Source organism: Brassica napus, chromosome C2, assembly GCF_020379485.1.
Source record: "Brassica napus cultivar Da-Ae chromosome C2, Da-Ae, whole genome shotgun sequence".
NCBI lineage: Eukaryota > Viridiplantae > Streptophyta > Magnoliopsida > Brassicales > Brassicaceae > Brassica > Brassica napus.
The window spans coordinates 8,153,149-8,218,279 of record NC_063445.1 but is presented as its reverse complement, the minus strand read 5'-3'; the positions used below and the strand labels follow the sequence as shown (position 1 = coordinate 8,218,279).

The 65,131-nt window shown below is 34.4% G+C and overlaps 5 protein-coding genes and 1 long non-coding RNA gene across 9 annotated transcripts; 5 read left to right on the top strand and 1 right to left on the bottom strand.

The window, feature by feature from the left end:
- Nucleotides 1–5,080: 5,080 nt before the first annotated feature.
- Nucleotides 5,081–9,721, top strand: LOC106377538 (protein SMAX1-LIKE 5). The gene is made up of 4 exons (XM_013817796.3): nucleotides 5,081–5,489; nucleotides 5,591–6,879; nucleotides 7,917–8,124; nucleotides 8,214–9,721. The coding sequence occupies exons 1-4, from the start codon at nucleotides 5,388–5,390 to the stop codon at nucleotides 9,570–9,572; spliced, it is 2,958 nt and encodes a 985-aa protein (XP_013673250.2). The 5' UTR covers nucleotides 5,081–5,387; the 3' UTR covers nucleotides 9,573–9,721.
- An 891-nt stretch (nucleotides 9,722–10,612) lies between these two features.
- Nucleotides 10,613–12,398, top strand: LOC106375093 (probable inactive purple acid phosphatase 28). The gene is made up of 5 exons (XM_048748682.1): nucleotides 10,613–10,804; nucleotides 10,898–11,045; nucleotides 11,202–11,290; nucleotides 11,383–11,616; nucleotides 12,162–12,398. The coding sequence occupies exons 1-5, from the start codon at nucleotides 10,613–10,615 to the stop codon at nucleotides 12,396–12,398; spliced, it is 900 nt and encodes a 299-aa protein (XP_048604639.1).
- Nucleotides 12,399–13,294: 896 nt separating this feature from the next.
- On the top strand, nucleotides 13,295–20,154 carry LOC106377536 (transcription factor bHLH35). 3 transcript variants are annotated; one of them, XM_013817793.3, is made up of 5 exons: nucleotides 13,295–13,592; nucleotides 13,669–13,831; nucleotides 13,932–14,153; nucleotides 14,233–14,403; nucleotides 15,871–16,365. In XM_013817793.3, the coding sequence occupies exons 1-5, from the start codon at nucleotides 13,513–13,515 to the stop codon at nucleotides 15,976–15,978; spliced, it is 744 nt and encodes a 247-aa protein (XP_013673247.1). In that variant the 5' UTR covers nucleotides 13,295–13,512; the 3' UTR covers nucleotides 15,979–16,365. The 3 variants fall into 3 exon arrangements, with proteins under 3 accessions (XP_013673247.1, XP_013673248.1, XP_013673249.1); XM_013817794.3 differs by lacking the exon at nucleotides 15,871–16,365 and adding an exon at nucleotides 14,576–15,004; XM_013817795.3 differs by lacking the exon at nucleotides 15,871–16,365 and adding an exon at nucleotides 19,899–20,154 and having other exon boundaries at nucleotides 13,301–13,592.
- On the bottom strand, nucleotides 17,899–19,541 carry LOC125581512. The gene is made up of 3 exons (XR_007319134.1): nucleotides 18,937–19,541; nucleotides 18,287–18,753; nucleotides 17,899–18,103 (listed from the first exon to the last, which is right to left on the bottom strand). It is a non-coding gene; the product is annotated as an uncharacterized LOC125581512 (long non-coding RNA).
- An 11,217-nt stretch (nucleotides 20,155–31,371) lies between the features above and the next one.
- Nucleotides 31,372–34,615, top strand: LOC106377535 (protein CHLOROPLAST IMPORT APPARATUS 2). 2 transcript variants are annotated; one of them, XM_013817791.3, is made up of 3 exons: nucleotides 31,372–33,082; nucleotides 33,720–33,872; nucleotides 34,346–34,615. In XM_013817791.3, exons 1-3 carry the CDS (start codon nucleotides 32,126–32,128, stop codon nucleotides 34,394–34,396), a joined length of 1,161 nt encoding a protein of 386 aa, XP_013673245.1. In that variant the 5' UTR covers nucleotides 31,372–32,125; the 3' UTR covers nucleotides 34,397–34,615. The 2 variants fall into 2 exon arrangements, with proteins under 2 accessions (XP_013673245.1, XP_013673246.1); XM_013817792.3 differs by having other exon boundaries at nucleotides 33,720–33,907.
- A 1,855-nt stretch (nucleotides 34,616–36,470) lies between these two features.
- LOC106377534 (putative clathrin assembly protein At5g57200) lies at nucleotides 36,471–38,084 on the top strand. Its single transcript, XM_048748681.1, has 8 exons — nucleotides 36,471–36,597; nucleotides 36,824–36,951; nucleotides 37,029–37,118; nucleotides 37,166–37,318; nucleotides 37,417–37,482; nucleotides 37,587–37,667; nucleotides 37,730–37,819; nucleotides 38,028–38,084. The coding sequence occupies exons 1-8, from the start codon at nucleotides 36,471–36,473 to the stop codon at nucleotides 38,082–38,084; spliced, it is 792 nt and encodes a 263-aa protein (XP_048604638.1).
- Nucleotides 38,085–65,131: the final 27,047 nt, after the last annotated feature.

The following is a 65,131-nucleotide window of genomic DNA, read 5'->3' as shown; positions in this document are numbered from 1 at the left end:
TCCCTTGGATCGTATGGGTCCTCTGGACAACAAGTAATACCCAGATTTTCAAAAATCCCTATCAGCACAGGAGACAGCATCAAAAGGGTTACAACTAGCACGAGAATGGAACTTTGCGCAAGGAAATCAACAGTAAGGAAATCAACAGAAAGTAAATCAACAGAAAGGTAACAAAAACCTACCTCAGTCAGGATCGAGCGGCATCTCAAACGACAACCTGCAACACAGATGCGACGTGGGACATAAACACTAAGAGAGTCGGACTAGCCTGGATCTTCTTGGACCCTTAATAGATGACGCTCAGGGAAGGATCGAGCATTCAAGACTCGGTTAATTCGCCCTTGATGGCAGAAGCTCTCGCGATCAGAATGACCCTAATTTTCGTAGCTCAAACCATTTTCTGACAACGCAACGATCATCAGAGCAATTAACAATGACATGCATCTTAAAGCAATCTATGGTATAGTGAGAGATATTCATCAGATTCTTCAGTTTTCGTCGAGATCTCTTTCTTTCATTTTCTAGATCGTTCAATTGTGTTGCCGATAAACTGGCAAAAGCCTCCTTAGCTTATGTTTCTTTACCACTTGTGGTGTGAACCAAAGGCCCATTTCAACTTTTAATATATTGGGAAAAAGTTAATGTAGTCCTAATTTATCAGTTTATTACTAGATTAGTTCTAATATTTTTATAATTACTGGTTTAGTTTTGATACCTATAATGCCCTTAGACTCTTTGTTATGTAAAACGCTAATTACAAAACTGCCATTAATATTATTTTTAATTTTTTTAAAAAATAATAATAATTACAATTTTACCATTTGATAGATTTATTTGATTCATGTTACAAGAAGCAACATACTTATTAACCATGGATTTATTTCTACATTGCCACGAACTTATTTAAAATCGATAGACTTAATTTGATTTTCACATATTTATTTGATAGATTTATTTTTCTTTGGCAACATATTTATTTAATTTTGACAGATTTATTTCTTATAGATACAGACTTATCTAAAGTTGACAGATTTATTTAAGGTTAACAGATTTATTTAAGGTTTGATAGATTTATTTGCTCTTTAGACACATATTTATTTATTTTTGACAAACTTAATTTTGTTTTCATAGATTTGTTTTCATTTGCCCACAAATTTATTTAGTTTTGATAGACTTCCAACCGATTTATTTCTTTTCAATAGATTTAGTTAACAAACTTCAACAGATTTATTTACTTTTGACCACAGATTTTTTTTCTTTTTGAAGACGACTTATATAATTTTAACCAATTAACCAAAATCGTGACAAACCATGTAAATCGGATTTAATTTAAACCAAACAATAATTTAAATGCGAAAACCAAACCGTAACTTAATTTAAACCAAAGTTCTTTCTTATAGTCCTTACTTATAACACAGACTCATAGGTCTTTCTAACTACCAGCTGATGCGTTAAGAGGTAATGAACAACCTTTGCAGACCATATGAAATCAAGCTCGTAAAGTCTTGGAAAAACTCCAACTGATGACTTCTTCAGTGCATCCCATGCGTCGTTTCCTACTCCTACTTCCACCATTTGAAAATTTGACAAATAACTATAGTAACTCATAATCTTTTGTTGGTTAGGTATTTTCCCCTTTTTGTATAGGCGTTGTGGATAATTAGTCGTAGTGCTAGCTGAGGCCATATCTAGCAATGGAAAGTTCAAAGTAACATTAGCATGAAATAACTACAGAGAAATGCATATAAATAACTAATAAATATTCACTATATAAAATGTAAGAGTTGGTTACACTGACTAAAATGAACTGATAGATGTTAAATTGACAAACAAACAATGAAAAAATCTAAATCAATACTGTTTTATGACTTCACATTGAGGACAAAGATTGAAACCATATACTGACCTTGAGTTGATGTTTAACGTGGTCAGTAGCAACTAGAACTGATTCAAATTTTGTCGGAACCTAAAACTACCGTGACTGTGAACAAAATTAATTGTTTTGAAATTCATTCAAATCTGAGAGGAAGACTGAAACCAGAAATAAATATTGGACAGAGACTTACGACTGTGAATCTAACCGGCGGACAAGCTCCACTAGCGGAGAAGACTAGAGCCGCCAGAACCTAGACTCCTCCGAGTAAGGTGTTTCTCCCTGTACAAAACGACGCTCTTCACGCCGGTGAACACGAGGCAAGTCGGAGGAACGGAGAAATCGAAAGCCCTCAGAGGCAGTCCACGTTCGTCGACAATGGAACCATAAACCCTAATTTTTTTTTACTCAAACCTATCGTGTGTTGTTATTTTATTAATGTGTATTTTATTTTTAATTTTCTTATTCTATAAATGTAAAAATAGAAATAAATAACAATATAGAAGGTTAATCCGTCTTTTACCCCTTTAGTTAACATATGTCGATAGACGAGAGTTAGATTAGTAATTAACTGAAAAATGAGAGTTAGTTTGAGTAATTTTCTCTAATATATTTGGTGCACACAAAAAAGAAGATAAAAATAGATGAGCTAATCGTATTAACTCTACGAATAAAATATTTAATTGTTTTGGAACCATCCAAACGTCTCTCTCACAATAAATAAAAATTACAGCGAATCACTGTGTTTAGTAAAAACTAATCTTTTTCACCACTAATTTAGTTAAACAAATACATTTTTTGTTTCAGAATTATCTACTCCCTCCATTTCATAATGTTACATGCTTTAGAAAAAAAAATTGTTTTAAAAAAATACATTTTTTTTGCACTTTCAATGTATATTTTGTCAATTAATAATGATTATTTTGCAAATTTTAAAAAGTTTAATAGCATTTATTGGATTTTTAGTGGTGTACATTTAAGGAAAAAAATAATCACAAAAAATTATGCATTTATTATACATTTTATTAATATGTATGAAAAATCTAAAATATGGAGTAAGTTTTACTAAAACTAGTTGTCTTAAAAAATATATTTTGATACTAATAAACAATTTATTGGATAATAATAGCAGCTTGTAAAAAGTAATTTTATTTATTAAATTTCTATTGGCTAGAATTTATGAAAAAATATTCAATGAAATAGTATATTTAATCAAAATTTAATATATTTTATTAATATGTGTATAAACTTTAAATCATGAATCATCGGGAGTACTCCCTCTGTTTCATGAAGTTACATATTCTAAAAAAAAATTTTGTTTCAAAAAATATTTTTTTTTTGCATTTTCAATGGATGTTGTATTAACTAATTGCAAACTTAAAAAAAAAACTTAATTGTACTTATTGAATTTTTTTGGCTTAAAATTATGGGAAAAAATAATCACAAAAATTATGCAAACTTAATGTGTTTTATTAAAATGTGTAAGAAATCTAAAATATGTAGTATTTTGAAACGGAGAGAGTATTATATACCCAAACACATTAAAAATACTAAACACCTTTATTATTGAAACACCTTTCCTCGCTGAAGAGTCAAAGACCAACTTGATTGAATTTGATACTCCCTTCGTTCGTATTTATTTGATGTTCTACTGAATTTTTTTGTGCCAATATATTTGACGTTCACATAGTTATGTGTAAAAATGACACAAGATGACTTTCTCTACCCTTGTACTTAATGATCGCTAATGATAATACAACATGAAGTCAATTTAACATTAAACATTAATGAAGGTTAAAATATACTGTATATTATATCAACTTCCTTAATTTATGTGCCAAATCTAATAAAGTCGGATAAATACGAACGGATGGAGTATTTATTAAATAAATAAATTAATGAGTTGGAAAAATAAATAAAATAAATGTTTTTATATAAGCAAATAAAAGAGAGAGAGATATGATAAAGTATTGGCAAAAATAGCATTTCAGATGACGATCTATCACATGGGGAGAGAGGAATGCACGGAAACATGGGAAAGCTTGGGTCTGGATGGAGCAACTAGCTCATAAGATTGAAAAAACCATGAGAAATAGAATCTCCTCATTAATATATCGGCATGGAAGTAAGCTTGAGGGCCTTATGAGGCGCTGGTTCGAGTTGACGACATGATTTTTCACTTAAGTGTGTATTTCAGCATAGGTGTTTTAGTTACTTTCTCATTTTAGCAGTTAGCTAGTTTACTGCTATACCATATGTAAATTGTTTTTTATTTCTTTGATGATGCTCTGAAAGCATTCTTATTAGAGCAGCATTAACCCAAATATCCAAATGGGTTTCTAATTTTTTTTTTTGCCGATTTAAAAAAAAAAATTAAAAAAGAATTAATCGTGGGTTGTCACGTGTCAGTGAAGTCCACGCACAGTAAAAAAAACCCCACTATATACGTTTTTTATTTGGCTACATTTGGCTCCCTTCTTCCTCGGTTCTCCCATTTTTGTGGTCTCTTCCCCTTCTAAAAACTCTCTTACATATCTGGTTAATGCTGCTCTTAGAGTATTTCATTGAATTTCTTATTACATAAAAAAAAAACTAAAAGAAGAGAGAAAACAAGACGAATTTCTCATATAAAAAATTCTTTAAAAACTGATAAATTCTTGAGACTCTTTCTATTAAATAGTTTACACATTTTCAATAAGTTTAAATTTTAAAATATATAAAATGTTATTATATTAGGGATCATGTATTAACGTGTAAATTATATTTTTGAGAAGGCAGCTTTTTATGCTCTTATTCCACATAATTACCAAAAATATAAGAGATATGATGAGCCAAATGGTATACTGAAGCTGTACTTGTAAGAGCAAAAATTATAAAAAGACAAAAATGAGTGAACTGCAAAAATGAAAAGCGTACAAAAGCTGCTAGTTGTCCAAAAAGGAACCCATCATAAAGTAAAAGCATTACGAGATCAAAACCCACTTTAAATTAAAATTAAAAAAGAACTGGTACTCAGCCCGTTTCATATTGTAACTAGTTTTAAGGAAATGTTTTTGTTTCAAAATGTAAGTAATTTTCGTATTTCTAAGTAATTTTTACATTTATTGAATACAATGTGATCAATCAAATTAAATAGACTTATTTTTTATTGGTTAAATTATATCTAACTTATTTATTATATAAAAGACTTTTTAAAAACATAATAATTTTCTTAATCTTCGTACTTTTAGGCAAAACTAATTATATTATGAAACGGAAGGGGTACAATATTTCAAAAACATTCAAGATGATGAACAGAAAACCCAGCACTAAATAAGTATAAAAGAACCAGCTTGGTCTAGTCTCTTGTCTGGCTAACACTATCTTAAACCTCTCTCTTTCTCTCTCCAAATTCTCTCCTTTCTTGGATTCTCTCTATTATTGTTCTGTCTTCTTTCACTTGTTGGGTATATTTTATTTGGTTTCTCAATTTCAAAAGGTGGGGGTGGGGGGTTAGGGTTTAGCGTAACAAGTTATGCGAACAGGTGGTTATACGGTTCAACAGACACTCACTACAGAGGCTGCTTCTGCCTTGAAGCAATCTCTCACTTTAGCTAGAAGAAGAGGCCATGCTCAGGTTTTTAAAAAACATACAAATTTTGGGAATATGTTATAAGGTTTTGATCTTTTAATGTTCTATTTACTAATGAGAAAAAGCTTTTTGTTTTAAATGTACAGGTCACTCCTCTCCATGTTGCAGCTACATTATTGTCATCAAGGACAAGTCTCTTGAGAAAGGCATGCATTAAGTCTCACCCTGGTCTTCCATCAAATTACCAGTTTGCCCCTTCCCCTCACCATCATCACCAAAACCAAAACCATCCTCTTCAGTGCAGAGCTCTTGAGCTTTGTTTAAATGTCGCACTCAACAGGCTTCCCACTATTCCTGGTCCTATGTTCCATGGTCAGCCTTCCCTCGCAAATGCTCTCGTCGCTGCACTAAAAAGAGCCCAAGCTCACCAGCGACGAGGCTGCATCGAGCAACAACAACAACAACAAGAGCAAACGCAAACGCAGTTTCTTGCTGTCAAAGTGGAGCTTGAACAGTTGGTTATATCCATTCTCGATGACCCGAGTGTGAGCCGGGTCATGAGAGAAGCTGGATTCAACAGCACCGCCGTGAAAAACTGTGTCGAAGAATGCTCAGTTTCCTCTGTCTTCTACGGTGGTTCCGTCGTCGGAGTTTTCTCTTCTCCAACTTCTCCCGATCAACAACACCACCACCACTTCCAAAACCCTCAAGATTTCAACTTTCGAAACCCTAATGTCGCTTTATGGCAAACCCATTTCTTAAACCAATCTCCCGACCAAAACCCACTTTTAGTTTCCTCCTCTCATCATCAACGCCAAAGAGAAAACGACTTGAAACTAGTCTTTGATGTTCTTTTGAGCAAGAAGACGAAGAAGAAGAACCCTGTGATTGTTGGAGACTCCGTTTCCTTTACGGAAGGATTCGTCTCGGAGCTGATAGGGAGGCTAGAGAGAGGAGAGATCGATCAAACCGGGGATTTAAAGCAGAACCATGTCGTCAAGTTTCAGTTTTCACCAATGATGTCGAAGTTTATGAGAAGAGAAGACGTGGAGACGAACATAAATGAGTTAAGGAAGAGAGTCGTGTCTCTCATGACCAGTGGCAAAGACGTAATTATTTTCACTGGTGACTTAAAGTGGACAATCAAGGAGTTTAATAAAAATGGTGGAATCGATGAGTTATCTTCTTCTTACAGTCCTTTGGATCATCTGGTCGGAGAAATTGGGAAGTTAATCGCTGAATATAACGACGATTTAGACGGTGTAAATGATCATAGTAATGGTTGTAAGAGAAGGGTTTGGGTGATGGGAACAGCTTCATTTCAGACATACATGAGATGCCAAATGCGACAACCTTCCCTAGAAACACTGTGGGCTCTTCATCCTGTCTCTGTACCTTCTTCTGCTAATCTTGGCTTAAGTCTTCATGCGACAAGGTAAATTATTTTTCTTACCATTAATTACTCTAAAGTTGAAAAGAAAACATTATCGTCCGTCATTTATTCACAAAAGTCGTGACATCTTTGTTGTGACATCTTAGTCAAAAAAAGGTTTTGCGTTGATAGTGACGCAAGCTAGTATATCTATGTTAATCTTAGATAAAATCGAATCTTTATGTAGCAGTTCAAAAATAAAGATAAGAATTTATTTTTGAATTATTGTGTTTCTTGCAGAGGTTACTTGAAACGGGTCCCTTTAGAGCGTCTGTCTTTGTTCTCTGAGTTACTCAGATCAGTGTCTCACTGAAGCCAAAACCCTATGTCTATGCCTGTCCACTCGCACATTATATAGTCTCATTAAGTACTTTATAATTTATATACATATCTTTTTTTTTGTTCTCTCTACTTGGACCCCCATAGGTTAAGTAGGAGACCACCTGACTGTGGCAAAAGGTAGGTCAATTATGGAGAATTTAACCATTATATTTTGTCCTATTTTTTGGATGTTAGAGCATGATTATTGGAGGGTTATTAAGGTAGGGTTCTTAGCGGAATATAAGAACCCGTCTCTTAACTTTTAACTAGAAAAACTAAAAAACCGGCTCTTAAAAACCGGCTCTTAAAAAAACTATTTAAGAGCCGGTTCTTAGTTTTTTTAGTTAAAAGTTAGGAGACGGATTTTTATATTCCGATAAGAATTCCACCCTAAGAACTCCCCGGTAATCATGCTCTTAGAATTTCAAAATATGGATAGATAGTCTCATTCTATCCATTGGTCATTGCTTGTAGACAAATTCATTTCAAAACTTCGTAGAAGAGAATATTCCTGCAACAAGAGCTTGAAACTTTTGATTTTATGTTTCATATCTTTTTTAAATACCGTCCTGTATTAGGGAAACATTTTTGTCTTCTTCTAGACAGAAATCTTTCTACAAGAACCAAGTCTCTTTTTACCTTTTGTATGATTGTTTTTAGACGTTTATTTACGAGGGTGCCACTGATCACTCTCTCTTTTTACCTTTTGTTTATTGCAGTGGACATGAGGCAAGGAACATGAGTAATGTTACTGTGACAAAGTCCTTTTCTGGTTACAACAAAGCTGAGGACGGAGAGACAATGAACTCTGTGCTAAGTTGTTGTCCTGAGTGTGTTACTAGCTTTGAGAGAGAAGCAAAAGCCCTTAATCAAGAGAAGCCCTTGCCTTCTTGGCTCCAGTTTCATGATGACAGATCTCCACATAATGTAAGATATTTGAACTTTGGATCTACTGTTAAAATGATTGATTCAGTGGTAAACTCGAAGATCTAATTCTTGTTTTTGGTGTGGTGTAGGATGAGCTAATGGCCTTGAGGAGGAAATGGAACAGGTTTTGTGAAAATTTACATAATAAGACAGGACAATCTAGTCTGATGGGGGAAAACTATTCACTTGGCTTGCCTTATGGTTCATCCACGTTGAGTTTAAAGCCGAAACAGAGAGCCACAAACTCAATTGCCAAATTCAGACGTCAGGATTCTTGCACTATTGAGTTTGATTTGGGTGGAACGATCAATGAAGCTGACGATGACAGCCAAAATGTGAAGACCACACTCCTTTTGGGGCGTTCTCTGTTTCGATCAGATTCGGTAAAAGAGACAAGAAACAAGATCAGTGCTTTGGTTAAAGCTTTGGAGGAGAGAATACCATGGCAAGCTGCGACAATGCGGTTGATGGCTGAGAGTTTAATGGATTGCGTGCTGAACAAGAAAGACGGTTGGATTATGATAGTGGGCAGCGACGCAGCCGCGAAGAGGGTCATAGCTCGTACTATATCTGAAACAGTGTTCGGATCTTACGAGTCTCTTGTTCACATCGACTTTAAGAAGAAAGACAACGAGTCAAAGGCAAGAGAACTGGAGAATCGTGAGAAGGTTGTGTTCTTGATCGAAGACATCGGTTTAGCGGATTCCCGTTTCTTGAAACTCCTTGCTGACCGGTTTAAAGAGAACCGGAGGAGTAAAACCGGTATTGATCATCGCCCTGCGATCTTTATTTTGACAAAGGACGAAAATGGGAAGAACAGAGACTCTGTTTTGGAGATTGGTTTGGAAGTCACGAGACAATGTCTAGGGAGAAAGAGAAAATCGGAATCTGATTTATCGGTTAAGGACGGTAAGAATTTTAAGACAGGAGATATCAAGAAGAAATCGAGTTTCAATAGCTCTCATCTCGATTTGAACATAAAAGTTGAAGAAGAAAACGAAGAGGGAGAGATCAGTCCGGTTTCAAGCGATCTAACCGCAGAGGAAGAGATTTCTTCTGGTAGTTTTCTAAACATGATTCAGAACCGGTTTGTTCTTAATCGGACATATCAACCGGGAATCGAGAAGGCAATGATAACATCGGTTTTCAGGGAGGTTTTTCCGGAGGTGGAAGAAGGCGGCAGCTGTGGAGTTAGGTTTTGCGTGGAGGAGAAATTAGTGGAGGAGATAGGCGGCAATAGTAACTTTGAGAAGGGTGCGTTTGAAAGTTGGTTAAGAGACATTTTCCAAACAAGGTTACTAACGGTTAAAAAGGGCGGGGACAAGGATATAAATGTAATTAGGATGGTGTATGGGGGTATAGTTGACAACAACAAATATGGTGGAGGGGTTGGTGGGTACATGGGTACATGTCTTCCGAACAAAGTCCAAGTTTCCAAGTTCGAATAGATCTTTCGGTTATAAATTTATTTTGTTTTTTTTCTTTTCAATGTAAAATTTCCATTACTAATGTGGGGAGTTTGACTGGTGTAACTTTTCTTTCTTCGAATGTAATATGAACGCGTTTTAAAATGTGTTTTTAAGTTTTGCAAAAACCACTCATTAGTGTAGAAAATAATGCGATCATTTGTAGGCGTGGCCTTTCGCCTTGCTCTCTCATCCCACTTAGTGTGCGGCTTTGTCTTGTTTTCCTCGTTGGTGGCTGCTGTGTTTAGTCTCCGTTCGGCAGTGGATCACTCGGTCTGCCACTTTTTTTGTAGGCGTATTCCTGAAGGGTGAGTTATGGTCCGCTCCCTCTATATGTGGGTTCGGTTCAGTGGGTGCAGCCGGTCACGAGAGGTTGGGTTGGAGACGGCATTCAAAAGATCTGCTTTTTAAATGACGCCATTGTCGTGTGAAGACTTACTCTCGTACCGTTGGGGGTGCATCTGTCTGGTGTTATTGGTAAGGTCCGTGTTTTGATTCTTCGAGCCAGTTTATGTTGGGTCGGGTTACGGAAGCTGCATGATCCATAGCTTCTAGGTTTGAGGACGCCTATTTCTCGGTAGCTCGCGGCAACCGTTTCCTCTTCTCAGACTTTTCTAGCTCTCTTTGGTATTTGTCTGATCCGCTGCTTAGCTGGTTGTTAGTATAGTTTTCCCATTTTGGTTTTTTGTTAAAGTCGTTTTCGTTGTATTGTGTAGTTTAATTTTCGCATTCCGTTAATCATTGTAATCACTGTCAAAAACTTAAAACTTGGTATAAATATTTAACATCCGGAACAAAAATAATGCGATTACTTGCATTGCACGAAAAAGAACATTATGATAAAACTACTCAATGGTTTATATTAATGGACAGTATGAGAAGAAGCCCAATGGGCCTAATCAATCCGCCATTTGCGACACTGGAACCCGCCAAAACGCAACCGTTTTCGAAAGTTGAAACGATTCATCGATCTTCATCCCTCCCGACTCTAGCTAACAGTGGCGAAGAAGAACGAGGAGAGAATGAGCTCTGCAACAGCAATCGGAAAATGGAAGCACACCGTCCTCTACCTAACCCTAATCATCTCACTGATCTACTCCATCGAATCCCTAATCTCCCACAAGCTACACATCAACCACAACAAAATCCGTCTCAAAAGGTCTCCGAATCTCCCTCTACGCTTCCGCGACGATGGAACCTTCAAGATCCTCCAGGTCGGTTACATCCCTCCCTTCCCGATTCTCGCGATCAATCCGCTTGTGCTTTTGATTTCTTTTTTGATCGGCATTGCTGTATCAATCTGATAGGTCGCGGATATGCATTACGGTATGGGGAGTATCACTCGATGCAGAGATGTGTTGGATGCAGAATTCGATTACTGCTCCGATCTCAACACCACTCGGTTCCTTCGGGGGATGATCGAAGCTGAGAGACCCGATTTGATCGCATTTACTGGTAAACTTACTAAATAGGTTCTTAAGGATCTCCAGATATAGTAAGAAGCTTTGCTTATACTGACGAATCTTGAATAAGTAAACACTTTCATGGGATAATGTGTTAGGAAAGGCTTGATTCACTACGTTTTGTTTGATTCTGTTTGTTTATGAATAGGGGATAATATATTTGGATCAAGCACTACTGATGCAGCTGAATCGCTTCTTCAAGCCATTGGTCCAGCCATTGAATATGGAATCCCATGGGCTGCCATTTTAGGAAACCATGATCAGGAATCCACTTTGGACCGTCAAGAGTTGATGACTTTCCTCTCGCTTGTGGATTTTCTCTCTCTCAGATCAATCCACCAGTGGAGGATGACGACGGAGATCAAGGCGCGTTGAGATTGATTGATGGGTTTGGGAATTACCGCCTCAGAGTACACGGTGCACCTGGTTCGGTGCTGTCGAATAGCACAGTCTTTTACCTCCTGTTTCTTGACAGTGGAGATAGGGAGACAGTCCAAGGTAGACGAACATATGGATGGATCAAGGATTCTCAGCTTCGTTGGCTTCAAGATACTTCTAAACAGGTAAATAGACTTGCCATTTCTTATTACATCTGACGGAATATTCATATATTCAGACATTTTATTAGCCCTGCGGGTTTGATTCGAACCGACATTTTTCGGTTTTTGGTTCAGTTCTGTTTTGAGATCGGTTCAATTCGGAAGATTTTGAAAATACTTCGGTTTGGTTCTCAGTTAATTCATTTTTTTCAAAAAAAAGAAACTAAATTAACTGAATATAACCAAAATAACCGAGCCAAACTAACTGAAAATAACCAAAATAACCGAACCAAACTAACTAAAAGTAACTAAATATACCTGAATTAACCAATATTATACGATTTTTAAAAAAAAGTTTAAATTAAAATCTAACCAAAACCAAGGAATTGGAAAATCGAACCGAACCAAATTCTTCTTGGTTCAGTTCGGTGAGATTGTGGCCGAACTAACCAAAACCGAAAAACCTGAACAGAATAACCGAAAAAAAGAATCCGCAGGGCCATTTGTTATATGAATACACACTGTTAATGAGATTCATTGACCTCTAAAAAGGCTCACTAACTAAACAGGGTGATAACCAAAGCATTACTGGTAATCCTCCAGCGTTAGCCTTCTTCCACATCCCAATCCCGGAAGTCCGTGACCTGTGGTACACACCCTTTATTGGCCAGTTTCAGGAGGGTGTGGCATGCTCCGTCGTTCAGTCAGGACTCTTACAGACCTTTGTGTCCATGGGAAATGTAAAAGCCGCATTCATAGGACACGACCATGTCAATGACTTCTGTGGAAATCTAAAAGGGGTATGATTTTGTTACGGTGGGGGGTTTGGATACCATGCTTATGGAAGACCCAATTGGCACAGACGAGCGAGAGTGATTGAAGCTAAGCTCGGGAAAGGAAGAGATACATGGACAGGAGTTGAACGTATCAAGACGTGGAAACGTCTCGACGATGAAGACTTGAGCAAGATAGATGAACAAGTCCTTTGGGAAGCTTCCTACACTTTCTTTACGTGAACCTATGCAATGACAAGACAAATAAAGGTAATTATTTCTTTTCTATACTGCCCATCTTTTGATGCTTTATGTGAGAAATTTCTGCGTTTAGGATTTGGGTTTATACCTAACCTCATGTCATGGACTTGATAAGTATATGTCTGATGGTCGTGAAAACGTTTTTCAGATGCGCAAAACATGAGATCCTATCTTTCGTTAGAACCACTTGTGTCGAAATAGGACCACTTGTGTCGAAATAGGACCACTTGTGTCGAAAACATGTGAAACGAAACACCGAACTTCACTTGGGATTCTTTGAAATGGCTCTTTAATTGTCCTTGTTTCAGTGTGATCCCTTTGACTAGTATATTTATTTTTCAATAATGACAATATTCAGCATTAAAAATGTTTTTATTAGTTAATTAGCTAATTAACATCATATAATTTGATTTTTGATTTGTTGTGTAAAATCTATTTACAAATATGTTGAGTTGTCAAATCTTTTTTTTTTGGCTATTTGTTGGTTTCGCCACTTTTTTTCATTTTGTTGAGGGGAACTTTCTCTTTTTATTTAGCGCTCACACTGTAGAAATTGACAACAGGTCCAGAAAAAAGCCCTCGTGTCGAATATCATCCTAAATATTTTATTAATATATTATGCATTTATGCTAGTCTTTATTTTTCTTTTTAAGTTGAAAAATATCTAGATCTGTACAGTAAGTAGATAACAAGTTCAAGTGTGTAACTGTGTATATTAACTGGAAATCTACGTTGTTGTGTTGTCTCCCGAGACTTTGGTTATCTGTCTCATTCTCACTCTCACTCTCTCATTGGCCTTCTCTATATAAAGCTCACAGGTCGAGAGAGACAAGGAGACACTACACAAACGATCAGACAGTTTGAGTAGAAAGAGATCCGTCGGAAAATGGAGAATATCGACCAAGAATTCAACAATTACTGGGAACACAACTCCTTCCTCCAAAACGAAGACTTCGAATACGACAGGTTCTTTCTTTTTCTCTTTCTCTTACACACTTTCCCGGAAACACTGGAGATTTTGATATTTTGTTCTATCTTAAAGCTGGCCTTTGGAGGAAGCTATTTCTGGGTCGTATGATTCGAGCTCGCCTGATGGGGCGGCTTCGTCGCCGGCTTCTAAGAATATTGTATCGGAGAGAAACAGAAGACAGAAACTTAACCAGAGACTCTTCGCTCTTCGATCAGTTGTTCCTAATATCACTAAGGTTCCCATTTTTAAAAAGATATTTTTCATCTGTTTTCTTCTAGTTCCAGGGTTCAAACTTATTACCGATTCTGTTTCTTTTTCTTTTTCTTGTCTCATAGATGGATAAAGCATCAATAATCAAAGATGCTATTAGTTACATACAAGGGTTACAAAATGAAGAATCGAAGCTCGAAGCTAAGATCAGAGAACTTGAATCTACACCGAAGAGTAGCTTGAGTTTCAGTAAAGATTTTGATCCTGATTTACTGGTTCCTGTCACGTCCAAGAAAATGAAACAGCTTGATTCTGGTTCTTCCCGTTCTCTCATCGAAGTTATCGAAGTAAGTTTTTTTCGGTTACTAGTGAAATCAGACAAATTTAAGTAAGAGTTTCCATTAAAGAATTGTGGTGGTTTTGAAGCTGAAGGTAAAATCCATGGGAGAGAGGATAATGGTGGTGAATGTAAAATGTAATAAGAGGACAGACACAATGGTGAAACTGTGTGAAGTCTTTGAGTCATTGAATCTGAAAATCCTTACTTCCAATCTCAACTCTTTCTCTGGCATGATCTTCAACACTCTTTTTATTGAGGTCAGCATCTCTCTCTCTCTCCAATTTGAAATTAGTTAATTACTGTTAAGTGATTAAAATTAGTCAAGAAGTGGATAGTAAACTTTTCAAGAAAAAGTAAAAGAAGCATTAAAATATAAAATATTATTACTTTAGTTAACTTTTCTTGAAGTCTCCATCATCCAATACTTAGGCGGCGAATGGAAACCATGGCGGGGCGGTATTCAGTGCGGTTTTTAACAAAACAGCTATTAACCCACCATTCATACATTTTTATAAACTCGGTGCGGTATTGTAAAGAAAGAAAAGCAAAACCGCAAGTTGTTTAGTTTACACATGAAACAGTAAAAAACGCACTTAAAATTGTACAGCAGCTAGTGACCAGCGTTTTTGTTAAAGCTGTGCGGTTTTCAACGATCTTTTCGTATAAAATATTTATCATGCTTCTGTATGATTAAATTTATGTATATAAATTAAATACAAATGAGATAGATACATAATTATAAGTGAAATCTATCTATACTATTATTTGCGAAGTAATTTTTTGGAATTGAGCTCTCACGTTAAAAGTTAGAGTGATTAATATCGTTTATACCCTTAATGAATAAAATGTATAACTAAATTAAAAATAAAAATAAAATTTTAATTTATTTGATTAGATAATTGATTAAAATTAATATCCAAAATCTGAAAATATAATTTTAAAAAGAGATAATTTCTGTATATATTATATTGTTATCTGAAAAAATCTTTTAATAAAAAGTTAAAAACATAAATTATATAACTAAATATTAATCAAATAAGCTCTCACGTTAAAAGTTAGAGTGGTTAATATCGTTTATACCCTTAATGAATAAAATGTATAACTAAATTAAAATTAAAAACGAAATTTTAATTTATTTGATTAGATAATTGATTAAAATTAATAATAGTAAGAATTATCCAAAATCTGAAAATATAATTTAAAAAGAGATAATTTATGTATATATTGTATTGTTATCTGAAAAAGTCTTTTAGTAAAAAGTTAAAAACATAAATTATATAACTAAATATTAATCAAATAAAATTCTTAATTATATAATTAAAAATAGAATATTGAATTATCCAAAATCTAAAAATATAATTAAAAAAAAGATAATTTCTATATATATTGTATTGTTATCTGAAAAAGTATTTTAGTAAAAAGTTTAAAACAAAAATTATATAATTAAATATTAATCAAATAATTTTTTTAATTATATAATTAAAATTATAATATTAATTTATTTTAAGATTTATTTTAGTATAATTAATATAGTGTACAAAGAACTTTTCAAAAATTTATGAAAATGTTTAAGCCCGCGTCGCGGGCAAAACACCTAGTTGGTTTATTAAACTGTATCAAATCTTATGTGTCGTATTTGGTTATCTAATTTTATTATTTTTGTATTTTAATAATATTTACATTATAGCATATTTATTATTGCTATCGACCCAAATATTTTCTAGGCACAAGCACTAATCATTACGAGGCCCGCAAGATCTACGTTTTCTTACCACTTAAGGCACCCGGATAGCCAAGGGAAATCGAACCCAGCGTGGTACTCACAGCAGTGAGCCCTTTACCACTAGACCAAAACCACTTGATTATTATTTTTAATACCTTACACAAGTAATATATTTTATTTTTATTTTAAATTTAGTTTTTGTTATAAATTAAATATTTTCATTTAAAAGTATAACAATTTTTGAAAAATATTTTGAAAATATATTTTATTAACAAATATATTTATATTTCATACGTCGTATAATCCAAACAAACTTCAAATTTTCTATGTATAATCCAAACAAACTTCAAATTTTCTATAATACTAGTGTTTTTGAAAACTGGAACGAACCAGCCGATTAAACTAGGCGAACTATAGCTCATTCCTCTATCCGGTTACGGCTATGTTAAAATTGTATTTAAATCAAAATAGTAAAAAAAGTAAAATTTGTAAAAACCGGTGATCCAATCCGTTTTAATAACAAAACTCAGGTTCTCCCAATTGTAATTTAAAAATAAGAAGTTCAAAATTTTAAAATATTTTCAGAACATCATGTCAATATGTGATTTGAATATATTATTCACATATATACATGGAACAGAGCATCGGAATTTTGTCATGATACTGTTGTTCTGGCAATGGTAATGGCTTACAATGAGATTACATAAGAGCATGATTATCGAGGGTTCTCAGGGTGGAGTTTTTAACAGAATATAAGAACCCGTCTCTTAATTTTTAACTAAAAAAGCTAAGAACCGGTTGAACAGAGCATCGGAATTTTGTCATGATACTGTTGTTCTGGCAATGGTAATGGCTTACAATGAGATTACATAAGAGCATGATTATCGAGGGTTCTCAGGGTGGAGTTCTTAACAGAATATAAGAATCCGTCTCTTAATTTTTAACTAAAAAAACTAAGAACCGGTTGAACAGAGCATCGGAATTTTGTCATGATACTGTTGTTCTGGCAATGGTAATGGCTTACAATGAGATTACATAAGAGCATGATTATCGAGGGTTCTCAGGGTGGAGTTCTTAACAGAATATAAGAATCCGTCTCTTAATTTTTAACTAAAAAAACTAAGAACCGGTTCTTAAATAAGAGTTTTAAGAGACAGGTTTTTATATTCCGCTAAGAACCCCACTCTAAGAACCCCCAATAATCATGCTCTAACTTTATCAAAATATAAAACTACTCGGATGAAGACTTCGCAAATACAATGCAAGATACAAGACTGTATAACAGAGATCTGAAACCTTATATTGCTGATACAGAAGAAATTTATACGGCACACGGAGAACAAATGACACAAATAAGAGAAAGTATTGCAAATATGTTGTAGGAAAATCAAAATAGTCGATAATGTTTTTTTTTGTATTTTACTTATTTTTTTATTTAATATATATGTAATTTAAATTTTTAATTCAGATGAATTTTGGTATTAAAATTTTCTAAATAAGAAAAAAAATTACATCAATAACAGTAAATAGAACATTTAAATTTAAATTTTATTGATTTCATTGATATTTTTGTTTAATGTTATTTTTTAAATCGTTCAATTCCGCAAACTACACATGTTCACCAATCAACATAATTCCGCACCGCTAATTTTATCAAAACCACACTTGTCCCGCAAACCACACGAACCGCAGTTGGACCGTACCGCACTTAAATTCCGTCCCGCTAATATTATCAATTCCGCGGTCGCCATTCGGACCTAATTATGTAAACCGCACTATACTAGTAGCTTCTCTGGTTTCTCAAAATATTTAAAGTTTTCTTAATATTAACCAAAGTAGAAACAATTTTTTTTTTGTATGGTTTTGCAAGTCTTTTAGCTTTTAATATATTTCCTAATTTGTGTAAACCGTGAGTCGAGTTTTATACTAGATTTTGCAATCTCATCCGATTGTTTTTTGAAAGATTTTCTATAGTATAGAGCATGATTATTAGAGGTTCTTAAGTTGGGAATTTTAGCGGAATATAAGAACCTGTCTCTTATTTAAGAGCTGATTCTTAGTTTTTCTTAGTTAAAAGTTAAGAGACGGGTTCTTATATTCCGCTAAGAACTCATTCTAAAAACCTCCAATAATCATGTTTTAAGTCTCTAGTCGTGCCAAATTATTTTAACACTAAAATGTCTAAATTAGCCACGCTGGCAATGAGCCATTGTGTGATTACTTTATTTGTTTACCTGACAAAGTTTTTCTTAGTTAAAAGTTAAGAGACGGGTTCTTATATTCCGCTAAAAACTCATTCTAAGAACCTCCAATAATCATGTTTTAAGTCTCTAGTCGTGCCAAATTATTTTAACACTAAAATGTCTAAATTAGCCACGCTGGCAATGAGCCATTGTGTGATTACTTTATTTGTTTACCTGACAAAATAAATAAATAAAATGCAAGATATTTGATTTGATACTGATTTAAACATGGACCTTTCTTAGTTGATTTAAAGCAAGATCTTTTTTTTTTTGAAACATTTAAAGCAAGATCTTATTAGAGTAAATTAATGATTAAATTAGAAGAAAATATACACTTAGTCTAATTATTTGGGTTTGATCGTCTGGTGTATATAGTCAATACATTTTTTTGTTGCCCTGGCAATTCTGTAATTTTAGTCAATTTTATTATTTAAGAGCCTGTCTCTTATTTAAGAGCTGATTCTTAGTTTTTCTTAGTTAAAAGTTAAGAGACGGGTTCTTATATTCCGCTAAGAACTCATTCTAAAAACCTCCAATAATCATGTTTTAAGTCTCTAGTCGTGCCAAATTATTTTAACACTAAAATGTCTAAATTAGCCACGCTGGCAATGAGCCATTGTGTGATTACTTTATTTGTTTACCTGACAAAGTTTTTCTTAGTTAAAAGTTAAGAGACGGGTTCTTATATTCCGCTAAAAACTCATTCTAAGAACCTCCAATAATCATGTTTTAAGTCTCTAGTCGTGCCAAATTATTTTAACACTAAAATGTCTAAATTAGCCACGCTGGCAATGAGCCATTGTGTGATTACTTTATTTGTTTACCTGACAAAATAAATAAATAAAATGCAAGATATTTGATTTGATACTGATTTAAACATGGACCTTTCTTAGTTGATTTAAAGCAAGATCTTTTTTTTTTTTGAAACATTTAAAGCAAGATCTTATTAGAGTAAATTAATGATTAAATTAGAAGAAAATATACGCTTAGTCTAATTATTTGGGTTTGATCGTCTGGTGTATATAGTCAATACATTTTTTTGTTGCCCTGGCAATTCTGTAATTTTAGTCAATTTTACTTTTTTTTTTTTTTTTTTTGAAAAAGGGCCAATTTTACTTGGTACCTTCGACAAAACAAAAGAAGCAAATTGTATGAAACTGAAACTAAATACTTCTAATCCATTGTTAAAAGCGTCAAATTTTTAAAAAATATGCTTTTTTGTTTATCAGTTTACAAACTACTAAAGAGTTTATTTTCATAGTAGTCTTTTGTAGAAAATGTTTATGCTTCTTTTATGTATGGGTAAATAGTTCCGGTTTGTAATGCTATAACGTAAATGGGTTCCGTATCGGAAGCTTCCAGTCTGGACCAAACATCGATTGAGGTTCTTTTAAAATCACTTTTGGTCCCACATTTATTGGAGTTTGGTCCATTTGGCTGGTTAAGAAAATAAAATAATATTTCTGTGGTAAGCAGAATCTGATTGCTTCGTCATGAATATTGCTCAACTGCTCGAATTAAATAACGATAGGATATCATGATAAAATATTAGCTATGCCAAATACATTATATATTGTCTAGAGTTATCAAATGCCTCAGTAGAGAAAAAAAAGTTCAAATCAAGAAATTATTGAATCTTAAGAGGTAAGATTATGATCGCAATTGCCAAATATAATAATGGGACCTGTCTCTTCTTTGGCTCATGTCTTCATTTGGGTTTTCGATTTTGTAATGTCCTGTTAAAGCATTGATGATATAATTAATCTTTTTAAATAAATTGCAACAGGCGGATGAAGAAGAACAAGAGGTAGTGAGGCTAAAAATAGAAACAGGAATAGGAGCTTATAATGAAACTCAAAGCCCCACTTGGAGCATATGAAACTCAAAGCCCCACTTGGAGCATCGACTCTCTTTACTAATCACTTTTTTTTGTTCTTGATTTGTGTTTTTCTTTTTTTACAAATTAATAATATGTCTCAGTTTTCGTTTTGTTTGTTCCATCATGAAGACTTATTTTGCCGTTTATATAATGTTTCTAATTATCGTACTCCTTGATTTGAGGGGTGGGGGTGAATGGTATAGTTTGTCTTTGTATAAATTGAAAGAAAGTAGATTTGCTTCTTATTTATTCACAAATAGATGATGATGCAGTTTTGATAGTGCAAGGTAAATGAAGAGTAGGACCAATGAATCAATAATTGATTTACAAACAAAAGAAAATAATAGCATGCCATTGTTGATAAAAGTCAAGGTAGTAACCCTTTTAATGCTAATCATTTAGTTGCTATGTTTTAATGGACAAGTGTTGGTGGATTCCATTTTTCAAAAAGCCCAATAAAAATGTTTGAAATCGAAAGAAAGCACTTCGATATGATTAACGCCAAGACTAGTTATGGCCACAACAAAAGGAAACAATAAAGAAAAACTTAAAGAGTTGCACAAAATTTTTACCTAGCACAAACGGCAAGAGGTTTACCAGTATTTGAGCAGTTCTCCGGCAACATGGTGATAGCTAACTTTTTCGTTCTTGGCAGGAGGAGGAACTGCATCTGCCTCTGCGGTTACTCAAGTATTATCAGAGACATTAGCCTCACACAAGACTCACACTCACCAGAGAAATTAGACTTACTAGTTGAGTTGGTAACTTGGCTTGATGTCTGTGTGGTTTTTAGACAGAAGATTAGGATCATGTCCATTAACATAGCTTTTACTTGATCCTCATGGATTTTTAGCTTCTCTTTCGTATCCATCTCGGTCTTTGCATTTCTAACATCAGCAGCTACTACGTCAGGCTCTCGGTTTTTTTACTTATGCCTCAGAGTGTACAGGTCCTCGCACAGTTTTTCTCTCTCTTTGCAACCTGTCCTCTAACCAGGTTGGTTCTCTCTGCCAGACCCATTCCACATGAAGAATAAGGCAAAAGTGGTTGTGTTGCGTTGCTTTAGCTCTCTTTTCAACACTCATATGAGATAAGATTGGTTTTAAGGGAGATATGGTTTATAATAAAGCTAAAGATCTAAAGCTTCTGAAATCAAGATGCAAACAATTATTATCTTAGTTACGAAGTTGTGTTTGCCTCTTCGCGAACATTTGAACTTTATGTGAGATATCAAACAAAGTTCCACACCGGAAGTTTAGATAAAGGAGTGACTAAATATAAAGAGATGTCCAACTCTAATTAGTACGATGTTTTTTGGGAAGAAATCCGAAAGTAAATCCATGCAGGCTTACCTATAAAGTCCTAAAGAGACAATATAGAGTTGGACATGGGCTTTCACAAACCCAACACTTTGAATCCATGTTTCAGAAAGTAGAACCTTGAATCCGAAAAAAGGTCGCTGGAACATTAAAAAATCATGGATTCAAGTCATATGATATCATATCCCTAACGTTCAAAACACATTGTGCTCTTATACACCGCAATTTACTGGAGAATCGTAGAATTTGATATAAAATCGGGAGCTATCTATAGAGATCTTAATTAATACGGAGAATCTCATATTCATACATCATCTCTCTAAGCTTTGCGTTGACGCCTGGTCCTAATCAGTTCTCCATATGCAGCAGGTTTACCAGCAAAGGCAATGAGCCGTCCGCTTTAAAGCAATATCATCACATACTAAAAGCAACAAATAAGGAGAAGAGCATGCATTGTATAAGAGTGATGAACGTGCAAAAGATTGATTTAACGTAGCTCACAAGTTAAGACCACGTAACAAGAATCCTTCACTGAGATGTGACCAACTTAAACTTATCAAAACATAATACCAAATCATATTTTTAGCAATCTTTCATCAAGTGGTTACAGTTTCGATAAAGATAGCTCAGAGTGAGAGTTTTAATTAGTTACGGATTCAGGTTTGCCCATGATCTTAGCGACGGCGTCGACTGGTATGTTTGTGAAGAGATTCAGAGTGGGCATCTTCTTTATTCTTCAGACAAATCAAAGCTATGATCTCGATCCCAAAGCAGTTCAGGTTGTGGAGGTTGAGACAACGGTAGGTAAGCAATACAAAACGTTAAGAATATTCTAGTGCTATTTATTTAAATGGAATTGAATTTAATATGAACCAATCAGAAAATAAGTTTAATGGGCTTGTTAAAAATTCGGCCCACTTAATTTCGTACCCAAATGTAGAAAAGTTTGAATAGAATTATAACTAAACAATTTTTTTTTTTGTCAAAGTGCAAATCAACTTTGAACTCTTTCTTCTCTTTTACATTTCTGGTTGGGGACCAATAGAATTATCTTTCAATTTTTTAGTTAGCATGGAGAAATATGCAATCTCATAACTCTTTCACCTTTGTCTTTCCATGCTTTTTTTTTGATAAGCTTTTTAGGATCCAAGATAAAGAGTAACGGACAAGTGAATAACATCATTGGGATAATTGTTTGCATTGAATAAGTAAAAATGAAACAAACAAAATTACAACATGTTATTACATCTCTAACATTTATCTAGTTTTCAGTTTTAAAAAACCCCTTTATCTAGTTAGTTAATAATTATCTTGTTTGTTTGTGTTTCTTTCTTTGGATCCTAATAGGTTACAAAGTTTTATCGTAAGTATGGAAGCTGACTTTTTTCAAAAAAAAAAAAAAAAAAGTATGGAAGCTGACGATGAAAGAGTTATGCCATTGTGTGTTTACCCATGCTGGTTCAAAACAATACGATTCGAAATTTAGGCCATGCATAATTTGCAACGGTCCCCTCCAATATGTAAGAGAAGAAAATACTTCACTTGTTAATCCCCTTGTTTCAAAAAAAGAAAGGGAAGATACTTCACTTGTTAACCCCCTTTTTTCAAAAAAAAGAAAGCGAAAATACTTCACTTGTTGTTTGTAACTATTTGGGTTACTCATGAACCATGACAGAATAGATGAACATTTCTAAATTTATATTTACACATCCCACTTGGATCTTTCATAGCTCTAGTTTTGTTTTCGTTTTACTTGATTTTTAGTTTCTCACTTTAATTACTATATGAGATCCATATATATTCATATATATAACTAACTTGCAAAGTTAAAAGACTGTAAACTTCAGTTCAATTCATGTTTAGAGATCAGCCGCTCTACGTCTTACATTCTCGATTTCAAAACCAGAATATCACGAGAATAATGAATATACACTTGGGAGATTTAAAGATAGTATGTCTCATGAGATATTTTTTTTGTAGTTTGTTATATTAAAATGAATTTATGGTTAAAGTGGGTTATAAGATATGTGGTACTGGGATATGCTTCAACAACAAATATTCAGTTTTCTGTATTTTGTCTATATTGATCTTTGTGGTTTATGTTAACTTATAGTGTAAGAACAAAATTTAGAAGACCCATTAAATGTGACCGAAATAACCACATGGTAAGATCATTGTAAAAAAGTAAATACAAAAATAGTTTTGAATTTCTAAGACAATCTATATATATAAAGTTGGCTTTTTCCCTTCTTCAGACAAGTGGCACGGGGCTTTTGCGACACGTGTCATCCATGTATTTTTTTTTACATTTTAGATCCTTATTCTTTTTAGATTAGTGTAATTTGGTCAAATCCTTTCTAATTATGCAATATCTAATCATTTTTGCACTAACTATTATCGTCTGAAGTTTGATAATCTATTTTATTGTTTACTAAAATTCAATATGAATAAATAAATAAATAAAATAATTGAAATAAATTTTACATATTTAATTTATTCATAACTAAAAATAACATAATTTTTGTTATTTTACTATTTTTTACCATTTTCTATTATTTAACTTACAAATTATATATTTATTTAACTATTAAAAATATAAAATGACCAAACTAATAAAAAGAAATTAGAGTGTAATACATAATCTAAACATAAAACTTTCGCAATCACAAAGAAAAAAGAAAAATACTATAGTAATACTAACTCAATAAAAGTTTGGAGCTGAAAAAAGACCAGCAAAGAAGACTAATCTATCTCATTTTACCATAGAATGTCTTGGTTAGAACAAGCAGATGTCAGAAAAAGGTAAAAAGATAAAATATGAGATAAAGCAATCCCCAGAACACAAAGGATCGCGATCAAAGCAAAAAACCAAAAAAACGGGTCAGAGAAAGAATAATCATCGGAATAACAAAATCACCACAAAACAAAAAGACGCATGTCTAAAGCACCAGAAGCACAAGCACCAGTTAATAGATAAGATGCACCTCACAAACTAAACAAGTACATACAAGGCGCCCATGACAGCGAAGAACCACAAAACTCTGAATAGAAGAAACCAAAGCTCCAAAAGAGCAGCTCCGCACACCTACACCAAGGGATGCATGAGAAGAATATAAACAACCCGAGTGTGGGAGAATGGAAGCCAACCACCGAGAAACCAAAGCTTAAGCTTGAGACCATAAACAACCTTTCAAGCGCACAAAGCATACACAGAGAAAAACACTATCCAAACCTAGAGTAGCAAATATGGCGAAATGGAGAGCCACCAGAGACGTGATCAGCGATGAAAGATGCAACGAGATGAGAGAACAAAGAGATAAAAAGAGACAAAATGAAATCAACGAACCGTGGATCCATCCTCGAGTTATGAAAAAAGAGCATAGAAGTTAGATCACCAAAAACCAGATCTTAAGAACCAAGACGAGCAGAGACTATCGATGGCAAACCAACAACAAGGAAAACAACATCAATGACAACTAAACTCTGACCCAACCCAATGAGATGTAGTTTCTAACCTTAGCCAAAATCGAAAGAAAAAACGATAAATATTGACTGAAATAACATACTACGCCGTAAGAAACAACCACACAACATGGAACTAATATGTCTGATCTATAACAAATAACATATAATCTCAAAGAAAAAGAAGGTGAGCAAAACAAGAGCACAGAGGTGAGTCTTTTCCCAGTGATGGTGAGAAGCACTGCACACCGGAGAAATAAACGAAATACATAGATGGTGACAGCTCAAGGTCAAAATATGGGGGAAAGTGCAAAAAGCATCTAAAAAAGTAATGTTCAAAAATGTGAAAAACTAAAATACAATTTTAACGCTGTTAATCTTAGAATCAACAAATTCTTAAAGACAAAGTTATTGAAATTCAATAATTTTACATCAAAAACTCATTTTACCGCTAACAAGTAGTATTATACATACAACAACACATTATTAAAAAGACAAACACATAATATATTAACTTATTAGATACTACTACATAACATAAAAAACATCAAATAATGATGTTCACAATAAATACTGACTACATAATCACATCTTCCAAAAATCATATTTAACAACAATAAAACAATATTCCGCGACACCCTCCTAGTACTGTAACATTTTAGGGCGCCTTCAACATATCCGTATCTTTTCTGATACTTGATCAATCACAAATATGTGATTTTTCTCTTTGATTTCAATTTTTTAGTGAGAATGTGAAACAGATAAAAGTAAGAAAATATACATTTATATTTCTCATAGAAATCTTGTTAATCACGTTATTTAACACCATAATCCTTTTGAAATCCTCATTAAGGCAAATCACAACTCAGTACGTCTCATTACCTTTTTTAACAGGGGTTTTATTTATTTAAAGTGTAAATTTCCAAAAATATATCAAAATATAGTAAAGTTCGTTTTCTCCAAAATTAAACTTTTCAAAATGAGGAAACACTTTTTTCAATGATTTACTTCATTGTTTCTTTGCAAAAAAAATTCCATTTTAATTTTAGTATTAGTTATTAATACATAACACATTTATTTTTCAAGTTTATTAATTTTATCCAATTATCTTTCTTTAACAATAAATCATCATAATTACTATTTAATATAAACTAAACATTATCATTTAATAATATTATTGTACATAACATAAAAAAATAACATTAGATTTATATAGAAACACTAAACATATAGTATATTTCCGTACACATGATCAACAAACCCCCCTTCCACATGTCATAAGAAGGGAAAAAACCAACTTTATATATAAAGATTCTTCTAAATCAAATAGAAGTTCTTTAAAATAAATATATTCACACTCTTCGATATCAGTAGCTAATTAGATAAAAATAATAATATAAACTTTAAAATTAACTGGATAATATTAATTCATATAATTTGTTACTAAAAATGAGCACACGTTATAGAGGTTGATTGGTCGAAGCTGTAACTTTCTATTTTTTGCTCTAAGATTTAAGCTTTAAATTTTTAGCTTTGGCTTTAATTTATTTTGCGGTAGAAATTTTTTTAGAACACTAAATAAAAGCTCTAGAGAAAGCTAACATATTTTTTATTTAAATATTTTTGCTTTAGATCCGATTTTAAAAATAAAAGCATGATTGCTTTTAAAAATGACTGTAGAAATTAAAAGTCTGTCTACAACTTCTGAAATAAAAATATGATTGCTTTAAAAGATGACTCTAGAAATTAAAAAGTCTGTTCACAGCTTCTATAGACGCTTCCAATCACCCTCATAATTAAAGAACTTACACATTTTTTAAATATCATCTTCAAAATGAAGAAATAAATAGTTTCATAAATTTAAGGGACAAATGTTCATTGATTTAAAATTCTAAGACACAAAAGAAAGGAAATATTGTTGGACCGAAAAAAATGAAGCAAAAATGAAAAGTAAAAACACCCTTGGAGATTATATCCGAATATAAACAATATACTTCAGTTATACGTGCTGTTAAAATTAAATAGCTAATATGTTTTTCTCCACAAAACTTGTGTGAAAAATGGAACAATAATTAGTAAAATATCGAGGATGGGTGTCACATGTTGTCAGAAGAGAAGAATGTAATATAATAACAAAAATAACTTTGGAACAGAGCCATAACAAGGTTTATCCTGTTTTATTTTCTTTGAGGTTCAAATTCTATCTAGTACACTTCTTTAGATAAGAAAATTTCACCATATTGTTTTCAATTTTCTTGAAGATTTTTTTGTCAATTTGTCAAAACATTTCTAGTTTGGCTTGTAAGTTCTAGTGGTCAAGAAATCGTTTTGAAGTTTTGTTCTAATTAATAAGTATGCATGATTGGTATGAACAAGTGGTCAGCATTGATCTAAAGATTCACGATGAGAATTAATTTAAAGGAAATAAAATGACAATCTGAGCAAAATCTGAGAAAAATATGTTGACAAGTGACAAATTTGTATTGACTATGAAGTAAATTATAACTGACGAGTGACGAATTTGTGTAGACTTATGTCATACGATTTTTAAATTTGGGACACAAGGTTTTTTTTTTTTTTGTAACTATGGAGTATGGAACAAGACATTTTACGAAATGTTCAAAAAAAAAAAGATATTTTACGGGAATATTTTATCTTCGTCAATATAATTTGTTTGAAATTTTTATCTAGATATTTATAACGCCCACTACGATATCAAGAAATGGGGCGAAATCTGTAACTAAAAATCTCAAGTTACCAATTAGAAAATATTGAATTTTGTAGCTTTTCCCCTAAAACATTTACCGACTCTTGCCCAATGATTAATTCTAAAAAAAAAAATCTCTTATATATCAAAGACAAACATCGTAATAAATGCATCCACACTATAATAGACACATGATAGCTTCACAACGAATTGAGAATTAGTACGCTGACGTGTCATGTGTAAATAGCTTCTTAGCTAAACTTTACATTAATATGTTCACAATATATACTTTACGTTTTTTTCAATATAAAACTCACACTATCCGGATTTTTGGTTCAAATCAAAACGTATAAAAAATCGAAAGCTAAATAATATATATATATACATTTTTTTTACGGATAGAGCTGGATAAAATATTCATAAATTTTGATTTGATTCATTATCCGTTTTGATTCGAACAGAAAAATCCGACTATCCGTAACTCTACGAAGCAAATCAAATACTAAAATGCAATATCCGTAAAAAAAACAAATCAGAAAGACCAATATTTTTAGGAACGTATATCCAATTCTATCTGTAATATGCATATATATACATATATTTAAAGAATTATATATATATAAGTTATATATATTATAGTTTATATAAGTTTTACAATATTTTTATGTATTAAATTTATTATATTAGGTATTAGAATTTAAAAAGTTAGAATAATGATTTATTTGTTAATAAAATATTATTATTTTATATTATTTTATATTTTTCATTTATTTTTTAAAAAATATTTTATTTACGAATCAAATCGGATATCCTTTAAAATTCTAAAAAAATTCAGATATCCGAGTTACCGAATATCCGTGTGGCTACATATCGATCAACACGAATGCCTCCAAATACCCAGATATTCGATCCGTGTCCACCCTTATTTACGGATACAGTTTGATTTTTTTATATGAAAAAAATTCACTAATGTCTAGGCCTATTTTATTTTTAATTAATTTTATTTTAAATTGTTTTCTTTCATGTGTTATTTTGAACAAAAATGTCATTTAATATTAATTAATAGTATCTTTATATATTTATCAATCATTTTTATATACTTTTACATATACATACATATGCACATTGACGTGAGCACCTTATAACTAACATCACTGAAGTATTTAATATTTTGGATACTTCTTTCACTATCAACCAAATTGTAGCAAAATGATTTGTCTTAATAATTTTTTTTTCCTTTTCTTTAGCTGTTATCTGTTTAGAAACTATAATATGAAATCATTGGTTCGACATCACGACTATCTAAAATTTATAACATGAAAACAAACAAATAATAATAATTTTCGGTTATCACCAGAAAAACCAAAAATATCAAACATTTTAACTTAACAAACCAAAATAAATAATCCTTTAGAATGACAGTTATATTTTAGGAGATTAAAAACTAAAACAAACAACCTAAAATTAAACCGATATCCAGATTAAGCAGATTTAATATCTCTTTATTAAAAAATAATGAAACTCATAATCACATTCTGCGCAAGGAGCGGGTTATCACGTAGTATGTAAGTAAAAGAGGAATATCCAACTACACATAACCTAGTTTATCGTTATTTTCCACTCCACAATGCAAACATAAATTATGAAAAAGAAAAGATTTTTGTAATATGGAATTGATAATTTAACTAAGTGGTTTTGGCTTAGTGGTAAAAGGGTTCTAGGTGGAGCTTTTGCCCTGAGTTCGATTTTTTTTTGCCAACTATAGACGTTTTAAGTGGCAAAAAAATTCAAAATTTTATGGCTTTTTGGTGATTATTCCTTAAGTCTAGAATATCTTTGAAATCATACCAAAATTATTAAAATATATATATATGGAATTGATAATTTAGAACTATACATTCAAAAAAGATTACGAGATAAATGTTTGAATTTAGATATAAACTAACGCGTACTGTATTAATTAAAGAGCTATGAGTTAGAATTGTATTTTTGAATAAGTTAGTAGTATCCTAGTATATATATATATATATATAATTCACTAAATAACCAAAACTTCATCTTCTCTCCTACTTTTTATTCTTATTTCTCTCTTTTGGTTATTTGACAAATAAACCTTTTTGTAAATATAATGTTTGCGAACTTTTTTTCTTTTTTCTGATGCTGGATAAATAAAATTTCGACTCTAGGTGTAAGAATTATACATACATTTTTTACCAAAAAGAATTATCCATACATGCTAAAAAATAATTAAAATGATTATCCATTTCTGAGTATGAGTTAGATGTACGAAACTGACAAACTAAATGAAAATTTTATAGAACACCGCTAAGAAAAAACAAAAGGAGTTGGATGTTTTGAACCATATTTCAAAAAGAAAGAGTAATTGGACGTTTTGTAAAAGTGTAGTCATAAACTCATAATTAATGTTTAAATACAGTGTTGTTTTGATAATATACGGATAACTCGTGGATATCATAGCTGTCTCTACGTATACAATGGATATGTATATCCTAACATGACAAAGAAAATATATATAAAAGGTAGAAAATCTAATATCTAATCAGAAGTCATTGATCGTAATGAGGTAAACGTAGGTTTAGATTTCGCCACAAATTACTTCAAATGATACCAAAAAGGTTCCAATCATTTTCCCTCTCACATACACAATCCACTAGCCCACCACTTCCTTTCTCCACACTTTTTAGAAGAAAATATATTAATATATAAACGTAATTATTATTTATAACACTATATTAAACATTTTATGACAAAACTGTAAAAGCTTTCTTCTAGTCATGCCACTTAGGCCATAGCATTATTTTACTATAGTAATAATTGAAATCACCAAATGAAAAATATTTTTTATCTTAAGGGCAAGGCCATTATTTTGCTGTTGTTATTTTATAGAAACCATATGTAAATTTGAAGTTAAAATCCCGTCAGGAATATGTTATATAAGCAATCACGATTCACCTACGTACTTGGAATCAAATGATCCAACGACTAAAATAGAATTATAATGTTTACACGTTCAGAACAAAAATATCATGCATATATATCGAAACATCATCTGATACAAGCTAAACTATGGATAAGAATTATCGATATAAGTTTTCTCGACTAATATTTGTCAAAAAAAAAAAACGTTTTCTCGATCAATAATTATCGATGTAAGAAAATAAAAATTATGGATGTAAGTAATCTGGGTACTCAATGAAAAATTAGTAGATTCGAAAACCTTAAACCAAAAATGGTCACCAAACCCATCTACTACCTCAAGCTTGGATAAAAGAATAACCCACCAGAAAAAAAAAATTAGACAAGGTCACCTTATCCATCGACGTGGCCAAATATTATTAATTTTCAAAAAAAAAAAAATGGTCACCAAAAATGGTCACAAATTTGTAAAGTCGGTTCTTAGAAATACGTGAAAACTTTTCCGACCAGGCGACAACAATCAGTTAAATAACCACGTCGTCACAAAATCTAGTAAAGCCAATAATATTTGGCCACGTCGATGGATAAGGTGACCTTGTCTAATTTTTTTTTTCTGGTGGGTTATTCTTTTATTAAAGTTGAGGTAGCAGATGAGTAATCAGATCAGAATAGAACAACCAATAAAACAAAAAAATCTAAGAAAAGATTTACTTTTTAATTTAAAACTAGTTTCCTTGCACAATCATATAGTATTAGGCATTTTTATATTTTTCTTTGTTTAGCATCTTTTGTTTCTTATTTATTAGATATTAGTGCAGAGAATGATTCAACTAATCGATAGATTAAATGTTTTATTGGGAAACAAATCACCAAGACTCATGAGCCGATTATAACAGTTTTAAGAGATTTGAGGAAATGGTATTTAGATAAGCTAAGCGTTTGCAATTAAATTTCCTTATAAAAGTTTCGTGTAAAAGTAGAGAGAAAATTTATCCTGGGAGAGAGTATTCATGGATAAGAAATATCGTAAATTTTTGGAAATATTATATAAATAAATATACAAAAGTGAAAGAAAAAAAAACCAGCAGTAGTCCAGAACGGCCGATTGCGAGCTATCTTGTCCTTCTTCACCATATGCTCTCCCTTCACTCTCTCGTCTTCTTCTTCCACCACTCTCTTCTCTCTGTTTCTCCACATCTCAGTGAGATTAATCTTCACAAATTTTATTTACGGAGCTCTTTTGTTTGTCTTATTAACCTTTCACTAAAACCCTAATCTTCTCTTGTTATATATCTCGTGACTCTTGTTTCTCCTCCAATCTCTCTTCCCCTCTGTACTAACCAATTGAGTTCCTTCTGTAAAACTTCACTCGTTGGCCAGTTTCTTTGGTTTTCACAAAAATCTCAGATTCCAATTGTTTTTTTTGTTTCCTTTCTTTCTCTGCTTTTTATTTATATGACGAACATTAATAAGAATCTTTCTTTCCTCTTCTTATTTACGTAAAGTTTTTGACCTTTTTATTCCCTTTTATTTTGTATTTATACTGAAGGTTTAGGTGTTTTACTATCTTTAATATTAAATCAGAATATTTAATTTCATTTCCCTCAATTTCATAAACAGAAGAGGGACATAAACAGTGTTACAGTGTACTTGCACACACACTGGTTTTGGTTTTCAACATCGGCCTTATTTTTTTCCTCGGCCAAGAAATGTCGGCTTGCTTAAGCAGCGGCGGCTCCGCCGCCGCATACAGTTTTGAGTTAGAAAAACTAAAATCGCCACCGTCGAGCTCAACCACCACGACAACGAGAGCTGCTTCACCGTCATCAACAATCACCGAATCTACAAACTCCCCGCTCGCAATCTCGACAAGAAAGCCAAGAACGCAGCGGAAACGACCAAACCAGAGTTACAACGAAGCGGCGGCTCTTCTCTCCACCGCTTATCCCAACATCTTCTCTCCCTCCTCGATCAACCACTTGTACGCTCACAAGAAAACTCATCAGAATCCCCACTTCTACGGATTCGACGAGGACGAGGCTGAGCTGCTTCTACTCTCTGAATCAATCGAGGAGCCGGACTTTCTCTTTCTCCCGGCGATTCAAGCCAGATATTCCGATCAGAAAGAGGTGAATTCCGGCGTGAGTATCAACGAGTCGGAGGTGAGTCAGTTTGAGTTTTCCGACGAGTTCGACGCGGGGTCGATTCTCGGTGAGGAAGTTGAAGAGGGGATCGATAGTATAATGGGGAAACTCGAACCGGGAATCAAACGTGGACGTCGAATTAACCGGTTAAGTCAGATCATGACGATGAATAGAGGATTCAAATTCGCCGAAAATATCCCACTGGGACTTGGACTGAGAAGCGCTCTCAGAGACCACAACGACGCTAACCGGTGGAGAATCCACACCGTCGATTTCGATCAGATCTCGCCGCGAATCCAAACCGTCGATGATGTGAAGACGGAGGTTAAGAAGAGCAAGAAGAAGAAGAAGAAAGTTGCGGCGGCGGCGTCGACGGAATCGAGTAAAGAAGAGACGGAGGAGAGATCAGGCCATCCGATGCTGAAGCTCGACTACGACGGCGTTTTGGAAGCTTGGTCTGATAAAGCGACGCCGTTTCCGGATGAGATTCTGGGATCGGAAGCTACCGGAGCCGACGTCAATGTATGTCTGATCTCCTTCCTCTCTCGGCGTTGAAAATTTGATTTATTTATTTATTGGTTTTTAAAATTACTTAATTAGTTTATCGTAACTGATAGTACGTGTTTCTGTTATAACTAGTTGTGTGATGCCAAGTGGAGCTTATAGTGTTGTGTCTGAAGGGAGTGTGTTTTTTGTTTTGTCTTAATGCTCTTAAATAATCAATATTTGGTATAGTTTATTAGCGGTCACTTTATGATGAAATCATGCAAGTTTCTGACGAGAACTTATTAAAATTTTCTGAAAAGTTTTTTTTCCGTAACGTACTTATGAAAGTGTGAATAATTAAACATTTGACTTTGTTTAGATGGTCTTTTTGCTGTTTTTATCATTTCAAAAGAGGAAAACAGCTTTTTATCAGTTGAGAAAAGAAGGTTTCTTTTTATTTGTTCAAGTGGACTTTAGACATTGCACGTGAATTTTCACGTACAAGATAAACGAAGAGGTTCAAATTTTGTTTCGTATATATCCGTCTTAGTCGTACTCCTTTTAGCATAAAAGATATGTGTATATGTTGGTTTGTGAGGTTCACACAAGTCTCAGAAAACAGAAATGAAAATGTGTCCATGTGAACTAATGTGGAACATGGGTTTTGTGACAGGCCAGATTAGCTCAGATTGATTTGTTCGGAGACAATGGAGTGCGAGAGGCAAGTGTTTTGAGGTACAAAGAGAAACGTCAAACTCGGCTTTTCTCCAAGAAAATTAGATACCAAGTTCGAAAACTCAACGCAGATCAACGTCCTCGAGTGAAGGTATCTTCACCCACCTTAATGCGTGGTTAAAACATGTAGGTTTTACCATCCATAATATCATTTAATAGTTTACACTCGGGTTTTAACCAATTCATATTGCTTATACTTCTAATTACTAATGTTTTAAAACTAACTAACAAACCGAAAAAATTACCAAACCGAACCAGAATGTAAATTGAATTTGTTTTTTTTGTGACACACATGCTTAGCTGCGGAGTTCCAATGGGAACTGGTGCATTAGTTCTAAAATTATCGCATCCGAGTGAATTGAATTAGTTAATATAACAATTATCATCTAAAACTAGAAAATAGTGATATATATACATAATTAGTGGAAACAAACTAAGGAAGTAATAACTTAAGGATTGGGTCAAAGACTCAAGGGCTAGAGATATACATTTGATCTTGATTAAGACATTGAATCTAGTATTAATGTTACCTTCTCTGTGTGGTTGGTGATTGGATTGGAACAGGGACGATTCGTGAGAAGGCCCAGTGCAAGCCCTCCACGTTGTCAAAGATAGATAACAAGGAAAACTTAGCCAAGATTCTTCCTTTTATTTTTCCTTCTTATTTTTTTATAAATTTTGTCACCCTCATTTTCTTCCTTGATTTATAGTATAGACTTTTTCCTTCCTTAAATAAGGATTATGAAGAAGATTTTAATTCAGAGAAAGTGAGGGATCAAAACGAATAATTTTTTTTCGTGTTTTTTGCTTGCATAAGAAATGTGTTGAACTCAAGCCATTGTATAAATATATACCAACGGTAAATTGTTGGTTATATACAAAGTTATTTATGCATGAAACAAGAGGGAAATCAAATCTAATCTAATAAAACCAAATGATATGTAGGCCAATTATTTTATGTAGAACCAGCCAATGTTCTTGTCCAGACACCTAGTTGCATACCAACACTAACTAGTGTTTCTAAGGACCTACCACTGTTAGCTAAGAGATCTTCATCGATCCGGATGGAGTCCTCCATAAAGAATGGTTGACGCAGGTTGAAAAAATAAAAAAAAATCTTGTCAAGATTTTAAGATTGTTATACGCTAACCTTTTCGAAGACGCATATAACGGTGCTTCCACCAAGGAAGTCTGCTTATTTTTCTCTCTTTCTCATCATCATATCACACCACGTACCATTTCAAGATCCAGATTTCGATTTTCAGACAAAAGTGTAACTCGAGATGGGAACGTTCACGAGCTTACGCAAAGCCTATGGAGCCCTCAAGGATTCCACCACCGTTGGTCTCGCTAAGGTCAACAGCGAATTCAAGGTCTCTTTCTCCTGATCGTGACATATGTTATGATCTATGCATGTTCTTGATTCTTGATCGTTATACATTATTAGGATCTAGACATTGCGATCGTCAAGGCAACCAATCATGTAGAGTCTCCTCCCAAAGAACGTCACGTTCGTAGTAAGTTTCCTCTGCTACTCCAAGATTTGGATATGATTCAAGAACTTTAACATACTACGGGTTGTGTTTATGCAGAGATATTCTCAGCGACATCTGTGATACAACCATGTAAACTTAGAGAGATTGATTTGTATGAACTTGTTGTTTATTCACGTCTTATGTTACACATATATATATACGTGCTTGTTACAAGAATATACTCAAGCACAATATCTTCTACAATCCTTATCACAATCTTCTAATGCATATCTCCAACCATCTCGATCCTTATCACCTCAACACTTCTACGTCTACCAAACCGAATCGGACTTATCCATTCTCTACACTCCCTCTCAAGTTGGAGCGTGTAAGTTTCGAACACCCAACTTGTTGAGAAGATAACGAAACTGCGAACTCCCCAAAGCCTTGGTCATTATATCAGCCAGCTGCTCAGTGGTTCGAACGTGTCTCGTGACCTGATCGATGGCTTTGGAACTCTGTGACCTCTTCCAAGTTCCTCCACCGTTTCTGTGGTCACCACGGCTTCTTCAACATGTGCAGTTGCCTCTGTTTCTGTGGCCTCCACTAACTCATTCTCCAATTCAATCGTGTCTGCTGTCCTTGTTTCTGAAGCTGGTGGTGCTTCGACAGGTGTAGACTCCATGGATTCCGTAGGAGTCATCGGCAACTCAGCAACGTCGCTCCCCCTCGAAGCGATCAGTGGTTCTATTTCTTCAGTTTCATGTACAGGTTGCATAGTTTGTGGGACTGCTGTGTTCGTGCCGCTTGTATCAGTCTGATACGGGAACACTGACTCGTCGAAAACAACATCACGGGACGTAAAGAACTCCTCGTTCTCCAAGTCGTATAGCCTCCAACCTCTCTTTCCAAACGGGTACCCTACGAACACGCACTTCCTGCCTCGCGCTCCGAACTTGTCTTTGTGTGTCTGCAGGTTGTGTGCAAAGCAGAGACAACCAAATGTCTTCAGATCAGCATACGATGGGGCCTTACCATACAAACATTCATAGGGAGTCTTCCACGAGCAGATATTGCTTACTGTATTCATGCATTGTCTAAGAGATTATCCAAAACTCGCACTTGGGTTGTAAGTTCTTTTCTTTCTTGCTTTGCAAGTTTCTTCTGAACAAGATCTTATATTTGCGTTTAATTTTGATAAACACACGTACAGAATGTTAATAGTCATTCACAGAACTTTAAGAGAAGGTGATCCTACGTTCAGAGAAGAGCTTCTAAACTACTCTCACAGAAGACACACTCTCAGAATCTCTAACTTCAAAGACGACACAAGTCCTCTTGGTGAACTGAATCATTCCCCATTTCTCTCTATATATCAAGAAATGGCTAGGCGGTAATTAGACACTCTATAGTGCCTATGCGTCTACCTAGACCGATTTTATAAGAAAAATCACTGTAAAAAAAATCATTTAGCTTATAACCGAGTTTACCGCCTAGGACAATTTTTATAACACTGATATGCATTTATCTCATCATCTCTTGATTTACCATATTATTTTTGACGTAGCTTGGGATTGCTCTGGTTGGGTTAGAACATACGCGCTTTTTCTTGAAGAGCGGCTTGAATGTTATCGCGTCTTAAAGTATGATATAGAGGCAGAGCGTTTGCCAAAAGCTTCAGGTGCAGCTTCCAGGGTTTGTCTTCTCACTTCTAATCATCAAGAAACTGTCCAACTTTGTTACAAACCTTTGTGTTTCAATTTGTTATGTAGACGCATAGGACAAGGATGTTGTCTGGTGAAGATCTGTTAGAACAGTTACCTGCTTTGCAACAGCTTCTTTTCCGGCTTATCGGATGTCAAGTAAACTTCGCTCTTTGCTTTCTTACTATTTTGTGTTTGCGTGCTAGAGAAGATATCTTCCTTATTTGTTTTCAGTTTTGCAGCCTGAAGGAGCAGCTTATAGCAACTATCTAATCCATTATGCTCTTGCTTTGGTGCTTAAAGAAAGCTTCAAAATCTATTGTGCTATCAATGATGGAATCATTAACCTTGTTGACATGGTTTGTTTTTCTTTTAAAAAAAGAAGTTTCATTTTCTCATTTTTGGTTCTCTGTTTGCTTTATAATCAAAGAATGTTTATTTCTATGTGTCACTTTAGTTCTTTGAGATGACAAGGCATGATGCAGTTAAAGCTCTAAACATATACAATCGGGCTGGTCAACAGGTGAAGCAACTATTTTTAATCAATCTCATTCCTACGTTTTGACATGCATTAAGATTGTTTACATAGACGTTAAGCTTTGCTTCTTGGTGTTTTTCTTTGCATAGGCTGAGAATCTTGCTGAGTTTTATGATTACTGCAAAGGGCTAGAGCTCGCTAGGAATTTTCAGTTCCCAACATTAAGACAGGTTGGTTCTACGTTTCATTTCTTAACTGTTGTGTAATTCACTCCTTGGTGCTTATCAAAAAGATCTTGTTTCAGCCTCCTCCATCGTTTCTTGCAACAATGGAAGAGTACATTAAAGAAGCACCTCAGAGTGGTTCTGTACAGAAAAAGCTGGTAAAAATGAATTTCATCTCATCATATTTCTCCACATGATTTGACATTTTGCTATGTTTGTGTAAACTTGTGATGAAAGTATAAACTGAAAACCTGCATTGATCTTCACAATGTACACACGTATATATACAAAGCCATCGTGGCCTAAGCCCTAGATAATATAGGAACTTTAACATAACTATAATGTAAGATAAATGGAAACATAAAGGTTATCCTTATCTATAGGATTCCCTTTCCTAATACTCCCCCTCAGGTTGGAGAGTGAAGATCTTGAATATCCAACTTAGAAGAAGGAGCTTCAAACTGCGGCCGACCCAATGCCTTTGTTAAAATATCTGCGATTTGATCATTCGTACTGACATGAATGGTAGAGATGAGACCAGCTTTAACAGCATCCCGAATGCAGTGACAGTCTCGTTCGATGTGTTTTTGCGTTCATGGAAAACATGATTAGCAGCTATATGTATGGCAGCTTTACTATCACAATGAAAAACAACTGGAGTTTTCACTTTAACACCTAGATCTGCCATCAGTGGAATAATCCACTTGATCTCTTTGGTTGCTAACGCCATTGCTCTGTATTCTGCTTCAGCGGACGACATTGAAACAGTGCCTTGTTTCTTAGTCTTCCACTGAATTGGTGATCCTCCAAGAAGAACAAGAAATGCACTCAACGACCGCCGAGACTTTGGACAAGTACTCCAATCTGCGTCAACGTAAATGGAAACCTGTAGGTCACTGTTAGAGCGAAAAATGATTCCCTGGCCTTGACAACCCTTCAGAAAACGAACAACCCGGAGAGCAGCGGACCAGTGAGCCTCTCTTGGCTGTTTCATAAACTGAGAAAGAAGATGAATAGTGTAACATAACTCCGGTCGAGTAACAGACAAATACACTAACCGACCAACTAAACAACGATATTTCTTTGGTTTCAGATAGGACCAGACTCTGATCAGCCGCCAGATTATGGTATTTTTCAAGCGGAATTGTGACTGGCTTGCAACCAAGAAGTCCAGTATCGGAGATGATATCTAACACATATTTTCTCTGAGAAATAAATATGCCTTCCTCGGAACGAGCTACCTCAATGCCAAGAAAGTACTTGAGCCTGCCGAGGTCCTTCATTTTAAAACACTTTCCCAAGTAAGACTTGAACTTGGTAAGAAGATCGAGATCATTGCTTGCAAGAACAAGGTCATCGACATAAATAAGTACCCTAAGTTCCTGAGATCCTTTTGTGTACATAACAAAGAATAGTCTTCGTATGATTGCTCAAAGCCATATTCAAGCAAAGACTTCGTGAGTTTCTCGTTCCAGCAACGCAGAGCTTGACGAAGACCATATAAAGACTTATGAAGACGACACACCTTGGTAGGATCCGGGTGTGTGAAACCAGGTGGTAGGCGCATGTAGACTTCTTCATTGAGATCACCATGAAGAAAAGCGTTATGTACGTCCATTTGACGAATTCCCAACCTTTTGCAGCGACAAGACCAAGAAGACCACGAACAGTAGCCATTTTAACAACAGGAGCAAACGTTTCAGCAAAATCATCGCCCTCGACTTAGTTGTTGCCCATAACAACCAGACGTGACTTAGGACGCTCAACAGTTCCATCAGCGTTAAACTTGTACTTATATATCCAGCGAGAACCAATCAATGTTTTACCAGGCGGAAGCAAGACGATATCCCAAGTACCATTCTCTTCATGTGCGAGTATCTCGTTTTTCATAGAACCACGCCAAATTTTATCTTTAGCAGCTTGTGAGTAGTATTTTGGCTCGACTGCAGCCGTAACCGCCGCAAGAAAGGCCTGATGTGAAGGTGAAAACTTTTCATCAGTGATATAATCAGTTAGAGGATAGAGACAGTTACCATGGATTGTTTCAGACGACGAAGATGCAGAGCAGGAGAGAGCGAGAGTAGGGTCTTCAAGACGAGCTGCATTGTAGGTAACATAGTCTCTTGAGTTTTACTGAAGGCAATCTCGAACGCTGACCTCTGCCTAGTACTTCTTCAGTAATTTCGACAGTAGATGGCAGAGGTGGAGGATTTAAACGCGGAGATGCAGTCGTAGGAGTCACAGCAGGTACGGAAATGTCTGATAGAGTGGTAGACACGTGGTCTGGATTCAAGACGGGTTGCAGAACATCGTGAGATGTGGGTTCAGTAGAGATGGCAGTGTCTGATAGAGAGACTGCAGGCTGAGATGAACTCCCCCTGTCGTCGGAAAAGACAGGGACTGGGATTTCCAAATCCTCGTCGAATTGTGCAAGAACAGGTTGTGTGATGGACAAGTCACGAGGTTGAGATGAGAATGGGAACTCATTTTCTTGAAATACCACATCTCTAGAGATAAGGAACTCCTCTGTACTTAGGTCAAATACCTTCCAACCTTTTTGAGCGTGTGGATAGCCAACAAACACACATCGTCGACTTCATTTACCAAATTTAACTTTATCACGACTCCGATGGTGAACAAAACATAAGCTCCCAAAGACTCGAAAATGGGAATAACTAGGCTTTTCGTTATACAAGAGTTCATAAGGAGAGCGATGTTGAAGGACTGCCGACGGCGTGCGATTTATCAAATGTGTTGCAGTCATGATGGATTCTCCCCAAAACTTGATTGGCAAGTTACTTTGAAACAATAACGACCTAGCGACATTGAGAATATGACGATGTTTCCTCTCTACACGACCATTCTGCTGAGGGGTGACAACGCAGGAGGTTTGATGGATGATCCCATTCTCACAAAAGAAACGACTCAGACACATAAATTCTGTGCCGTTGTCATTACGAACAGTCTTGACATCTTTAGAGAACTGTTTTGTAGTCATTTGGCAGAAGTTTTGAATGACTGTACGAACCTCAGATTTTTCTAGAAGAAGATAGGTCCATACTGATCTGGAGTAATCATCAACAATAGTCAAGAAATATACTGCTCCAGATGATGATTGAATGCAATAAGGTCCCCAAATATCACAAGAATTAGCTGAAAACACTCTCATAAAACACTTCTCTAGTCTGCTTAGCCTCAAAACAAATGTCACAAGGACTTTGAGTAGCAGGTTTATTTAAAAACATAGGTAAAAACGTCAACACTGAAAACGAGGGATGTCCTAGCCGTTGGTGCCATAAAAACTGATCAGCCGACTTATGAGACTTATCAGCGACTTGAACACGTGCAGCCATAACATCCTTGAAGAAATAAACCCCACCTCTCTCTTCACCTGCTCCAATCAGTGTCCTCGTGAAATGATCCTGTAAAACACACAACGTATCTGTTAGAAGGGCAAAGCAGTTTGTCTGACGTAGGAGTTTGGAGACTGAGATGAGAGAACAGTTTAAGTTTGGAACAAATAACACATTCGACAAAGTAATGTTATTGGACAAATGAAACACGCCAGTGTGGGTTGCATAGGATTTGTTCCCGTCTGCAAACCCCACTGGGCGCGGTGGAATACTGATAATATCCTTGAGAAACGAGAGTTCTCCCGTCATGTGGTGAGAGGCCCCTGTATCCAAGATGAGATCACCGTATTTCTTACCAATTAACTTATCAGATGACTTTGCTTTCTCATAACCATCTGAGTTAAAACTTTCCATTGTTCCTCAGTGAATGAAGGGAATGTAGATGAGTTTGACGAGGTAGCATGAGCATTGTTAGCTCTGACGCCGTTGTTTCTGTTACAATATGAACTAGCTCAACCACGTCCACGACCTCCTCGTCGTCCTCTATTGTCACCTCGAGTTGGTGGTGTTTCTTCCCACCAATCTGGAAACCCGACCAACTGCCAGCAATTTGCTTTGTCATGTCCTCGTTGACCAAAGTGAGCACAATTTGGAATGCGACGAGACTGTCCAGTAGGCTCAGATTGCTCCTTCTTAGCGACAAACCCGACAGCATTGGTGTGAGCTTCGCGTTCCTTAGTTGAGGTAAGACGTTGCTCCTCCCGTACTATCTTAGCATAAGTTTCACCAAGATCAATAGGAGAATCCGATGGAATAATACTTTAACAAACAACTCCAAAGTGAGATTCATGTAAACCCATGAAAAATTGATGAACCTTTTCTTCGTCACGTTCTTGTTCATACCGAGCAGCCGCACTGAAACTACACGCCGGAAGTGGCTTGAAGGTATCCAACTCTTCCCATAACTTGGCTAATCGGCCGAAGTAATCCATGACAGACTGACCATCTTGCTTACACGCAGCAAGTTGTTCTTTTAGATAATGAATGTGAACTTTGTTTCCCACAGAGAAACGTTTTCTTATATTTTCCCACAACTTGTGAGAATCTGAGATGAAGGTGACCGTCGACCGCACACGAGCTTCAATTGACGTACGAATCCACCCAACGATCTTCACAGACGACCAGAGCTCAAAGTTCGGATCATCTATTAATGGTTTAGGTATTGTACCATCAATAAACCCTAACTTTCGTTTAGCTCTTAGAGCATTAGTCAGCTACGTGGACCACTCATTATAGTTGTCACCCGAGAACATCACAGAGGTTATCAGGGCTCCGGGGTTATCAGATGCAAACAGAGTGTCCGGACCTGATTTATTGACATTCTGCTCAACTTGAGAAGTAGAACTTTTGGTGGCGCAGTCGACCATGACTTGAGCGTTTGTTCATACGTGAGAACAACACTCGAAACTTGAACAACAGACTTTTAGGTCACAGAGATTTTTTTATTGCTCTAATACCATGTAAACTTGTGATAAAAGTATAAACTGAAAACCTGTATTGATCTTAACAATGTACACACGTATATATACAAAGCCACCGTGGCCTAAGAGCATCTCCAACCCACCTCTATATTTGCCTCTATAATACCATTTAGAGATAAAACCACTCCAACCTTCTAAAATAGAGATTGCTATTTTCACCTCTATATTTAGAGGAAGAAATAGCATTCCTCTATAATAGAAGCATACTTTTTTTTTACAAAATGATCCTTTAACTTTTTACTTTAACAATTATAACCAAAATAAATATTTTTAGTGAAAATTTACTGTTTATATAAATATATAATCATACTTTTTATTTACATAATAGTTTCTATAAAAATATTCAGTGTAAATAATATCATAATTTTATGAATGTTACACTAAATTGGGTTACTTTTCAACTTTTACAAATAAAATGTACTATTTGTAAAATTAGAAAAGAATATATCAAAAATATTCCTTTTTAGAAGAAGAAATAGATGAATACATTGGAGACAAACTCATCTCTATTATAGAGTTTCCCTATTTTAGAGGAAAAAAAAAAGGTAAATACGTTGGAAATGGTCTAAGCTTAGATAATATAAGAACTTTAACATAACTATAATGTAAGATAAATGGAAACATAAAGGTAATGCGATGCATTACGTCGGTAAAATATAAGGTGCTTATGAATGGTCAACCAAGAGGAAATATTGTTCCTGGTAGAGGCTTAAGACAAGGAGATCCTTTGTCTCCTTTCATTTTTATTCTATGCACGGAAGCGCTCGCTAGCCTTCTTAATCATGCAGAGAATCAAGGGAAGATAATGGGGATGCGTGTCACACGCGCGTGCCCCTCGGTATCTCACCTTCTCTTTGCTGATGATAGTCTTTTCTTCTGTAAGGCGGAGCCCCGTGAATGTGAAGAAGTAATGAAAGTAGTCAGGAAATATGGTAAAGCTTCTGGCCAATGTATCAACTTCGAAAAGTCGTCCTTACTCTTTGGTAAGCGGATTAATGCAAATACCAGGCAAGAGATCAAAGATACAATGGGTATACAAAACGAAGGAGGGATGGGAACCTACTTAGGTATCCCGGAAGATATAAGCGGATCCAATTGCAAATTGTTTGCATTCCTCAAGGACAAGTTAATGCACAGGGTAAATGGATGGACGGGTAGGTGGCTTTCAAAAGGAGGGAAGGAAGTTCTGATAAAACCTATTCTGCTAGCTCTTCCGACTTATGTCATGTCTACTTTCCTGCTCCCTTTAGAGATATGTGAAAACCTAGCTAGTGCCATCGCACGGTTCTGGTGGAGTTCAAACCCACCAAAGAGAGGAATTCACTGGGCGAAATGGGAAAAAGTTTGCCTACCAAGGGAGGAAGGAGGGATTGGGTTTCGTATGATCCATGAGTTCAATCTGGCATTGTTGGCAAAACAACTATGGAGGCTGGTTCAATTCCCAGACTCATTGGTCGCTCAGGTCTTGAAGGGGAGATACTACAAATTAACCTCGCCGCTGAGAGTAAACTCGGCTAGCTGCCCATCTTATGTGTGGACTAGCATTTCTGCTGCAAGGAAGTTGTTATTGCTGGGAATCAGACAGAAGATACACTCAGGTTATGAAGTAAAGGTGTGGGAGGATCCGTGGATCCCAACGATCCCAGCGAGGCCGGCTGTCCCTGTGGCACCAGTAATGCATCCTAACATGAGAGTAAGCGATCTCATTGATCAGATAGGGAAGGATTGGGATGTTGGATTATTGGAGAATTATGTAAATCCCGAGGACATACCGCTTATAAGGAGTTTGGCCATAAGTTCATCTCACCGGCGCGATACTTTTTGCTGGAGCTACACAAGGAATGGCCAATACTCGGTTAAATCTGGATATTGGGTGGCCTAGAATCTATTGAAGATGGCGGAAGCACATGAGATATTGGAACCGAGTATTACCAAGCTTCAAGCTTTTGCTTGGAAGTTAAAAGCGCCTACGAAAATATGTCATCTTATTTGGCAGTTATTGACTGGGCATGTTGCAGTAACAAGGAATTTAGCAAGACGTAATATGCGATGTGATAACTATTGCCCAAGATGCGGAGATTTGGATGAATCAGTCACACATGCTATCTTTGAATGCGCGCCAGCGCTACAAGCTTGGACCTTATCGACAACCCCAACAAGCCCTGAGGTATTTCCACTACCAAGTGTCTACGCCAATATGGACTACCTATTCTGGAGAAAAAACTCTATTATTGAGCCGGAACAAGACAGAGATCATTTTCCCTGGATAATTTGGTATATCTGGAAAGCTAGGAATGATAAACTATTCAAGGGGATAGATAGAGATCCTTTGGAGTTAGTCCGCTATGCAGAGAGTGAATGTCAGGCCTGGTTTGCTGCGAACGATGTGGCACAACCTATGGTACAAGAGACTAATATAGAGAACCCTCAAGTCATAAGCTTGGGTAATATTTGCTTGCTGGATGGATCTTGGACAACATCTGCCAACTTCAGTGGACTTGGATGGGTTTGGATGGACAATACGGGAAATACTCAGCTCATGAGGATGAAGAATCTTCCTCGACGTGAATCAGCCTTGCATTTGGAAGTAGAAGCGCTACGGTGGGCAATGGAGAATATGCTACAACACTCAACATGCCAACGCTTTGGGACGGATTGTAAGGAGCTGATCGCAATGTTAGATGATCCTCATGCGTGGCCTAGCTTTGCGACGGAATTGGAGAGGATAGAGACGCTACAGATATGCTTCCCGGAGTTTAGCATCACTCATGTTCCACGAGCGAGAAATCAATTTTCAGACTTTTTAGCTAAGAATGCTAGATCCTTCCATAGGGAGTTACTTTTCATTGGTTGTTCTATTCCGGTCTGGTTACCCAGACCACCTCAAGCCTGAGTAATAGAATGGCCGTTCGATGTCAAAAAAAAAAAAAAAAGTAATCATTATCTATAGGATTCCCTTTCCTAATAGTTTGTATTAACAGGAGTATGAGGAAAAAGAGGAGGAGCCTGAACCACAAGAAGAAGAACAGCCTGAAGAACCTGCTGAAGATGAAAACCAAAACGAGAACATGGAAAGTGATCAGCCGCTTATTAAAGAAGAGCAAGAGGAGCCTCAAGAGGAGAAAGAAGAGGAAGAAGCTAAACCTTCACCATTGATAGACACTGATGATTTACTCGTTAATTATCTTCATCTATACATATAGTCAAGCTACCAAAACCAAAAGTTATGACCGTTTAACTTGGATTGGTGCAGGGTCTAAATGAAATAAACCCTCAAGCCGCAGAGATAGAAGAAAAAAACGCATTGGCTCTTGCCATATATCCAGCAGGACATGAAACTTCAGGCCCATCTAATAGTCTAAGCTTAATAGAAGCTGGAGGAAGTGGTTGGGAGCTTGCATTAGTCACACCACAGAACAACAACAACAACAACAATAACAATAACCCTCGTCCTACAATAGCAACAAAACTAGTAAGTCTCTCATTCAATTTTGAAAACTTTCTATTTTTAACTCACATGGTATATCTGTTTATAGGGTGGAGGATTTGACAACCTTCTACTGGATAGTCTCTACGAAGACGACACAGCAAGAAGACAGATCCAATTAACCAATGCTGGTTATGGATTTGGAGCCACGGCTACAACCGGAGAACCAGCCTCATTGAACCCGTACCCGTTTGGGATGCAACAAGATCCTTTTGCCATGTCTAACAACATGGATGTTGGAATTGTGTGAGCCCATGTCCAACTCTATATTGTCCGATTAGTACGATATTGTCCACTTTGGGACTTAGGCAAGCCCGCATGGTTTTATTTTTGGTTTCCTTCCCAAAAGGCCTCGTACTAATTAGAGTTGGACATCTCTTTATATATTAGACACTCCTTGTCTAATTCTCTAATGTGTGACTTAGTTTGTTATCTCACATTCTCCCCCTTAAACTAAGGATCACATTCATCTTGTGTCCCACAACTGACCTCCAGGATCTTTTTTTAACTTGATCTCTGCCACATACACCTCCCAATCCTAACTCGATGGGTCCCGTTCCTACTCGAAGGGTATTTTGGTCTTCTTGCAGATTTCTCGTCAACCGCTCTGATACCAATTAAAGTTGTACAAACACAAAGATTATAAGAACTTCTCTTCTTATTAGATTTAGAAACTCTCTCAAAACTAAACCTTTCAATGTGTTTCTCTTGATGGAACATCTCTCCATGAGAACTCTTTATATAGGAAGAAGCTACATCTTTTCCTAAGGGCGAAGCTACATCTTTTCCTAATAATAATATGGAAACATTCCTAAGCTCGATATGTTTTCATTTTTCCTTAACCCATCAAACTTCACTTTAATGAGTTAACTTGCTCCTCAAGTTAATTGGAATTATCCAACATTCCCCCCTTAATTCCAACTCGAATCTCGGGTATGCTGATCTTCTGAACTCCGATGAACTTCCATAGACCGTTAATAGGTGCATCGCATTTCTTCGATACGATGTTGCATTAGAACGTGAGTATATATGCTTCACTACTTCTCTATGACTCTCTCTTAAGCATCCTATGGTGCTTCGATACGATGTTGCATCAATCTCAGGCTCCTTATCTGCCTTTGATACTTTCAAACTCGTGTGCATCAGAACCTGAGTATAGTTACATGACTCCATCTTCGTCTTGACAAGTATACCTTGCGTGTATCCTCTTGTTTGATGTGAATGCCATCAGCTCCTTGCGTTACTTCTATACCAAGATAGTATGTAAGCATCTCGAGGTCTGACATCTCAAAACTTCTTGACATATCATCTTTGAATTGCTTGATAACATTGAGTGAAGTCCCTGTTACAATCAAGTCATCAACGTATATAGCTATGATAAGAAGCTCCCCCTTCTGTTTCTTTTGATATACCACAGGTTCCTTGGTGCACTTCGTGAACTCCATCTCCTTGAGAACACGGTCGAGTTTGATGTTCCAAGCTCTTAGAGCAACTGGTGCAAACACTTCGTCGAAGTCTATGCCTTGTTGTTGCACGTAGCCTTTTGCGACTAGCCTTGCTTTGTATTTGATCACCGTTCCATCTCCATTCCTCTTGATCTTATAGATACACTTCAAACCTATCGGTTTCACACCTGCCGGCTTCTTGACGAGCTTCCAGATCTTGTTTTTGATGATAGATTCGATCTCTGCCTTCATTGCATCGATCCAAGCTTGTATTACTGCAGCTTCGATGTAACTTTCTGGTTCACCATCGATGGTAAGCAAGAGTCTGCCACTTTCAACTTCAGCGAGTAGGATGTAATCATCGAACCGCTTTGGTTTTCTGATGTTACGGCCATATCTTGATGTTACACGCGGGTCTTGGTTTGAATCGTTGTTCTCTACTACTTGCTCTTGTTCATCTGCGTCTACAGCTTCTTCTTCTTCATTATTGTTTTGCTCTTCGTGGTGTTGGTGATCTTGATGCTCATCACCATCTCCTTCTTTGGTAACATCGATATGAGGAAGCTTGAAAGATCCTGGTTCTTCGTTCACGTTTGTTGATAGTGTGTACGATGCGGTGAGATGTCTAGTTACATCATTTTCTTCACAAAAACGAATGAACTCAAAAGATGTGAACTCTCCTCCTCTATCGGTGCGAAAAGTCTTGAGTTGTAGCTTCGTTTGATTCTCCATGTACTTCTTGAACTTTTTGAACCGATCGAACGCTTCACTCTTCTCTCTTAGCAGCATCGTCCACATATATTTTGAGTAATCATCAATTAAGACAAATACATATCTATTGTTTGCTGGTGTTGATGGTGATATCGGACCGCACAAGTCACCATGTACCAACTCCAATGCGTGTGATGCTCGATACTTTGCTTTAGGCGGGAAAGACTTTCGAGTTTGCTTCCGAACTAAGCAGGCGCTGCACACATCTTTCTCGTGTATCACCTGAGGCATCCCTACTACCATCTCCTTGTCTACCATATTCTTCATGACTCCAAAGTTCACATGTCCTAGCCGTGTATGCCACGTCCATGTAACATCAGTTTCTTGTATTTGAAGACACTTCGGATATTCAACCTCCATTGGCGTCTTGTACAATCGGTTTGGTTGCCTTGCGACTTGTACTAATAGCCTTCCACGGGGATCTTTCAGCATCAGTAAGTCTTCTTTCATATTAACCTCACAACCCATCTCGGTTGCTTGTCCAAGACTTATGATATTGTGTTTAAGACTTGGGATGTAGTAGATATCTTTGAGTGCTCTTCTCTCCCCTGTTTTTCCGATGAACGTGATCGAACCTTTCCCAACAATCTCGACGTTTGATGGCCATCACCGAATTTGACTTTGCCTTTGATGCTCTCATCTAGGTTTGAGAAGAACTCTCTCTTGCCTTTCATATGGTTACTTGCACCATTGTCAAGGTACCATATACTCGTATTTCCATCGCATTCATCAAATCTCTTAGGAAACACTCTCTCTTCGTTGAGGAATACTACTTCATGCATATATAATGCATCTGCTTCTTGTGTTTCCGTTAGGTTAGCTTCTTCTCTTGGTCGTGTTGGACAATGTGACACGAAGTGCCCCATCTTATCGCCAACATCTAACCTTAGAGTAGTCCTTCTTGGTCTTGTCCGAAGCTTCTCCTCCTTTGTTATGACCATCAGAACCATTAGACCTTCCTCGTCCTCTTCCTCTTCCACCATAACCTCTACCTCTGCCTCTTCCTCGCGAGTTGCTATGGCTTCCACGACCTTGTGCATCATTCTTTACAAACATTAGCTTCGATTGATCTTCATCTTGGGTTTCTTCTTTGATTCGTTCTTCGAAAGCCTTCAATCTCCCAACAACGTCTTCGAATCCCGTTGAATTTAGATCCAACACTTGTTCTAACGAAGCTACAATGTGAATGAACTTCGTTCTTGGAAGTCCCTTCAGAAACTTCTTTACCAGCTTTGATGCTTCCATTATCTCTCCTAACGCGGCTGCTCTCGATGCTAAGCCTGAAAGTTTTCCTGCGTAGCCATCCACTGTGTCTGTGTCTGTCATCTTCAGTTTGTCGAACTCAGACATCAAAGTTTGTAACCTTGCTTCTCTCACGCGATTATCACCTAGGTTACAGGATTTGATAGCTTCCCAATTCTTCTTCGATGTATCATGTTCTCCAATCTGAAGTATTAGCGCCTCCGGGACTGATTGAAAGATTAGAGCAATCGCCATATTGTTCTTCTTTGCATCGTTACTCCCTGGATTAATTGTATCCCAAACTTCGTATAAACGAAGCATCCCTTTCATTCGCATCGACCATACGGTGTAGTTGGTCGATGTTAGCATCGGACATCGTATGTCCTTCTTCATCTCAAGACCTGTATCACGTGCTTGAGAATCGTCTCCCATGTATTGATCGAAGTTACAACTCCTCTTGTAAACGACCTTCGAAACCTGGAGCTCTGATACCAATTGTTGGAATTGTGTGAGCCCATGTCCAACTCTATATTGTCCGATTAGTACGATATTGTCCACTTTGGGCCTTAGGTAAGCTCGTACTAATTAGAGTTGGACATCTCTTTATATATTAGACACTCCTTGTCTAATTCTCCAATGTGAGACTTAGTTTGTTATCTCACGATGGCTCCACCAACCAACTTTCAAATGGCAATGCCACAGAAGCAAATGATGATGATGAATAATCAAAATCCATATAGCAACAACAACTATTCACCTTATCATCAGCAACATCATTATTTCTCATCAAATCCTTCATCTTCTTCTTCTAACCCATTTGGTGACGCTTTCCTTGCTCTTCCTGCTCCTCCTTCATCTGCTACTCAGCAACAACACAACCATCATCATATGCTCCTTTAAGAAAAGTTATCTAAATAACTTGCTCTTGTTTTTTTTAAATTGTTAATTTCGATTAAATCAGGTTATTATTATTATTCTTTGATTCTTTACTAGTATAAGACTCTTCTGCATTGTTGGAATAATTTTCCTTTTTCTCCTTTAATTTTGATTTTTATTTCAGCTTAATATTTTTATGCGTACTTATCTTTTTTTATATAAAAGATGTTCAGAATATAGAACCAGACAAAAAAGGAGGGAAATTTATAATTAAATGCTCTCTTCACTTCTCTTGTCATAAAACCGTTAGAAAATCCGTAAGGGCATCTCCAACCCATTACACCATTTTAGTATCAAAATTACAATATTTTAGTGTAGTTTTAACACTAAATGTTTGTGTGTCTTCAACCACAACACCAAATGTTACACTAAAAAGGAATATTTTTCATTATTTTACTTTTATCAAATTCTTTTATTTTTAATAATTTTGATAAATATTAATAGTTTTATGAATAAAATATATTAAACTAATATTAAAATTGTAACTAAAATAATAATTATATATAAATGTATTTACATTATATAATAACATTATTATTAATACATACTGTTATATTAATTAATTAAACACACACAAAAAAGTTAAATTATAACACACTAGATCTAAATATTATAATATTCCAACTACAAATGTTTGAATTAAACTTTGTTATGTTTTTAAAAATTAATTTTATATTTGTTTTATAAACCCTAATATTTTATAACAATTAAAATATAACAAAGCAATAGTGATATAACTAAAAAATATTCATTCAATTGTAAACTAATCATACAAATCAAATATAATTAAACAATACATAAATAAACAGTTTTAACAAAAAAATCAAAAAAAAAAAAACTTTTGCCGTCTGCTACAGTGTTGCACTAAAATGCAGTTTGATATACCGTTCGGTTGGAGAGAGGAAACATCAAATCAACACACTATTTTATTGTTTTACCGTGTGGTTGGACTTGGCCTAAGGTTGAAGAAACGCCAAAGAAACTCAAGTCCTTTAAGCTACAAGAAACCTAGGAAAAAAAAAACAAAACTCTCTCATATGGACTCCCTCCATTTACCAATATTATCGTTTAAATTTTTGCAAATAAAATAAAAATAAAATTTATTTCATTTTCTTCTATTTAATATATTATTTTTTGCAAATAAAATAAAAATAAAATTTATTTCATTTTCTTCTATTTAGTATATTATTTTGTTTGACTTTCTGAATTAAAAAAACTAAAAAGAATATAATTTTAAAAAATATTTAATACATACACTAAAAATATTAAACGATCTCTATAATATTATTTGAAAAGTCAGTTTCGTATCACGTTCACGTTAGTTTTAATGATGGTTAATTACAGCGTTACCCTTAATGAACCAACTATAATTACCATTATTAAAAATTATATTTATTTGCTTTTTCCTTTTTTATTTATGTTCTTTTTTTCTTTATACATTTTCAAATAACCTTATAATAAAAAACTTTTATAAAATTTAAAATGAAAATATATTTTATATATAATTTGATTCATGAAAAGGAAAGTTCACAAAATAATCTTGATTTAAAAATAAAAATGATCTTCCTTTTAAAAGATAAACTTAAACAACATAATATATATATTTAAAGTCATAATTATTTTATTTAAATAAATCTATTCCTCATAATATTACAAAAATAATTTAAATAACATAAACTATGATATCTTTAATAAATAATTTTTTTTTATAATTTCCTTTTATAAATTTTCAAAATAACATATATAATAAAACATTTATAAAATTTAAAACAAATATATATATAGTGTGATTTCATAAAAAGACAGTTTACAAAAATAATCTTGATAATAAAAAAAATAAATAATCTTCCATTTTAAAATTTATCGGCTATGTTTTTGTATGCAACTTCGTACCAATCATCTTTTTAAATATTTCTAAATTTTACTTTTGAAAATTACATATACAAAATTATTAAAAAATAAAAATATACTTACACATCTAAGATGAAGAACCAAACTAATACAAATAATACAGTTAATATGATTTGCCTCGATGAAATTAAAATAGTTGTACTTTAATTTGAAGAAATATATGTAACACAATTTATCGATGAAATTTGTAACTGGACCAATCTAAATTCTTTTATCTAAAATAGAAAAATTATCTTAGAGTTATATATTATTATTTATAGTAATATGTTTTATACATATAAATTATAGAACGATTCAACATATCAATAAATAAATATGAAATACTCATATAAAATTATAGGAAAATTTTTTCAAATATGACTCAAAACTTGATTTTAACCCAAAAAATATACTCAAACTTGAATCAAATGCAAAAGTAATTCAAAAGGCTAGTGAAATTACAACCATCTCTTTGTGACCAAACAAAAATCATAATTTATTTTTATGACCAAATCCAAAAGGCTTGTGAATTTAGAACTATCTTACTAAATATATTTACAATCCAAGACAGAAAACAAATTAAATACACATATAATAATAACAAAAAATTAATTCTATAGATCAATAATATTACGGTTGACTCGAAAAATATATGTTATTCAATATAATCCCTCTGTTTTGATATGTAAGTAGTTTTAGCAAAAAATGTTTATTTCACAATGTAAGATGTTTACATAATCAAAAGCACCTTTTGCATTTATTACATGTTGTGTAACCAATAAAATAATTCGTATTTTTTTTATTATTGGTTGAATTTATGTATTAAATGCTATTTTTTCAAAAGTAAAAGTTTTCTTAATATTCACACTTTTAACTAAAACTACTTACAAATAAAAACAGAAGGAATATCTAAATAATAACTAAACAAACGAGGTATTATATTCTAAAATCAAGATAAGTACATATAAACTAAGTGATGTGCGAGCATAATTTTTTTATAAATATTTATTAAAGATCAAAAAATTTAAATCAAACATTCAATTTATACTGTTTTATTAGTCTTTCAATTTCTTAATTTTCAACATTATTGATTTAAAAAACATTATTTTTTAGATAACAACATAAATATTTTATATTTTAAAATATGTTGTTATCCTTAACTAGTTTTTACTATATTAATTTATAAAAAATTATCTAATTAAATAAACAAATATATAATAGTTAATATAACGTGATGTTATTAAACCAAATTCTTGGAATTATCATAACCTACAAAATCTCAAAATAAATTAAAAGCACAAAAAATTAGTCTGAACTCAACTTTACATATTATATTAATCAAACTAAATGAAAGTATTGATATATGTATAATTATATTGTGAAATACCTCCAACAATAAATACATAAACACTCAAACAGACCAAACATGTTGACAAAAAAAATATTAATATGTAATGTAGAAGGTAAAAAATATAATATTGTGAAATACCTCCAACAATAAATACATAAACACTCAAACAGACCAAACATGCTACTTTCCTATAAAATAGTATTTCTTTATTATACTAGTATTTCTTTAATAATTATAACTAAAAAATCATTTTGGAAAATACAGTTTTTACAACAAAAAAATAGAATCTCATTTTTCTTTGCATAATATTTTTTACAGAAATTTAAATTTAAACAAAGTTATAATTCCGTGAAATTCTTGAAAAAAATAAAAGTAAAGAATAGGCCTGGGTGTTCGGGTCTTCGGATCGGGTTCGGGTTGGTTCCTTTCAGATCCGGATCTTTCGGGTCCTAAATATTTAAACCCAATAGGTACTTAGAAGTTTTCGGTTCGGGTTTGGATCGGTTCTTCTCTGGTCCGGGTCGGTTCGGGTCTATAATTAAAATACCCATAAAATACCCGTACTTTTTCGGGTCCAGGTCGGGTTCAGGTATTTAGGATCTGAAAAGGACATGATATACCCAATTGCATCAAATTTAGTTGATATTTTTCATATATATCTAAAATTTACAAAATAACTTAAATGAAACTATTAATAATTAAAAGAAAACATTTTTAAACTCTAAATTTTACATTTTAAAGCTTCATATTACTTAAAAATGTTACAAAATAATAACAAATGTTGTAAACAAAAGATATTTCACCTAAATCATAAAATAATATATATAAAACAGAACACAAAAACATAATAGTTTTAGATATACATGTTTTTAAGTCGGGTACAAATCGGTTCTTATCGGGTCGGGTTTATTCGGGTCGTTTCTTTTCAGGTTCGGGTCTATTCGGGTCTGTTACTTTCGGTTCTGGTTCTTTCGCGTAAAAAAAAATTTAAACCCAAAAGGTAAATTTTTGGTAGGGTTCCGGGTCGAGTATTTTTGAGTCAGTTCCGGTTCGGGTTTTCGGGTCCAGGTTAAAATGCCCAAGCCTAGTAAAGAGAGTTAATTTTCAAATTTTATAAGGTAGTTGATTTAAATAAAAATTAATCTTTTGAAAATTCTCTTTTGGAGACAGATATTTTGAAAATATTTTAAAAAGATAGTTTCATTACCAATAAAAATATTTAGGAAAAATAAATAAACATTGCTGACAAATTTTTTTAAATTTTAACTTAAATAACAAATAAATGTTATTCTTGCAAGTTAATAATAACAAATAAGTTTTCATTATACTAAAATATTTTTATAAGCCTATTTTAAATAGTATAATGATAAATTTAATTATTATATGTGCATATATACTAGTAATTATAAAACTTAATAAGAAATAAGAAAGAAAGATATAGATAAAAATAAAAAATATATGAAATTTTCTTCTTTTTTTCCAAACACGTTTTGCATTATTTTTTGAGATAATTTTTATAATATTAATTTTTAATCGGTTAAATAATTAATGATATAATTATACATTAAAATATCAACTAACAACCAGGTAGCATTCATAAACAACCAGATTTTTTGAAAATATTTTAAAATATAATTCCATTCCCAATAAAAATATTAAAAAAATAAAAACAAATAAACATTGCTGAAAAAAATATATTAAATATACCAAATATATTTTTTTCTTGCAACTGAATAATAACAAATAAATCATTATTATACTAAAATATTATTGGAAGCCTATTTTAAATATTTAGTATAATAATAAATATATGAAATTATCTTCTTTTTTCATACACGTTTTCTATTATATTGAGAGAAATTTTATAATATTATTTTTAATCAGTTAAACAATTAATTATATAATCATACATTAAAATATCAATGAATTTAATCAGTCTAATTAACACTACAAGAAAACACACGCTTAACGACGAAATTTAACGAGGAAAAACAATCCTCGTAAATTTACGTCGAGTTTACGAGAAATTTACGTGAAAAACTAAAGTCATCGTTATTTCCTCGTAACGTAACGACAAAAGTGTTTCGTCGTAAAGTGGATGTAATTTTACGAGTATTTTACTAGGAAAAACTATTTCCTCGTAAATACGACGTAAACTTTGCGTGGTATTTACGAGGAAATATTTTACGTGTATTTAGCGAGGAAATTTTTGAATCCACCAACTTTATAGGTGTTACACGTTTTTTTTGCCCACCTAATTAATTTTCGTCGTAAATTCATAGGAAAATTACAACTACCAGATTCGAATTTTCCTATAAATATGGATGTTTGAACATCATTTTAAACACACCAACAACAAAAAACGTGAAAGAAAAAAAATGGCTGGCTCCGGGACTACTTACGAGTTGCGGAAGTGGATGTATATGCATAGAGATGCTAACGGGAGAGTGACGAAAGAATACCTTGCGGGTCTGGAGACATTTATGCATCAAGCAGATTCAACACCGCTCGCCCAAGAAAGTGGTAAGATGTTATGTACTTGTCGGAAATGCAACAATTTGAAACTGGCAAACCGTGAAAATGTTTGGAAGCATTTAATAAATAGAAGTTTCACGCCAAATTACTATATCTGGTTTCAACATGGAGAAGGTTTTAATTATGTTCAGAACGAAGCTAGTAGTAGTAATAGCAATTTTCAGGAAAAAGAACCGGTTGATCATCATTTGCATAATGAACATAGTTACCATCAGGAGGAGATGGTAGATTATGATAGGGTTCATGATATGGTAGCTGATGCATTCGTAGCTCATGATGAAGATGAAGAACCTAATATAGATGCAAAAAAGTTTTATGAAATGTTAAACGCGGCGAATCAACCACTTTACAGTGGTTGTAGAGAAGGTCTCTCTAAATTGTCGTTAGCTGCTAGAATGATGAATATTAAAACTGATCACAATCTACCTGAAAGTTGCATGAACGAATGGGCGGACTTGTTTAAAGAGTATTTGCCGGAAGACAATGTGTCTGCTGATTCTTATTATGAGATTCAGAAACTGGTTTATAGTCTTGGGTTGCCTTCGGAGATGATAGATGTTTGCATCGACAACTGCATGATCTATTGGGGAGATGATGAGAAGCTAGAAGAATGTCGATTCTGCAAGAAGCCACGATTCAAGCCGCAAGGACGGGGACGTAATAGGGTACCGTACCAAAGGATGTGGTACCTACCAATTACAGACAGATTGAAAAGATTGTATCAATCAGAGCAGACTGCTGGAAAGATGAGATGGCATGCCGAGCATACTCAGACGGATGGTGAGATGACTCATCCATCAGATGCAAGAGCCTGGAAACATTTCAACAAAGTACATCCAGATTTCTCTAGCAATATCCGGAATGTGTATCTCGGATTATGCACAGATGGATTTAGTCCGTTCGGAATGTCAGGGAGACAATATTCATTGTGGCCAGTCTTTCTTACTCCATACAACCTACCACCGGAGATGTGCATGCAACGGGAGTTACTATTCTTGACCATATTAATACCTGGTCCAAACCATCCAAAAAGGTCCCTGGATGTTTTCCTACAACCACTGATAAAAGAGTTGAAGGATTTTTGTGGTCAACAGGGGTGAGGACGTATGACTGTTCAACGAAGACGAATTTTACGATGCGAGCGATGCTTTTGTGGACCATAAGTGATTTTCCTGCCTATGGGATGTTGTCTGGATGGACTACACATGGGAGATTAGCTTGTCCATATTGTAATGGAACGACAGATGCGTTTCAACTGAAGAATGGTAGGAAGACAAGTTGGTTTGACTGTCACCGTCGATTTCTTCCCATTGGCCATCCTTACCGAAGAAACAAGAATTTGTTTAGGCACAAAAGGGTTGTGAGAGACACTCCTCCTCCATATCTAACTGGAGAACAAATTGAAGCGCAAATCGACTACTACGGAGCTAACGAAACAGTTCGTTGGGGTGGTAATTGGCATGTCCCTCGTAATATGCCAGATTCTTACGGTGTTCATCACAACTGGCATAAGAAGAGTATATTTTGGGAGTTGCCATATTGGAAGGATCTTCTTCTGCGCCACAACCTCGATTTGATGCATATAGAGAAGAATTTCTTTGAGAACATCATGAATACAATATTGAATGTCCCAGGGAAGACAAAAGACAACATAAAATAGAGGTTGGACTTGCCGGATATTTGCTCAAGAAGCGAGTTACATATTAAAAGCAATGGATAAGTTCCTGTTCCGATATTCAGATTATCTTCAGAAAAAAAGTCGGTGTTGTTCCACTGGGTGGCATCAGAAGTGAAGTTCCCCGATGGGTATGTTTCGAATCTCTCTAGATGTGTTGAAAAGGGTCAAAAGTTCTCCGGGATGAAGAGTCATGATTGTCATGTATTTATGCAACGACTACTGCCCTTTGCATTTGCGGAGCTACTTCCAACAAACGTACATGAAGCACTTGCAGGTACATAGTATATTATATCACAATAATTTACAAAATAATATATGACTAACAATGTGTTTAATTTTTTTTTGAATATAAAAGGCATTGGAGCATTTTTCAGGGATCTGAGCACACACACGATATGTAATCTTATATATACACCCGAGCGCTCACTCTTTCTTTCCTCTCTACTTCCTCTCTACTTCCTCTCCATTTCGTAGCAATGGTAAGCCTCTCTGATTCCTCTCTAATTTGGTTAGTTTAGGATAGATTAGGTGGTTAGTATAGAGAATTTAGATAGGTTTGCGGATTTTATGTTATTTAGTGTTGATTAGGTGGATAATGTTGGGAAATATATTGTTGATGTTAATTTTAAAAATTTCATTTTTTCCCAGGTTCGAAAAGGAAGACTTACTGCCCATTACAGAGAGATCTTCGGTGAGCCGGATAGTCGTTTAGACCCGGCCTCTTCTTCCGCTCCCGGTTCTTTGGGTCAGGAGACTGTCCCAGAGACTCAGTACACTCAGAGAGTCTCTGGGTCTACTTCTTCTAGTGCACCATCGGCTCCTCATGTGCCTCCTCCGATGCCTCCTCCTGTGCCTCCTCCGATGGCCGCCGATATTCATCCTGATTTGATGGTGCCTCCGAGTGCTCCTTACTCGCAGAACACTGTAGAGGACATTCTCAGTCTGCCAGGCATAGAAGGTTTACCAGTCATCGACCCAGACCGACCGGACGGAACTTTGTGGTATGTTGCATTAAATTTTTTTTAATTCGTTTAAATTTATTTTATAACATTAAAAAATAATTTATATTTTAAATTTGTATTTTCCAGGTGGAGGTTGACGGATGTCTTGCATCGGACGTAACCGACACGATCAAGGGTTACTTCTCCATGCCACATCCAAACTGGAGTAAGACGCCTCACTACGTTAGAAAGACGTGGTTCAAAATTTACGTTGTAAGTTTCTATTAATTAATTATATATACTTTAATTTTTTCATGATTTATATATATACTTTCTAAAAAACTAATTGTTAATTTATTTTTTCCAACAGCAAAAATATAATTGGGCCTTGGGGATCACTGAGAGGGTGAGGAAGAAGTTTAACGCGAAGGCGAAAGCTCGCTTGTTGGACACGGTCTCCAACTGGAAGGGTGACTGGATCGTGAAGGGGTATGAGCGTGGTAAACCCGCTGAGCTCACCACGGATGTGTGGGATGGCCTCATCCGTTATTGGCGCCTTCCTGATTCCATTAGAATCACCCAGGCTTGCTCTAACTCCCGTAACACGGTCGACGAGCACGGAAACGGGCCGATGCTTCACACTACGGGCCAAAAACCCCACGCCGGTGTCCGTTTGGAAATGGTAATTAAATATTTTATTAAATAATTTTTTTAATATATATATTAATTTATTCTAACTTTCTTAAATGTTTTTTAGGCCAAAGAGACGGGACATCTCCCGTCTCTTATGGAACTTTACGAGAGGACCTACAAGAACAAGGCGGGCGTAATTGTAGATGGCAAGTCCGAGCAAATCTACAACGACGTAGTTGCTCGGGTTGAAGACCGCCAGACTCAGCTGACCCAGCAGTCTACCGATGGATTACCCGTCACCTTATCCACACTTGAAGTGGATAAGATTTACGAGGAGGTAAATTTTCAAAAAATTAATTTTTTATTATTCATTTAATTTAACTTTAAATTTTTACTTACAATATTTATTTTTTGTTTTTAAGGTTGTCCCTAAAAAAAGGGACGGACGTTGGGTATTGGTTCCGTCAACGATGTTCCGAGAGCGACATCGTCTTATGGTCAGCGACGGGATGATGAAGTCACTGAGCTGCGTAGAGAGTCCGCTCAGCTGCATAACGAGTTGACCGCGACAAAATCTCGTATGGGTGGAGTCGAGGGCTTCTTGGACGTTATTGCGGCCACAAATCCGGAATGGGAGTCCATGTTGAGGAACATGCGACAACAACATCCCATTCAAGACGAGTCATCCGACGTACATAACGAGGCGGATGTTACGAGGAGGAGTGATGAATTCTACCTGGCGATAAACGACCCTTAGTTTTTTTTTCCGGTTGTTGTATTATATAAATTCAAAACTTATTTATATATAAAATATTTTCATATTGATTTATTTTTATTTTAAATTTTAATTTATTATTAAATTAAATAATTTTAATTATTTTTTAATTATATTTTTAAATTCTGTAAAATAATAAAAACAAAGTAAATTCGTAGCTAATGTACGACCTCTTTACGTGGAAACCTTACGAGGAAATGACGAGAAATACTAAACGAGTATTTTACGAGGAACCATTTACGAGGAAATAACGAGGAAAGATTTACGAGTATTTTACGAGGAAATCCTTTCGTGGTTGTTACATGTATTTTGCGAGGAAACTCTTTCAAGGTATTTACGTATAGATTACGAGGAACTCGTTTCGAGATATTTACGAGGAAATATAGAGACGTCCTTACGTGGAATATTGACGTGGTCTTTACGACGAATAGCTCTACTTCGTCTTTACGACGAAATATATTCATCGCTAAGTTACGACGAATTAGCGAGGAAATATGTGTTACGACAGACGAGTAACGAGCAAACGCGCTTCCTCGCTAATTCGTCATAAAGCTTCTTTTACGACGAAATAACGAGGAAAACAGCCCTCGTTAAGATTATGTTTTCTTGTAGTATAAAATTGTTTATATAAAATAATGGTTGGTCTTAAAATCATGGAAAACATGGCAAGTAATCAGTTCTCAAATAATATTATAGATTACGCTACGAAAGCCTCACTCGTTGACATAAGTAGGACCCAAAATGATTTATTATCAGTTTTAGGTGGGATTTAGTTTGAGATAACTGCTCAAAATCATCATCTCAAAAGAAGATATTAAAATATTATATCAGAAATCTTAAAAGAGCAACACTAATATATATTATAAATTTGTGCTAATCTAGTTATCATCAGTTGCTGGATGTAATTTTATGAGAGAGTTATAATCATGATTTTTCTTTTAGGGGATTGATAGTTGATGATGAAGTATCCTCGTTTTATGTTGTGATTATTGCTTATTCTTTAGACGATAAATCATAATGAATAATAAAATAATTAAGAAATAAAATTGTGTTTTCATTAAAAAATATAATGTGATTTGTAAGGGAATATACTTTGCAATTCTTTCGAAAATGATGATTTTTTAGGAAATTGCAAAAATGGTTTTTCTCACTAATCAAATTACTCCGCAGTTTTCTCGCAAATTTGTGATGGAATATTTTTCTTTGTAAATTTACGAAGGAACAGTTTCCCATGCAATTTCTTGAAAATTTGCGAGAAATAGTTATCTTGAAAATTCTTTGTAGTATTTCCTCGCAATATCCTAATTAGTTTTTAGCAAATTTATTAGGTACATGGTGCAAAATCTGTCGTAATTCTCTAAAAAGACTTGCGAGGGATTTGTGTAATTTATTTTTAAATCTCTTGCAAAACCTTTGCAACTATGTAATTGCGAGAGAACTAAACAACTCCATCACAACTCCCTAGCAAATTTATGAAAGTTTTGCGAGGCATTTAAAATATTCCTGCCACACCTTTCCCATAATATCTAGGGAATTGAGACGAAACTGTATATATTATTTAAATAAATATAAATAAAATAAAATTTGCAAATACATCTAATAATATTTTCATAACTAAAATAAACATAAGTTTGAAATTCATTACAGAAAATTAAAATAAATATTAGTTTAAAATAAAATACAAAAAATAAACATCTTTCGAATCATCCTCGGAATTGTTGTCTTCGGCTTGAGAATTCCCGAAAAGCATGGTAGTAGTCTAGAGAATGGTCGCAATCCGGCTCGATATTCTTGTCACTTTCCCAATCTCCGGATCTTTGTGATTGAACATTTATGCCTATAATGCGTATATTTCATATTCTGAAACTATTTTTCTTTGTTTTTTATATGTTGAAAATTCTATTAACTTTCGTCTATTTATAAAATTTTAAGAAAATTTGCGAGAGGCTTGCGTAATAACTGCGAAAAAATTGCAAAAGATATTTCCCTTGCAAATAATTAGATACCCATATTCAAAACATGTTTTAATTTATTCAATTTAGGATGAATCAGGTATGACATGCAAATCCTTCGCAAATCTCTCGTAAATGTGGGAAAGAATTTCGATGAACCAAGTATAACATATAATTTTTGCAAATCCCCAAAATATCTAGCGGATCCCTTGTAAATTTCCAAATCTATTTTTTGCAAATTTGTGAAGGGATTTGCTAAGGATATTTTTTGCCTCACAATTCTTTTATAGTTTCATCGCAAATTTGCGAAAAAATATTTTTTTCTAGTAAATCGATAGTTTTTTATAGTGTGTTTTCTTTTTTCTTTTTTCTTTTTTCTTCTTTGACAGCGCAAGAAAACTATGGTTAGAACATGAAAATAGGTATGGTTAAAAATTTGATAAAAAAAAAAGGTATGGTTAAAACACGTAAAGAGATGAAATTTCTGCTTTATATACTGCCATATATCAATAAATTGGATATTCCTAAAACAAATACGTATAGATACAGATGCAATGAGTCATATGATAATGACATTTTCCCCACCACCTCACACTTTCTGTCACTTATTCAAAATCTTTTACCAAATTTAATTAATTAATTGGATATACATTATTTTATTCGTATTTACAACTCGTTAGGGGATATCCATCCCTTCTCAGTTATCACTTATCAGTAAGAAAATCGTAACTAATGCATGATAAGAAAATATTTTTTTACAGTTTGGCTTATAATTTATAATTCATATGTGTTTTAATGTTGTATGTATTGTTATTCCATTAATCCAGTCACATGACCAAAAAAATATAGTTTCTATGCAACTTTTCATCGTGGGCGAACTTTTTTATCTTTTAAATGATGAGAAAATAATAAAAAAATATAAGTGTAATCTGACCGGAATAGTGGAATATCAAGTAAGACTTGATCAATTAAATTTAGGCCATGACAACGAGAGAAAATTATGATACAAAAATCTAAAATTTTGCCTACTTAAGATGGCGGGTCAAAGCGACTACCTCCATGTTATAAATTATCATCAAGGCTTACACAGCCGTGAACTGAGCAAATCTTTTATTTTGTTCATCAAGCGTTTATTAACAAATTTTGTTCGGTCTAATTGAGGTAGCGGGTCAAATCGGCCATCTCACAGGCTTTCACAGCCGTGAACTTGAGCAACAAAAAAAGTTTTTTTTTTCGTTTATCTAGACTTTATTAATAAAAATTAAAATGTGCACGAATACAATTCTAGAGTTGAAAAGGTTTAAATGGCGGTTTAAGAGGTACGGACGTCAAAGTTGCAAACTGACGAATTAACAGATAAAATATGAGAATCACACTTCACACACATAAAAAATTAAGAAAAAACAAAATAAACGACTAAATCACCAAAACATCCTACTAAACATTCACTTACAAAACATGAAAAAAATTTAAGCGAACAATCGATTTCAAGTTTGAAAAAAGTTAAGAAAATTATATTACACCCAAAAACAGTTTTAAATTTTTTTTTAACAGTTTTAAGTTTTTATTAATATAATAAGGTAGTTCTCACTACTAAAATAGTTTCCTTTAACTAAAACGTAAGTTTTGCTAAAATCTAACTAAATAGGTGTGTACTACACTAACTAAATCTAAAAGATATAATATACATTTTCTTAGTTAAGAATAAACCAAATTGGGTTCCATGTATTTTCTTCTTCGTTTCTTCCTCTTGAGTTCTTTATTTTTTTTCTTTTGTAAAATGAATGTTAGTTTTTCAGAACATTTTTTTCCAGAAAATATGTTCATAATCAATATCTTTATTATCCAATGTATCTTTTGAGATGTGTCAAACTATATCTTTGATGGTGGTATAATCATGATGTATAAAAGCTCTCTCTCTCAATAGATACACCTATGCCTCAAACTCTAAGACGAGATTTAAAGCCGTGGCACTGGTTCTGAAGCTTTGGAGTTGTAGTAGCTGTGCCCCTTTTTGTCACAGTCACCACTTGTGAGAAGCTTGATAGCAACAATGGTCAACTTTGACATTTGATGTTTGTCAAATCTTTTGAGTTTATACTTCTCGTAAAGTTTCGATCTTGAGTCAAGTTTTAATAAAGTTTGTTTGGTTGCTTGGTATATTAACATACTTTTTCCAAAAATAACTACGACATGAGTAAATTCTCAGATATAGTGTACACGTGAACATCGTTACAACAATGTACATGTGGACATCGTTAAAACATGTACCTTTAAACATAGGAACACGTGGACACGTCGAGCCAAAATCATATCCATGTGGTTACTCAATATACTCGTGTACATGAACAAGATGTACATAACAACAAAAATGCAACATGGAGTTTGTTTACTTTATCCGAATGAATCAAAATTTAACACGAACATGATGTACATCTCCAAATCTATCTGAAGGAATCAAAGTTTACACAATTAAAACAATTTAGACTTTTCTTTGAATTCTCATGTGGCATAAATTTTGTGTACATATATTTACCATTTGAACATACAATGTTGAAACTTGTAAATCTATGTTACAAATTCGTAAATCTCTAATTGAATGTTGCACCATGGTAAAATGTACATGTCGATATTGGTAAACAAGTGTACATGTAGATATGTTTATTGTTGAACTACTTGTAATATTTCAAAATGTACAAGTCGATATTGGTAAACAAGTGTACATGTGGATATTAAATCTTGGTGTACATGTCGATATTGGTAAACATGAGATATCATATGTATGTACACATGAGCAGTTTTTGTATGTACACATCGATGTACATATATGGATAACATACTAGTATACACCGGTGTACATGTGATTCATTGTACAAGTGGACAACGATATGTGTGTACATTTGAATGCTATTTAAATTTGCAAATGTTATAACTTACAAA

Excerpts from the sequence above, each read along its gene's own strand:
- LOC106377536 (XM_013817793.3), top strand. The coding sequence starts at position 13,513 with ATGGAGAATATCGACCAAGAATTCAACAATTACTGGGAACACAACTCC. Across the intron at positions 13,832-13,931 it reads TTGTTCCTAATATCACTAAG|ATGGATAAAGCATCAATAAT; the intron begins GTTCCCATTTTT and ends CTTGTCTCATAG. Across the intron at positions 14,404-15,870 it reads TCAACACTCTTTTTATTGAG|GCACAAGCACTAATCATTAC; the intron begins GTCAGCATCTCT and ends AATATTTTCTAG.
- LOC106377534 (XM_048748681.1), top strand. The coding sequence starts at position 36,471 with ATGTTAATAGTCATTCACAGAACTTTAAGAGAAGGTGATCCTACGTTC. Across the intron at positions 36,598-36,823 it reads AGACGACACAAGTCCTCTTG|CTTGGGATTGCTCTGGTTGG; the intron begins GTGAACTGAATC and ends TTTTTGACGTAG. Across the intron at positions 36,952-37,028 it reads CTTCAGGTGCAGCTTCCAGG|ACGCATAGGACAAGGATGTT; the intron begins GTTTGTCTTCTC and ends TTTGTTATGTAG.
- LOC106377538 (XM_013817796.3), top strand. The coding sequence starts at position 5,388 with ATGCGAACAGGTGGTTATACGGTTCAACAGACACTCACTACAGAGGCT. Across the intron at positions 5,490-5,590 it reads GAAGAAGAGGCCATGCTCAG|GTCACTCCTCTCCATGTTGC; the intron begins GTTTTTAAAAAA and ends TTAAATGTACAG. Across the intron at positions 6,880-7,916 it reads TTAAGTCTTCATGCGACAAG|TGGACATGAGGCAAGGAACA; the intron begins GTAAATTATTTT and ends TGTTTATTGCAG.
- LOC106375093 (XM_048748682.1), top strand. The coding sequence starts at position 10,613 with ATGAGCTCTGCAACAGCAATCGGAAAATGGAAGCACACCGTCCTCTAC. Across the intron at positions 10,805-10,897 it reads GAACCTTCAAGATCCTCCAG|GTCGCGGATATGCATTACGG; the intron begins GTCGGTTACATC and ends TCAATCTGATAG. Across the intron at positions 11,291-11,382 it reads TTGAATATGGAATCCCATGG|ATCAATCCACCAGTGGAGGA; the intron begins GCTGCCATTTTA and ends TCTCTCTCTCAG.
- LOC106377535 (XM_013817791.3), top strand. The coding sequence starts at position 32,126 with ATGTCGGCTTGCTTAAGCAGCGGCGGCTCCGCCGCCGCATACAGTTTT. Across the intron at positions 33,083-33,719 it reads CTACCGGAGCCGACGTCAAT|GCCAGATTAGCTCAGATTGA; the intron begins GTATGTCTGATC and ends GTTTTGTGACAG. Across the intron at positions 33,873-34,345 it reads ATCAACGTCCTCGAGTGAAG|GGACGATTCGTGAGAAGGCC; the intron begins GTATCTTCACCC and ends GGATTGGAACAG.